This window comes from Pinus tabuliformis, chromosome 2_2 (genome assembly GCF_031772625.1).
Source record: "Pinus tabuliformis cultivar Carrire ecotype Pingquan chromosome 2_2, CPIR1, whole genome shotgun sequence".
NCBI classification, from domain to species: domain Eukaryota; kingdom Viridiplantae; phylum Streptophyta; class Pinopsida; order Pinales; family Pinaceae; genus Pinus; species Pinus tabuliformis.
This window is the reverse complement of record NC_142300.1, coordinates 78,415,216-78,487,304: the sequence shown is the minus strand read 5'-3', so window position 1 is coordinate 78,487,304 and position 72,089 is coordinate 78,415,216.

The window sequence follows — 72,089 nt, the reverse complement described above, 5'->3', positions numbered from 1 at the left end:
CCCGCATATGTTATCAACAAATGAAATGAAAAAGTGATGGTTAGAAAGGAGGTTTGAATTGGAGGGGAATAAATTCCCCTAAATAGACAAACAAAAATTTTCAGTGGAAGGAATTTACAGCAAATAACCTTTATTAAATTTCTAGAAAAGAATCAACAAAGGTCCTAGCATCTACTGAAAGTAGATAGACCGAGGGAGTTAATAAGCCTGCTAATGACCAATAGCAAAAACAACATCTGTAGTGCTTGGGGTGTGGAGAATCTCATTATTACAAAAAATTTCCCCATAGAGAAAGAATGGGGCATATTTCAAACTTGGAAGAATCCTCCACGGTTGGGGGGGTCGTGAGGAGCATGCCAAGGATTAATCCTGCACTAGACGACCATCAAGAATAATACCAACCCACCATGATTGAGTGTGAAGGTATGATCACTAATCAACCCGTCTCTATTTTTTTTTATTCAGGTGGTAGCTTAAGCTATGTTAGTCCTAAGATTGTAAAGGGATGCCTGGTGGGCTCTAGTATTGCAGCAATAATGTTGCAACTCTTGGGACTCCCTTCTTTACTTTTATCAACCTGGTAGTTCGTAGCAAACTTGGAAGTGACGATGTTATATGCACAAGTACTAGCTCTTCCCGCAGCTGTCACTGGATCAGCTGGCACAAGTCTGCTAGGAACTTAAGCAAACTTCTATGAGCTCTTAGAAGAAGCTTTTAATAATTATGGATGAAAGCTAACTCAAAGGAAGCTAGTCTACTTGCAGAAAGAAGCTGAAAGTGAAAAAGGAACGCAAACCCTAGTTCTATTGACTAACCATACTGATGCAAGTAAAAGGATGAAAGCTACGGAAATGGATGCCATTGACTTCTAAAAAGTTAAAATTCATGTGACTAAGCTACTTATGAAGAGAAATACAAATAAAACATCTTTTTGCATTTTCGAGTAATTTATCAGAATTATTTTGCATGTGCTTTAACTGTTTTTGACTGTGCAGAGGTCGATTGGTGAAAGGAAATGGAGTAGGCACTTGCAAGAGGTTGGGAAGGTTAGAAGAGGGCCTAAGGGGTCCCTAGCACCCTTCCAGAGAGTTTCATAGTGCTCAGATCTCAAGAAACTGCTTTCGTGAGCTTCTACAGGAAGTCTGCAGGGGTTCTACAGGATGTTCTGTGGCTTCTACAGGATGTTCCGAAAGGGAGTTTTGAAGGGCTGATGGTGAAAAAAGGTGGAGAAATGGGTTTGGAGGTGAGATGAGGGTGTGATGAGGTCTAGGACTTGGCGAATGAAGCGGGTGAGTGACAAGGATGGCTGCGCTTGTTCAAGGAGGGTTAGAGCAATGTTGCACAAAAATATGGAAATTAGGTCAACGTGAGGGAATGTGGAAAATTCGAAGCAAGAATCAGAGTTGGAGGACAGAGCAGGCGGTATTGGGGGAGTAGGGGTAGGCAAATAGGTATTACAAGGGCTCTGCAAGTTATTTTCCAAACTATTCAAACAAAGACTCTGAAAACCAAAGACCTATCTATCTTAACCTAATCTGTCCTAAATATCAGCAAAGAAAATGAACAGAAGTTTATTGCAACGAAATCATGTGAAATAGCTATGAAAAATAAGCAATCATGAACCTAAACATGTACCCACAACTGGTATCAACTTCTGCAAATGAGCATTTAACACTAACAATTGCATGATGGAGCAAAGACAATGTTTTTGGGACAGTAAGGACACCTTGATCTTAGCTCATGGTTCCACAGAGGGAGAGGTGAGATCAAGGGTGCTTGATGGCCTTTTTATGAAGATCTTCTCTGTTATTAACCTATAAAATCAATTTGAACATGAAAAGCCTCTCTAATCATCAACAATGATCTAGGTAACCAAGCAAGACTGTAATCTACTTAACAGAAATTATTTTGCAAAAAACATTAAAAGCATATAACAGTACATGAAGGAGGCCTTGGCACTTGGGTTGGGCCCAACCCCAAGAGCTGCAGGCTCCTAAGAAAAGCTAAGAACTGATGCCAAATGAAACTGCTCTTCATTATTCAAAAATAACCATGTCACAAAGAAAGTTGTACAACAGAAACTACAAAGTGAGCTGAGAAACTAGCAGCACTATAGTGTAGAATACAACTGTTCAAAAAAGTAAGCTACGAAGGCTGGAAGCCTTCTATTTATGCCCAAGAGGGTCTCCAACAACCCTCCTTAACTTGAGGGGCTCGACTGCTTAAACTACCAGTGATCATACACTTTACACAAAATTGCTCGGCTGCCTTTGGGAATCCTTCTCGGTGGCCTGCTGAACTCCGAGTTGAGGGTGGAGAATTCGAGGAAGGGGCCATTTAGTGTAGGAAACACCCTTCCTATGAATCCTAACCCTTTTTCCTTCATGCTTGGTTGTCATCTGGCTCATAAATGCTTGGCCTTGGTCCAATTTTTTTTCAAAAATATGCAATCACCACGTGCTAACCCTCTTGGTCAAGTGACTATCCTCATTCGTTCAACTAACATAAATATACTCAAAAAACATGCATAAACCATGAAAAATGGTGGATTGATGAAGAACAATAGGCAAAATGAGCCCAATAAGTTACCCATTTTTGGGGCTCATCATCACCCCCCTGCTAAATGGGTTGCTCATCCTCTGAGCAACTAATCTAGCTCATCATCCTTGATAGCTTTGACTGCCTCTCTCATGTCCCAGGCCTCCGAGGTGATGTATTTTTCCCAGTCATGAAATCCTACTTTTCTTTCCACTTCCTCCCACTGCCTGTTTTCCTGTTCTTCCTTAACTCCTTCCAGCAATCTGAAAAGCAAGGGAGGACTGAATTTTAGGCCGATCCAATTGGCCTGCAGGTTTTGCATTGACTGTTTATAGAGGGGTACCCTTGCCAAGGCCTCCCTCATCCTGGTTGGAGAGTGGTATTCCCTTATCTTCAAACTGTGGGGTAGTGTGTTCCACCTCCTTGTGCAAGCATGGAGGCAGTTATCCGCCAACAGTCTCTCCATGTCCTCAAAGTGGGCAATAGCTTGAGCTTGTCACTCAATGTAATCTGGTAACTCTTGAAGGTTGTTTGCCAAGTGCTAGTGGGCACTTATCAATGCTGAGGGATCCTCCGGCTTTGCTCTGATCATTAGTGGTTCACTGAGTTCCCTGTTCATAATATCTCAGACCTATGCTACCCTTTTTTCCTCGTGATTCAGCCAAGAGGCCATGGCCATCAGTTGGACATCTCCTACAACAATGTTGGGGTCCCATGAATTCATATTTGGAAGGGCCAAGTTGTGCAAATAAAACTCTGATAATTTAGCCTTGTCCTCTAATGAGCTACTGTCACATAAATCCAAGAATTGATGATAGTTTTGAAATGGAGTAGTGCCCCTTTGGGCCAAGGTGTTGATCTAGAACTGCAACCATTGATCTTTAAGGTACAAAGTGTATGACTTGGAAGGCTGCCTACACTGTACAACCTCTATTGCCCAGCTGGCCATGTAGGCAAGTTGGGCTTCCTTCTCATGTACCTGTTGCCTTAGAGACTGTATCTCTTCTGCTGCCTGCAACTCCTTTTCTTGTAGTTGTTTTGTTAGTGCCTCGATCTCAACCTGCAGCCCATCCTTTCTTTGCTATTCATCCAAGGTTTCTTTGTCTATTGGAGGCTTTTCCCGCTGCTGTTGTTCTCCTAGAATGGAGGGCCTGTCTTCCTTATGGCTTCCCTGCAGCTGTAGCTACTGTTTTAGCAGCTCGTTCTCTTCCTGTAGTCTGGCCCTCTGAATGCTCTCTACATGCTTTACCATGGCCAATTCTTTCCTTGACTCTCTGAGTTGTTCTTCTAGGGGGCCTGTGTCTGCCACACCCTTGGACTTGGCGATCCTCATCCAAGTATGAGTCCTAATCCTTTCTTCCTCCAATGCAAAAAATAGTGGCACTGCAAATTTCTGGGGAATTATTTTCCCACCTTCTACAAGTTATAGTACATGCCCAAACTGGGCTGAGGACTTGGTTCCAATATTTGCTCTATCCTTTCTTCTTCCTGTGGTTGTTTGGCCACCTTTTCCTCCAACTTCTTGGTCTCCTTTAGCTTAGCCCGAGTTTCCTGTAGAGCTTTCTCAGCTTCCTGTAGAACAGTCTTTGTGTCCATTGTCTTCAGTCTTTCTCTCCAGGTGGAAGTTTTTACTCTTCCTTGCTCATAGGTGACGGAAATCTTTGAGGGAGACCCTTCATTTGGTTTAGGGGTTGTGTCCTCAATAATAATTGGCTCCTTTGACTGTGGCTGGGGTCTGCCTACTTTGATCCGTGTGCTCCTTCTTGCTTTAAAGTACATGGAGGTCTGCCTCTTTCGCTTCCCTTTTTGTTTTGGAGGTGTTTTTAAGGTGGCCAGCACAGCTGCTACCTCTCTTGCCAATATTTCTGGTGATTTCCCTCTTGGCTGTTCTGTTTCCATGCTTCCTGTAGAAGCCTCTGTGTCAACTGTTTCTGCCTGTATTGAGGTCATTTTCGGATCTGTCTTTGCCTTTTGTTTTGGTGTGACTGCTGTGGCTGTGCCAGCCTTTATTTGGGATGTTTCTGCCTTCTCTGCTCTCCTCTGCAGTCTCTTTTCCCTTGGTGTTTGTGCTGTTTTTCCTTGCTCTGTTTTAGGCTCAGCAATTTGGCCCTCCCCCTCTTTCTCTTTTTGTCCTACTTGTGCTTGTTTATCCTGTGTTTCTTTACCACTGGTTTTCTCTCCTGCTTCAGTGTGTTCCCCTTCTTCACTGCTGGATGAGGTGAGCTCCTCAGCCAAAATTCTAATATCATCATCTTTGGTCATGTTTCGGAAAATTTCCCAAGAGAGGGGAATAGTGTAGGTGTGGAGGGCATCTTCCACTAAAAGTTTGATGAGCCCATGATGGGCTAACTGATCCGGTGTCCCTTCTTTCAATTTTGTGCCACATTCACTTAATGACTGCAAAAGAAAATAGGGGATACTCAACTTCTCTTCCGAAGGTAAATCCATTCGATGTCTTAGTTCATTCAACAACCTAAAATGATAGTCGTAGACAATGTTGAACCTCCCTCCACAGGAAATGTATTTCATGATTTGGAAGCTAACTTCGCTCCAAAGAGGAGGTAAGCTAGTTCTCTAGACTCCGTTTTTGTCTTCTATAGGATGTTCTTTAGGCAGGAAGAATGCTTTCTTAGCTGCTTGACCCAATGACCTTTCTTCTTTGCTCCAAGGGAGCCCTAATGGGAGGCCAGTAACACGACTGATGAGCTCGGGGGTAACTTCTAGGGTCAAACCCCTAAAATTCACTGTCGCCTATGTCTTTGATTTAGGTTTTAGGGACATTAAGAATTCCTCCGTTATTTCATCGTCACGACCCTGAATTTTATCATAAAAGGTCATCCAATTGGCATGGGTGAAGAGGTCTACCACCTCTAGATGCTCACGCAACTTGCTGGGATCCGAAGGTTCTTTCCTGATAAACCTTCCTGGCATGGTGAGAGTGCTCCCTTTTTTATGCTTTGGTCAGAAAAGGAGATGTTGTGTATGGTTTCCCCCTAGATTCAAGGAAGAATTCTTCGGCTATTTAATATTAATGAGCAACAATTCTCTGGTTTCAAGCCTGCTGTGACTCAGCTCTCAGCTATCTGGTTATGAAAGGAAGAGTGTTTGCTTCTATAGACAGAGGGTAGATACCAAGATTTCTTCTCAGGACACATTCACATATGAAAATTTTAAAATTTTCATACAAAGGCTGGCTCTCACAGCTGCATATGCCTTCCTCATAAGAGAATTTTAGCAACAGGAAACATGGTGAAGAATTTCGATGTAGAAAAACTGAGGAATATCGTTCAACACATAGGAATTCTGCTATTTTCAACTCACAGGTGGATTTTTTTTGGTCTCCCTAATTTGAAACAATTCAATTCACCACCTTTTCGAAATATATCATGCATGGAAGAGTGTTTTCGAGCCTACCTCTCCCGGAACTCTAGATTCGTTGAAAAAAAATCCCAGCTTCTCTGCTCCGGAAATCTATGCCGGACTTCCTGTAGAACTCTTCTTGGCTTCTATAGGATGTCACTGCGCCTCTGAACGAGCTCAGTACGCGGGAGATTTTTTGAACAGGCCGAAAAACTCGGTGGAGGACGACGGGTTAATAGATTTTAGAGGCAAAGGATGGGTACTTCAGCCGAGGACATTGCAAGTGCAAATGAACAACGGGTGGTGAGAGTCTTCAGCCGAGTATCTTTAATCCGCGGTGCAATTCGTGGCGAGGGGATGAGGTGGCCAGACCGAACCATTGATCCAATGTCATGGCCATCATTTTTCTGCGTGTCTCTGACCTTCATCACCTCCGCTCTGCCATTAACCGCCGCCACCACTATCAGTCCCGCTGATTTTCCCCAACTGGACACTCCACACGTGTCGGCTGCATGTCTCGACGGCAAATTTGAATGTAACTGAGCTTGTTCGGATCCCACGAAGCTTTGTAACTGGCTGAAGTTGGCTAGTTGACTCGCCACCGATCCCGTCCAATCCGAACCATTTTCACAGTCATGCAGTTTTTGAAATATAGTTTATGCAATTGACGAATGAGGTTAGACACTTACATGCACAACCATGGACACGTTATGAAGACTTTGGGCCTTGGAACCATTGCTTCGCTTGCTGCTACCTCTTGCATGGGTGTTAGAACCCATTCCTTCATTTGTTGATGCTGTATGCACAGGTTTTGGAACCCAATCCTTCAGTTATCAACGCTACATGCACAGGTTCTGCTGGGTTTCAGTTGCAGACGATTTTTTCACGTCCAAGAGGAGCCTTTTGCACATTCCCTTTATTGATCTCGGTTGTCCCTGCCTCTAGAGTATGTCTTCCAAAGTGATCAGTAGCTGCTTCTCCTCCTAGGATGCAAGCTAAACGAGCAGGGCTATATTGCGGACGATGGATCTAGATGGAGTTTGGACAGGGATGGTGAGTGAGACTTTGTTACTTGACTTGTCACTAAAAATTCTTGCTGTCAATCTGAGGAAAACATGGTTTCTTGTATGACTGTGCAGGAACACATAACCAGGTGGGTGACAGAGGTGTAAAGAGATGGAACAGGGTGCCATATGGTGATGGGTGGAAATAGGGGTGTTTGCAGGCCTAAAAAATAGATTCCAACCTTCATATTCCCATCCGAGATCGATTTTGGCTTGCCCGAAGGTTCTACAGGATGTTTCCTATAGAAGACAAAAACTGCCTGTAGAATAGGCAGAACATCCTATAGAAGGTGAAATCTGCCCCCAAATGTGATCAAATGCTAGGAGAGGTGAGTGGTCATGGAGGAAGTGTCTATGAGGGTGTCTTGTTTCCTGGTGTGGACCCCTGTCTTTGTTTTGCGCGACGTTCCTAACCTGCAATATATTCCCTGCAACCTACAATTATTCCACAGAGATTAGGCCTGTTTTTTTCTCTTTATTTTTCTCTCTCTTTTTTTTTAGAGATAGCTGGGGTGCCTCCATGAGGTTTTCACCCTCACTGTCTGCCCCGAGCGCTTCTATGAAGTTTTCACCCAGGGATCTTTTTATTTCATTTCTCTAATTTTTTTTTTTATGCTCAAGGTGTGGGTGGAGTAGAGACAGGGCCCTGCTCCATTACCAGCATTGATTTGTCCAAAGTTTCAATGAACTCTTGCCTCGAAAGGGGTTTCCTGTAGATTTTGAATCGATGCCCATTGACGAGCATGGGGATGGCTTCTTCATCAATGGTCCTGATGAGGACTGAACCATTTTCGTTGCATTTCTCCACTGTATATGGTCCTAACCACCTTGTCCTCAGTTTCCCTTTGAAATCCTTGTATCTAGATCATACAGCAGCGCCCAATCTCTTGGCTAGAATTTCTTTTCATTAAGGTGTCGATCATGCCATATCTTCCTCTGGAGTTGAACTACTTCTGAGTGGAGGAGAGCCTGCATTCTCTGTTCATCTAATCCATTCAGCTGCAGTAATCTTTTCCATTGTGCATGGCTGAGATCTAGGTCCAGCTGAGCTACCATCCTCAATGTGTTGTACTCAAATTCTATGGATAGCAGAGCCTTCTTCCCGTAGACTAGCTCATAAGGTGTGAAACATGTTGTAGTTTTCAAAGTGGTGTTGTAGGCCCAGGTGGCCTCCACCAAGCGATCTGCCCAATTCTTCCTACTGTTGCTCACCACTTTAGTCGAAATGTCTTCCAACAGTCTATTAGTAACTTCCACCTACCCATTAGCTTGCAGATGATAAGGGGTGGAAGTTCTGTGCTTGATCTTGTGATGAGCAAGCAGGTCTTCAATCAGGTTAGAGGTGAACTGACTTCCTTGATCGGTGACCAGCTCTCTTGGGTAGCCAAATTTGTAGAAGATATTTTCCCTTAAGAACTCAGCCACCTTTCCTTCTGTCGCTTCCTTGATTGCCATGGTTTCTGCCCACTTTGTCAGGTAGTCTATGAAAACTATGATGTAAGACCTTTGCTTTGAAGGAGGGTTGATAGGACCCACAAAATCCATGCCCCACTTCTCAAATGGCTCGAAGGTCACTTGAGGTTGGAGGGGCATTTCATCCCTTGGAGTCGGTTTCCCCATCCTTTGACATCGATCACATTGGTTGATGTATCTTCTGACATCTTGATGAAGAGTGGGCCAATAGTAGCCTACCTTTAGAATTTTGAAGGTATTCCTTTTCGCTGCAAAGTGACCTTCATAGGGCCCATCGTGACAGGTTAGGAGGATGTAAAAAACTTCCTCCTCCCTAACACAACGCTGTTGTTATTATGATTTAGGTTTGGTGCTATGGCACAGGTTTTGTACTTGATGGCAACTCTCTCAAGTGGCAAATCTCTGTTCAGGCTCTCAAAATCATAGAAAAAGAGATACTCGCAGGTGAGCTTAAGAAAAGTTGCAGATCCGCAGGTGCCCCTAACAAGAAGTGCGGGCATACCCACAGGTTCTCTGAACAAAAGGTGCAGGTGTCAAATTCACTCACTTCAATGCAGGGAAGCGCGTGCACGTGGGAATTTTTATGATTGGTCCATGGTATTTAGTCTGACGTACATGATCCTATGGTTTTGGTTCGTGGTATAGCATCTAAATTATTGAACCCCGGTTTTGGGTCCCTTGTATTGGTTTTCTATGGTTTTGTTCCATGCTTTGAGTAAGGGCTTGCCTATAAAAAGGAAAAGAGATCACTTGGTTAGTCACTCGTGAAATTTGAATATCTTAAGATCTGAAATTTTGGGTGATCGATCTGAAAAGCTAGATCTAAATCAAGGTGAAATCTATAAATTGTAAGGCAGATCTATTGATAGGTCGTGATCTCTCTGGCGCATGATCAGATCTATGAATCTGATTGTTTGTGGCACATTGGAGGACTGTTAATTTGGCTCTATTCGGAGGTCCGCAGGTGATCCACAGCGCAGGTGCGGGGGTCCGCAGTGCAGCAAAAGGCGCAGGTGCGGGGGTCCGCAGCGCAGCAGAAGGCGCAGGTGCGGAGGTCCGCAGCACAGCAGAAGGCGCAGGTGCGGGGGTCTGCAGCGCAGCAGAAGGCGCAGGTGCGGGGGTCCACAGCGCAACAGAAGGCGCAGGTGCGGAGGTACGCAGAGCAGCAGAAGGCGCAGGTGCGGAGGTACGCTGTCAGGTAGACAGTGCAGGTGCGGAGCTGCGCAGTCTAGACACAGAAGAACTGTGGATATTCACAGGTTTCTATTGGTGAAGTTGCAGACTTTTCTTAAAATATTTGTTGACTGCCTTTTATCTATTACTGCAGAGTTCTGGTTTTAGATTACTGGTATTGCTTTTTTGGTTACTGCATTCTGAGAAGTTATTGGTTGACTCATTGGGTGATTGTAAAAGGAGATTGGTTGATTCACATGTACTTGATGATTATTTGATGTTCATTGATCCAGTTTGAAAATTTATGAAATGTGGTCCTTGGAAGAAAAGAAGTAGGTCAGCACCTACGTACTAGTAGATCAGCGAGTAAAAGAGCTAAGGGGGTTGTAGCTCCCTTCCAGGAGAGACTGGAAAACGAGAGAGGGTTGTAGCTCTCAGCAGGTTGCAGCCTGCATACTGGTAAAGGACTGCACCAATACAAAATCATTGTTAAAGAAGTTTCTAATTGAAAGAAGATAGAGACATATTGCAGCAGGTGGTTTTCACCCACATTGGGTTTCCACCTTATATCTGGTGTTCTTTGGTGTGACTATCTGTTTTTCTTGTTCTTGCTCATTATTATATGGTACTGACATACAAATTAATGATCAATATATGAAGAATAAATTAAAGTATAAATCTGGAAGATATATTGAAAAGAATTTGATAATACTAATTCACCCCCCCCAGTATTATTTCCAACAATTGGTATCAGAGAAGGTCCTTCTGAAGAAGCTTGATCGCTTGAAGGAAGATCCATCATCATGAGCAACTACGAGAGAGAAGCATCTATCAGGCCACCAATTTTTAACGGGACAAACTTCGTATATTGGAAGGTAAGAGTTACTACCTATCTTCAATCTCTTGGTACAGAAGTCTGGGACATCATAGATACAGGGTACACCTTTCCATCAGCAACTCCTACAGATCCGGCTGAGAAGAAGAAATATGAAACAAATGCAAAGGTTGTCAATACTCTATTAGGATGTCTATCTCAATCAGTATTCATGAAGGTTATGCAGTATAAATCCGCAAAAGAAATATGGGACAAGATTGTTCTAAGCTATGAAGGATATGAACAGGTAAAACGAGCAAAACTTCAAACCCTCAGAATTCAGTATGAAAATCTCAGAATGCACAATGATGAAAGTGTGGCTAACTATTTCCTTCGTGTAGATGAGACTGTTAATTGTATGAAAAATTTGGGTGAAGAAATAAAAGAGGCTGTTGTGGTTGAAAAGTTTCTAAGATCTTTGTCCCCTAGGTTTGAATCTAAAGTTTTTGCTATAGAAGAGAAAGAGAATCTACAAAACCTTACCATGTCACAGCTGCACAGAATTCTGACTGCTTATGAAATGAGGAAAGGAGGACCATCAGATAGGAGAGAAGCTGCCTTCAAGGCTTTAGGAAAAGGAGATTACTATGAGTCAGGATACGTGTCAGAAGAAGAAGAAGAATCAAATTTTGTAAAAAACCTTCAACGGGGTGTTGGATGATTCCGAGGTAAGTTACCTTTCAAATGATTTGCTTGTGGAAGAGTCGGTCACTATGCTGCCAAATGTCCTCATAAGGATAAGATTGACAAGGGGAAGGAACCTGTTAGATGGAACAAGAAACAGAATGCAAATAAGAAAAGCTATTACACTCATGAAGATAGTGATGGACTTTCAAATAGTGACGAAGATGAACGAGGTAATAATTATAAATTTTTAATGGCTTTTGAAGATGATGATTACATGGATGCTATAGATGAAGAAGGTCTTTATGAAGAGATTTCTAAACTCAAAATTTATTTAGAAGAGAAAAATGTGATTATTGATTCTTTGCAATGTCAACTGGCTGAAAGGGAAAAACATCATTAAAAATTGGAATGTGAAATTGTTGGTCTTAGAAAAGAGATTGAGAAAACAAAAGCTCTTAATCTTAAATTTGTTAAAGGATATGAAACTCTGGATGAGATTATCAATGTGCCGTGTTCTCCACTAATCAAGATAGGTCTGGGATATAATGGAGAAGCATCTCAAGCATCCACCTCCAAAATCTATCTTGATGCAGCAAGAAGGAGCGAGCAAAGGCCTAATAGAAATCATCAGGGACAGTTTACCTCAAGAATGAACAAAGACTATCAAGAAAATCTGGGGCAATCTACCTTAAGGACAAACAGAAGCCACAACTAGCCACAGGTAAAAGCTTCCTAATTTGCCTCAAGAATGGATGTCAGTAGAAATTACAATCGGTTGGTTGATAGATTTGATAATCGCAGGAGCTTCTTCAATGGCCAATGTTTCTCTTGCCATAACTTTGGTCACAAAGCAGCTCAATGTGTTGCCTATAAGACAATCATGACTAGAGAAGCTCAAAAACAAAGAAGTATGACTGGAATCACGAAAAGGACCTATAACAACTTTTCCGCCCTTGAAAGTGAAATTGAATGTTCTATTTGTAATAACTTCGGTCATGAAGATTCTGAATGCAGGAGCAGGTTTCGGAAGACAACTCAGAAGGAACAAACCTCAAATGCCAGAACATGGAGAATGAAGGAACCGCAACCAAAAAGATGTGGGATAGCTTTATATGCAAAAGGACAGGAAAATCAATGGTACATCGACAGTGGATGTTCGAAGGATATGACAGGTGATAAAGAAAAACTTCAATCATATAGTGCTTTAGAAAAAGGAAAGAAAGTTTCTTTTGGAAATGATACCCCTGCAGTCATAAAAGGAAAAGGCATTGTTCAGTTGAAAGAAAAGTCAAAGCTGGAAATGTTTTGTATGTTGATGGCTTGAAGCATAATCTATTGAGTGTCAGTCAGATGTGCGATCAAGGAACTGAGGTAATATTTCGATCAAATGGATGTAGTGTTCGTGATCTTGATACAGGAAAAACAGTGATCAAAGGCATAAGAACTCCAAATAATTTATACATATTTGAAGAAGGACAACAACAATGCTATTTGAGCAAAAATGATGAACATTGGGTATGGCACCAGATGTTGGGGAATCTAAGCTTTTCACAGATAAGGAAAGCATGCAAGTACCAGGTAGTTCGTGGTCTTCCAAACATCATAATTCCAGACAATACAATATGCAAATCATGTCAGTTTGGTAAGAAAACCAGAACTAACTTACCTGAGAAGGAAGGATCAGCTAGCAGGCCACTTGAACTTGTCCATACTGATGTATGTGGCCCATCTAGGAATAGGTCACCTCGAGGAGAAGAATATTTCATATTATTCATTGATGACTTTTCCAGGATGTGTTGGATAGGACTTATGAAGCACAAAGATGAAGCCTTTGAAAAGTTCAAATCATTCAAAGCCTTGGTGGAGAACAAATCAGATCACAAAATCAAATGCCTCAGGTCTGATAGAGGTGGGGAGTTTACCTCGAATGAATTTTTCAAGTTCTGTGAAGAACATGGAATAAGAAGGGAATTCTCTACAGCTAGGACTCAGCAAAATGGAGTGGTAGAAAGGATGAACAGAACGGTTCAGCAAATGGCTCGCGCTATGCTTGATGAGTATGGAACTCCCACAACCTTCTGGGGTGAAGCCGCATTTGCTACAGTTGTTATTCTCAACAAGACAAATATTTGGGTGAACATCACTCAAACTCCTCATGAGCTCTGGTATGGTGAGACTCCTTCGGTAAAACATTTCAAAATTTTTGGAAGCACATGCTATATTAAAAATAATGATGAAAATCTTGGAAAATTTGAACCTAGAGTAGATGAGGGCATTCTCCTTGGTTATTCTCCTCACAGCAAAGCATACAAATGTTACAATAAAAGGTTTGGAAGAATTGTCGACAGCATTGATGTAGTGGTGGATGAAAAAGAAAACACTCCCAGGTAGGTAAGATCTGAAGACTTTGAAGGTGATGAGGACTATCCATCAACATCAAATCAGATTCATGATGAAGAAGAAACCCATGAGGCACCAGAAGAACAGATAAGGATAGAAGATAAGACTCCATCCAGGTATGTTCAAAAGAATCATCCAGAATCTCAAATTTTAGGGAAAAAGGAGGCAGGTATACAAACAAGAAGAACAATTGCAGAAGCTTCAAGCTATTTGGCATTACTCTCCTCCACTGAACCAAAAAATGTAAGAGAGGCATGCAAAGATGAATGCTGGGTCAAGGCAATGGATGAAGAACTTGAGCAGATTGAAAAGAACAACACTTGGGAGTTGGTTCCTAGACCAAAAGATAAGAATGTCATAGGGACAAAATGGATTTTCAAAAAGAAGTTGAATGAAAATGGGGAAGTAATTAGAAACAAGGCCAGACATGTTTGTAAAGGGTATGCTCAACAAGAAGGAATAGACTTTGAAGAAACTTTTGCTCCTGTTGCAAGACTTGAGGCCATCAGAATGTTCCTTGCTCTCTCTAGCTTTCAGAAGTTCAAAGTATTTCAAATGGATGTGAAATCAGCCTTTCTGAATGGAGACTTAGAAGAAGAAGTGTACATTGAGCAACCAGATGGTTTCATCCTTGGGAATGATCCAAATCTTGTATACAGACTAAAAAAGGCTCTCTATGGTCTCAAACAAGATCCAAGGGCTTGGTACTATCGGTTGGACAAATACCTTCGTCAACAAGGTTTTTCAAAAGGATCACTAGATAGCAATCTTTATATAAAAATTGAAAATGACAAATTGCTAATACTTGTTGTGTATGTAGATGATATCCTCTTTGGCAGTAATGAAGAAGCTATGAGTCAAAACTTTGCCTTGGTAATGAAGAAAGAATTCGAAATGTCTTTGCCCTGAGAGCTGACATATTTTCTTGGTCTACAAATCCAACAAAATGAAGGCGATATCTTTTTATCTCAAACCAAGTACCTCAAGCAGATCTTGAAGAAATATGGCATGGAAGATTCGAAACTAGTATGTACCCCTATGGTTACAGGATGCAACCTCAGTGCAAATGATGAATCTGCAGCAGTGCATCAACCAACCTATAGATCCATGATTGGAAGTCTGCTTTATTTGACAGGTACCTGACCAGATATCATGCACGCAGTGGGAATAGTTGGAAGATTTCAGGAAAATCCAAAGGAAACTCATCTTCAGGCAATTAAGAGAATCTTCAAGTACCTTCAAGGAACTCAAAACTATAGCTTATGGTATCCTAGAGATACAGATCTCACACTTCATGCTTATACAGATGCAGATTGGGCCGGAAGCATGGATGACAGGAAAGGAACTAGTGGGGGTGCATTCTTCATGGGTTCTAGATTAGTATCTTGGTTCAACAAGAAACAGAGTTCAATTGCTTTATCTACAGCTGAAGCAAAGTATGTGGCTGCTGCATCTTGTTGCACACAACTTCTTTGGATGATGCAAACCTTGCAGGACTTTCAAATCACTTGTACTCCACCTATCTCCATCCTATGTGATAATACAAGTGCTATCAACATTTCAAAGAACCCAGTCATGCATTCAAAGACCAAGCATATACCTATCAAATATCGTTTTCTTCGGGAACAAGTACTTGAACAAAAAGTCAAGTTGGAGTATGTTCCTTCTAAGGAACAAGTTGCTGATAATCTCACCAAACCACTGCCCAGGGAGACCTTTGAATACCTCAGGAAAAAGCTGGGGGTAGTTGATGCATCATCTTGTTGTTGAATCTTATCTGTTTCAGAGATTGTTGGTTGTACGCGAGTTTCATATATACGCGTACATTCACTGGTTTATGGATTGGTCAAAGTTCAGAAGGAGAACATGGATGCTGATCTGAATATTGTTGCTAATGTTTTATCTCTATCTCTTTTGTCAAGGTCATTTATGGTGTATGGTGGATTATGGTTCTTCTTGAAGAAAATTTCTTTTATAGATCTGGCCTACAGTTAGGGGGAGCATGATCAGCACAACAGAGTAGAGTTCTCAGCATGTTCTCATGGGGAGCATAACCCTTTGCCCTTGATGAAAAGGGGGAGAATGACTTTGAGGATCTTAGGGTTGCCATCAAGTCCAAAGGGGGATATTGTTGGCATTATGATTCAGGTTTGGCGCTATGTCACAGGTGTTGTACTTGATGGCAACTCTCTCAAGTGGCAAATCTCTGTTCAGGCTCTCAAAATCAAAGAAAAGGAGATACCCACAGGTGAGCTTAAGAAAAGCTGCAGACCCACAGGTGCCCCGAACAAGAAGTGCGGGCATACCCGCAGGTTCTCCGAACAAAAGGTGTGGGCATCAAATTCACTCACTTCAATGCAGAGAAGCGCGCGCACATGGGAATTTTTATGATTGGTCCATGGTATTTAGTCTGACGTACATGATCCTATGGTTTTGGTCTGTGGTATAGCATATAAATTATTGAACCCCGGTTTTGGGTCCCTTGTATTGGTTTTCTATGGTTTTGTTCCATGGTTTAAGTAAGGGCTTGCCTATGAAAAGGAAAAGAGATCACTTGGCTAGTCACTCGTGAAATTTGAATATCTTAAGATCTGAAATTTTGGGTGATTGGTTTGAAAAGCTAGATCTAAATCAAGGTGAAATCTATAAATTGTAAGGTGGATCTATTGATAGGTCATGATCTCTCTGGCACATGATCAAATATGTGAATATGATTGTCTGTGGCACATTGGAGGACTATTAATTTGGCTCTATTCGGAGGTCCGTAGGCGATCCACAGCGCAGGTGAGGGGGTCCGCAGTGCAGCAGAAGGCACAGTGCGGGGGTTCGCAGCGCAGTAGAAGGCACAGGTGCGGAGGTTCACAGCGCAGCAGAAGGCGTAGGTGCAGGGGTGCGCAGCGCAGCAAAAGGCGCAGGTGCGGGGGTCCACAGCGCAGTAGAAGGCGCGGGTGCGGAGGTATGCAGAGCAGTAGAAGGCGCAGGTGTGGAGGTACTATTGGGTAGACAGTGCAGGTGCGGAGCTGCGCAGTCCAGACACAGAAGAACTACGGATATTCGCAGGCTTCTATTGGTGAAGTTGCAGACTTTTCTTAAAATATTTGTTGACTGACTTTTATCTATTACTGCAGAGTTCTGGGTTTAGATTACTGGTATTGCTTTTCTGGTTACTGCATTCTGAGAAGTTATTGGTTGACTCATTGGGTGATTATAAAAGGAGATTGGTTTATTCACATGTACTTGATGATTATTTGATGTTCATGGATCTAGTTTGAAAATTTATGAAACGTGGTCCTTGGAAGAAAAGAAGTAGGTCAGCACCTACGTACTAGTAGATCAACTAGTACAAGAGCTAAGGGAGTTGTAGCTCCCTTCTAGGAGAGACTGGAAAACGAGAGAGGGTTGTAGCTCTCAACAGGTTGCAGCCTGCGTACTGGTAAAGGACTACACCAGTACAAAATCATTGTTAAAGAAGTTTCTAATTGAAAGAAGATAGAGACATATTGCAGTAGGTGGTTTTCAACCACATTGAGTTTCCACCTTATATCTGGTGTTCTTTGGTGTGACTATCTGTTTTTCTTGTTCTTGCTCATTATTATATGGTACTGACATACAAATTAATGATCAATATCTAAAGAATAAATTAAAGTATAAATATGGAAGATATATTGAAAAGAATTTGATAATACTGAATCACCCCCCCCTCTCAGTATTATTTCCAACAAATGCCTCAAGATATGATTTGGGCCAAGTTTAAACAAGTTGCCCCCGATCCATGTGAATGGGGCAATTTTCCTCACAATTTTGCTCTTCTCTCTTGAGGATAGGTGTGGAGAGAACTGGCTGAGACCAAGTAATTTTCTATATCAGCAAACCATGGAGAGAGTACTGAAATAGCAAACAGGTGTTCGTCTGGAATCTGGTCATTCACTGTCCCTTCTTCACCTGCACGAAAATCCAATCTAGACAGAAAGTCAGCAACAACATTTTCCTTTCCTGGCTTGTCCACAATGGTCAAATCAAATTGCTGCAGCAAAAGTAACCATCTAATGATACGAGCATTTACATCAGGCTTATTCATTAAATATCTAATCGCAGCATGATCAGTGTGTACGAATATTTGATAACCAATGATGTAGTGTCTAAACTTTTTTAGGGCATGGACTACAGCCAGGAACTCTTTTTCGGTTACAGTATAGTTCATCTCTGCCTTGGATAGGGTTTTTGCTGACAAAGTATATGGCATATGGTAGTTTCTCCTCAACGTGTCCTAAGGCTGCCCCTATGGCTCTGTTTGAGGCATCATTATGGATGTGGAAAGGTAGGGCCTAGTTTGGACCTCTCAAGATCGGGGCGGACACCAGCTTATCCTTCAACTCATCCAGAGCCCCTTGACAATCGTTAGTCCATTTAAACTCAACATATTTCCCTAAGAGGCCAAACAATGGTGAGGCTAGCTTACTGAAATCTTTAATGAATCTTCTATAGTATCCTGCTAAGCCTAGAAAACTCCGAACATCCCTTACATTTTGAGGAGGTGGAACCTTTTGGATGATAGCAATTTTGTTAGGATCCACCTGTAATCCTTGCTGAGAAATGGTATGACCTAACACAGTCCCTTCAGTGATCAGGAATTCACATTTTTCAGGACTGAGGGATAGGTTAATTTCAATGCAATTGGTTAGAACTTTTCCCAGGTTAGACATTGCTTCTTGGAAGTTAGACCCATAAGGAGTAAATTCATCCATATAGATTTCCATTGAATCGTGAACTAGCTCAACAAATATGCTCAATACTTCTCTCTGGAAAGTGGCGGGAGTGTTGCATAGCCCAAAGGTAAGGACCTGGTAGGCAAAGGTTCCCCAAGGGCAAGTGAAGGTGGTATTATCTTGGTCTTCTAGGCTGATTTGGATTTGATTGTACCCGCTGAACCCATCTATGAAAGAAAAGAACTTCTTCCCTGCTAGCCCATCTAGCACTTGATCTATGAACGGTAAAGGGAAATGGTCCTTCTTGGTGGCTTTGTTAAGTTCTCGACAATCTACACAGATTCTCCACTTCCCATTTTTCTTAGGTACAAGCATCAGAGGAGAAACCCATTCGTTGTCTGAGATGGGGTAGATGAATCCTGCATCCAACAACTTTTGCAATTCTTCTTTAACGATGTCTTTAAGGGTTGGATTCATTCTCCTCTGAGGTTGCCTAACTAGTTTACAATCCTCTTTAATGTAAATGTGATGGGTACAGACTGACGGATGGACTCCTTTCATTTCCTTATAGCTCTAGGCAAAAGCATCCAAATGGTGGCTCAATAAGCTACAGAGCTCCTTCTCCTGAGAGGAAGATAGGGATGAGCTAATCTTTAAGGTTCTTTCAGGGTCAAATTCCACATTTTTAACTCTGGGTGAGGTCGGATCGGCCACACAGAGGTCCACTAAAGCGCTAGCTTGGGTACCTTCCACTAACTCCTCTAATGATAGTGCACTAGAAGGTGGATTTTGAATCAAATTCTTGATCAAGTCATCCTCGGTCAGAGGACCTCCCCTGGTGGCTTCTACTGTGCACAATGGTGTAGAGTAGACTTCACCCTCATCTTCCTCCTCCAACCAGAGCGGTAAGTCGTGTTCTAACAGAGGTTGGGTAGGAGGGTATAGGACTAGCTGTTTGGACATAGGCCCATTCTTGATGGTCAGGCTTCCAACTTGACAATTGATGTAAGCATCCGCAGTAGCTAACCAAGGCCTTCCCAAAATGAGGGGGTATCCAGTGAGTTTTGCCTTTGTTTGAAGGACCAAGAAGTTTGCAGGGTACTCCCAAGAATCAATAGAGACCAGGACATCCTCCACAATCCCTTCGGGAGTCAAAGTGGAGCGGTCTGCCAACTGTAGTATTATCGAGGTCTTTCTTAAGGAACTCTGAAGGTTAAGTTTAAGCATAGTGTCCCTGGTCATCACATTAATGCCAGCCCATAGATCAATCAAGGTGTGGGGGATTATGGTGCCATTGAGGTGGACATCAACTACAAGACTCCCAGGGTCCAAATATTTTGGACAAATTACTTGTCCCAACATTAGATCGGACAGTTGTCCCATGACATTGATAGTCGGGGCATCTCTCTTGCGCCTGCCTGGGTGCCTAAAACACTTCTCCTTGATCAATTTGTTGTAAATTGGTACATCTTTTATGGCCTGGAGAAGTGGGATTTTCACACACAACTGTTTAAGTTCTCCCAGAAGTTCAGTCTCCTCTAGGTTTGGTTGCGTGGCTACTGTTAGTCTCTCAGGAAAGGGTGGAATGGCTTTGGGTTCACTTTCCTGTTTCTCTTATTCTTCCTCCAGTGGAGGAGGCTGGCGATCTGGAAGGACCTTTCTAGATCGTAGGTTGATCTCCTGAATCTCCACAGCATAGGTAGGGCATGATGTCTCTCCAATGTATACCTGCTAGGCCTGTCTATTGTTGGGGTTCAGGTTAGGTTGAGCAGGCATATGGGGTTGTCTTGGAGGAGCAGGAGGTATTGGTTGTGGTTGAGTAGGAAGTGGAGGAAAAATAGCGAGAGGAGAGTTGTATTGGGGCCTCCACCCCGGTTGAGGTGCATTCCACTGAGGGTGTGGCTGGACATGAGAGTGAAATGAGTGAGTAGCAGGTTGAGTATGGTATTGAGATGGATAAGACCAAGAAGGAGGTGTGGACCAAGAAGGATGAGGAGGGGGCCCCCAAGAAGGCATGTGAGCGGATTGGTTGGAGTTGTAATAAGTTTGGGATGTTCCCTGCATCCCCTGCTGGTAAGGTTTGGACCCATGCGACCTCCTTTGGTTGAGGAAGTAGAGTGGCTCAATGGCCCTTTCAGCCCCTTTGTACATGGCTTTAAGTCTAGGTAAGGTTGGGCACTGGTTCTTGGGGTGGTCTTCCTCACAAATTAAACATACCTCCACTGAGTGCAATGGACACTCGTTCTTAGGATGCTTCCTGGTACATCTGGGACAAAAAATGGCCAAAGCCCTCTCAACTTCCTCTTTCTTTTGTTGGATTCGGAAGGTACCCAGTTGCATAGCAATGGTCTGTCTCATCTCACTTTTGGGGTCTTCCATCTAATTAGCAAACTTATTCTTAGAGAAGGTGGTACTAGTTGAGAGTGAATTCCCCCTACCTCGTTTCCAGGCTACCCTAGAGTGGTTTCTAAACATAGTCTTTATGTCCTCATAAGGTAGTTGGTAGATGTCTCCTCCAGCTAGCAGATGGAGGGTATCTAGAAGGTCTTCGGGGACTCCTCGAAGCAGAACCAGCTTCAGAGATTCACGGTCAAGCGTGCACCTAGCCCGTTTATAGCTAAGTTGGAACCTTTCATCATAGTCTTCTAAAGACTCATCACTTCCCATGGTCATCCGAAAGATCTCTCTCTTTGTTTCCTTTGACCTACAGTAGTATCGATATTTGTTGTTAAAGACTTGCTGCATCTGAGCCCAAGTTGTGATACTGTTTCCAGGTAGCCCCATGAACTAGCGTAGTGTTGCATCCTTGAGGGTAGAGGGAAAGAGTTTCAACTTGTTCTCATCTTTTGCATAGTCATAAGTTCAACAAAGGACAACAAACTCAAACAGGAAGGTATTAGGGTCTTCAGTGGTCAATCCATGGAAATGAGGTAAGACTGAGGGACTTATGTTTTTCATCTTCATGTCCCCGTTGGTCTCTCAGATGGGAAAGGCACCTTCTATTCTCTCTTCATCTTCTCTACCATTTCTGTTTTCAGCCATGGTCTCAAAAGGAATGTTTTCTTGCTCTTCTTCTGTTCTAGGATCTTCGTATATCTCAGGAGGTTCACCTATAGGTTCTTCTGGATCATTGCCACCAAAGAAGAGAGAAGGGTGACTCAGTCATGTGGTGGGGGTGTTGGGTAGGAATTTTCCGGTATTGTCTCTGTTCCTACGAGGCATGAAAATGGAATATTTTTGTTTGCTTTTGTGCTTTTTTTTTTTTTGGTACCTGAAAAACTAAAATAGATTGAATTGCAACTAGCTAAAATCTATCTTGTTGAAATGAAAATGCGGAATTGAAATGACAATCTACGCTTGTAGAATTGAAATGCTAATCTACGCTTGCAGAATTGAAATTGTGGAATTGAAATGCTAATCTACGCTTGCAGAATTGAAATTGCGGAATTGAAATGCTAATCTATGAAAGCAGGAAATGTCTAATCTACTTTTGCAGGATTGAAATTTCAGAATGGAAATGAAATAAACTACTTAGCAGAAGGTTGTAGTAGAAAATAGAAGAAAAGCAGCAATCAAAAATACTCTGACGCTTCCCCGGCAATGGCGCCAAAATGAATGGTGGGCTCCAGTATTGCAGCAATAATGCTGCAACTCCTGAGGCTCCCTTATTTACTTTTATCAACCTGGTAGTTCGTAGCAAACTTGGAAGCGACGGAGCTATATGCACAAGTACTAGCTCTTGCCACAGCTGCGACTGGATCAACTGGCACAAGTCTTCTAGGAACTTAAGCCAACTTCTATGAGCTCTCAGAAGATTTTAATAATGATGGATGAAAGCTAACTCAAAGGAAGCTAGTCTACTTGCAGAAAGAAGCTAAAAGTGAAAAAGGAATGCAAACCCTAGTTCTACCGACTAACCCTACTGATGCAAGTAAAAGGATGAAAGCTACGGAAATGGATGCCATTGACTTCTAAAAAGGTAAAATGCATGTGACTAAGCTACTTCTGAAGAGAAATACAAAGAAAACATCTTTTTGCATTTTTGAGTAATTTATCAGAATTATTTTGCATGTGCTTTAATTATTTTTTACTGTGCAGAGGTTGATTGGTGAAAGGAAATGGAGTAGGCGCTTGCAGGAGGTTGGGAAGGTTAGAAGAGGGCCTAAGGGGTCCCTAGCACCCTTCCAGAGAGTTTCATAGTGCTCGGATCTCAAGAAACCGCTTTCGTGAGCTTCTACAGGAAGTCTGCAGGGGTTCTACAGGATGTTCTATGGCTTCTACAGGAAGTTCTGAAAGGGAGTTTTGAAGGAATGATGGTGAAAAAAGGTGGAGAAGTGGGTATGGAGGTGATATGAGGGTGTGATGAGGTCTAGGACTTGGCGAACGAATCGGGTGAGTGATAAGGATGGCTACGTTTGTTCAAGGAGGGTTAGAGCAATGTTGTACAAGAATATGGAAATTAGGTCAACGTGAGGGAACCTGGAAAATGCGAGGAAAGAATCAGAGTTGGAGGATGGAGCATGCGGTATTGGGGGAGTAGGGGTAGGAAAAGAGGTATCACAGGTGCTCTGCAAGTTATTTTCCAAACTATTCAAACAAAGACTCTAAAAAACCAAATACCTAGCTATCTTAACCTAATCTGCCCTAAATAAAAGCAAAGAAAATGAGCAGAAGTTTATTGCAACGAAATCATGTGAATAAGCTATGAAAAATAAGCAATCATGAACTTGAACATGTACCCACAATTGGTATCAAATTCTACAAATGAGCATTTAACACTAACAATTGCATGATGGAGCAAAGACAATGTTTTTGGGGCAGCAAGGACACCCTGGTCTCAACTCATGGTTCCACAGAGGGGGAGGTGAGATCAGGGGTGCTTGATGGCATTTTTTTGAAGATATTCTCTGTTATTAACCTATCAAATCAATCTGAACATGAAAATCCTCTCTAATCATCAACACAAATCTAGGTAACCAAGCAAGACTGTAATCTACTTAACAGAAATTATTTTGCAAAAAACATTAAAAGCATATAACAGTGCATGAAAGAGGCCTTGGAACTTGGGTTGGGACCAACCCCAAGAGCTACAGGCTCCTAAGAAAATCTCAGAACTGATGCCAAATGAAACTACTCTTCATTATTCAAAAATAACCATGTCACAAAGAAAGTTGTACAACAGAAACTACAAAGTGAGCTGAGAAACTAGCAGCACTATAGTGCAGAATACAACTGTTCAAAAAAGTAACCTACGAAGGCTGGAAGCCTTCCTATTTATGCCCATGAGGGTCTCCAACAACCCTCCTTAACTCGAGGGGCTCGGCTACTTGAACTGCTAGTGATCAGACACTTTACACAAAACTGCTTGGCTGCCTTTGGGAATCCTTCTCGGTGGCCTGCTGAACTCCGAGCTGAGGGTGGAGAATTCGAGGAAGGGGCCATTTAGTGCAGGAGACACCCTTCCTACGAATCCTCACCCTTTTTCCTTCATGCTTGGCTTTCATCTGGCTCATAAATGCTTGGCCTTGGTCCAAAAGTTGTCCAAAAATCTGCAATAACCGCGTGTTATCCCTCTTGGTCAAGTGAGTATCCTCATTCGTTCAACTAACATAAATATACTCAAAAAACATGCATAAACTATGAAAAATGGTGGATTGATGAAGAACAATAGGAAAATGAGCCCAATAAGTTACCCATTTTTGGGGCTTATCAATGCCAACTGCAAAGTAGTAAATTTCCAAAAACCTGGTTAGTCTAACTAGCTACAGGGGCGAAGCGAAGGTTAGTTGCAAAAACAGATCATTGTCCTGTGGATATTTCGGGACAAACAGATTTATGTTAATTTAAACATGCTCCCATTTGGATCATACAATGTAATAATAGGGATGGATTGATTGGAAGGACATTGGTCCTTAGAAGATTGTAAGGGAAAATATATTACTTACCTCACTGAATTGGGACAGAGGAAGGAAATTCAAGGAATTAAGAAAAATATTATGTTACGTCCTATTAATTCTAATCAGATGGGAAAATGCATGAGGAAAGGTTGTCAAATTTATGTTGTACAGGTAGGATATAAAAATTCCAAGAGAAAGATGACTTCTCCAGAAGATATTCCTATCATTCAAGACTTTGTTTATGTGTTTTCTGAATCCATACTCGGGTTACCACCCAAGTGGGATATTGATTTTACAGTTGAGTTGGTTCCAAATGCAGCTTATATTTCCAGAAATCCTTACTGTATGAGTATACTCGAATTAACAGAACTCAAAATGTAGCTGCAGGAGTTGCTTGATAAAGGTTATATCCGCCATAGTGTGTCTCCCTGTGGAGATCCTGTATTGTTCGTACAAAAGAAGGACGGAACTATAATATTTTGTATTGATTTTCGTCAATTGAATAAACTGACAATCAAAAATAAATACCCTTTACCTTGAATTGATGATTTATTCAATCAATTTCGTGGAGCAAGTGTGTTCTCCAAGATCGACTTAAGGTCTAGGTATCATCAAATAAGGATTAAGGAAGAAAAAAATTGTAACATTGCTTTTCGAACTCGTTATGGTCATTACGAGTTCATAGTGTTACCTTTTAGTCTTATGAATTCCACTACGACTTTTATGAGTCTGATGAACGATATTTTTCAGCTATACTTAGATAAGTTTGTGTTGATTTTCATTGATGACATATTAATTTACTCTAAGAATTAGGAGGAACATGAAAAGCACTTGAGAATTGTATTGCAAAACTTATGTGAAAATCGATTGTATGCTAAGTACAGCAAGTGTGATTTTTACAAAATTCAAATACAATATCTCGGTCATGTCATATCAGAAGAAGGTATAGCGGTAGACTCGGAGAAGATTAAGACCATTATGGAGTGGACCACCCCGAAGAATGTTGCTGATATTAGGTCCTTCTTGGGCCTAGCTGGGTACTATTGTCGGTTCATTGAAGGATTTTCAAAAATCGCTTTCCCCATGACTTTGTTACAGAAGAAGGGAAGGAATTTCCAATGGATAGTTGAATGTCAACAAATATTTGAGCAATTGAAACACCTACTTATTACTGCAAGTGTATTAAAGGTGGCGGATTCGTAGAAATATTTTTTTGTATGCACAAATGCTAGCAAAGAGGGTGTTGGCAGAGCTTTAACGCAAGAGGGAAAGGTTATAGCTTATGAATCCTGCAAGTTGAAGGAATATGAGTAGTGATACTCTTCTTATGATATTGAATTAACAGTAGTAGTGCACACACTAAAAATGTGGCGACACTACTTACTGGGGAAGAAATTTCTATTGTTAACAAATCATAGTAGTCTTACAAATTTCTTTAACCAGTCCAATTTAAATTCCCGTCAAGCCAGGTGGACAACCTTTTTAAGCGAATTTGACTTTGAAATAAGGCACCTTAAGGGAAAATAAAATCGGGTTTCTGATGCATTAAGCAGAAAGTTGCATTGCATTTATGAAATACAATTCAACCAAGTGAATTCAAATCTCCCTGATATGATTAAAGAAGCATCTCTTAAGGACCCAAAATACCTTCCTTTGGCAGCAAGCAATCAATGCTCAGAATAAAAGGGAGAAATATGAATATGGAATAAATCTGGATAAACTATTAACTTTTAGAAATCAGATTTATATTCCTAATCAAAATTATATTAAACAATTTTTATTGGATGAATTTCACAGGAAACCATATGTTTCCCACCCAAGATACTAGAAACTAATTTCATCTATCAAGAAAGATTATTTCTGTTCGGGTTTAAGAAAAGATATTACTGAATATTTGGTTAAATGTTTAGAATGTCAGCTGGTGAAGGAAGAACATTAACATCTCGCTGGACTACTACAACCACTACCTATCCTTGAGTGGAAATGGGAGGTGATTACTTTGGATTTTATCACAGGTTTTCCCCGAACTAAGAAGCAACACGACTCAATTATGGTGGTGGTTGATAAGCTAAGTAAAATCGCTCATTTTATACCAGTAAAATCCACTTACAAGATTGTTGAAATTGCAGATATTTTTATGAGAGAGATATTTAGATTGCATGGAATACCCAAGGTGGTAATCTTTGACAGGGATGTAAAATTTACATCCGCATTTTGGAATACCCTTTTCTCTAGATTGGGCACACAGATCCAATTCAGTATTGCTTACCACCCTTAGACGAATGGTAAGACTAAATGGATTAATCAAGTTTTAGAGGATATGTTAAGAATGTTTTTGATGCAACAACTGCATAAGTGGGAAGATTGCCTCCACTTAATAGAGTTTCTTATAATAATGAACACCACGAGTCACTGGAAATGAGTCCCTTCGAAGCATTGTATGGAAGAAGGCATAGGGTGCCCATAGATTGGAATAGTCATGTCAATAGACTAACATTAGGCCTGATATGTTAGTTGAGATGGAGAAAATGATTAAAAAGATTCGTCAGAACTTAAAAGTAGCCTAGGACAGACAGAAAGTTTATGTGGAAAAAGGATAATCTAAAGAGAATTCTAGGTGGGAGATCATTTGTATCTGTGAGTCAAGCCAAGGAAAAGTACCTTGTAATGGAGGGGTTGTGCTAAGTTAGCACCCCGGTGTTGTGGTCCTTTTCAAATATTGGAACGGATTGGACCTGTAGTCTATAAGCTCGCATTACCAAGCCATATCTGGGTTCCCAATGTTTTCCATGTCTCCTTGTTAAAATAATATGTGTACAATCATTAGTTAGGAAATGTGCAGGTCAAACTGGAAGGAGAATTTCTGGCATAACCTCTTCGTATTCTCGAATGGAGAGAAACAACCTTGCAGAAATGAGCCATCACCCAGGTTAAAGTGCAGTGGAAGCACTTTGGCCCAGAATAAGCCACCTGGGAAGAAGAGGATTTCATGCGAAGAGCTTATCCTGCACTATTTTTGTAAACCAAAGAGATCACTAGGGACAGTGTTCCTCATAAAGGTGGGGGGGGGGGGGGGTATGTAACACCCCATGTTATATGAATAATTAACTTATTCTACTGTTTACTTTTACTTTTACTTACTGTTATGATTTTTTCATCATATGTTCAATAAGAACATTACGGAACTGTGTATGAGTTGGCTAGAACAATTTATATATAATGCATAATAAGAATTAAAGTATTTTCAAGAACTGAAAATAGTTGTTAAAACTCCTAAGATAGTTAAGGTGGTTACTCACCTGTTTTCTCAAAAGGAGAATTCGAGGAAGGCCTAGGGGATGGAGAATTGAAGAGAGGAAAGGAATAGATTGGTCAAAAGGCAGAGTGCTTCCATCAGAAACTCTTGGAGCTCGGTGAAATAAACCAATGGGAGATCTGGAGGGAATTTATGAGGGTATGTGACTTGATGCTGGACAGTCATTCATGACGCTTCATGATACCCAAATTAAAGACAGACCTCATAAATATTGTCTGGAGGAGGAAGACATCGGGGGAGACTCTGGAAGTCATTGCCAGACTAGAGGCTGAGTGGAGAGATCTTCCAAAAAAGTCAGAGGTTGTTTAGTTGATGGAAATAGGTAAGTATGATTTAGTTTATTAAGTTTTACTTCATTCCAGTATATAGTTCTGTTATTAAGAATTTTTTAGTGTTATTATGTAATGTTTGAATGCAAGTCTGTATATGCTAAAATAACTCAGGTTATGAATGATGAAGTTCCATTCTGTACGTATGTAGAAACATATTAAAGGGATTAGTACATTGCATAATATGTATAATCATAGTTTATTGCAGATAAAAAGATATTAAAGGGATTGTTACATTGCATAATATGTATAATCATAGTTTATTGCTACAAGAATTATGAACTGATGTAAAGAATAATAAAACTTGCATTATCAACCGTACAAACATTTTCAAAAAAACAAAAAACAGTAAGCATTCAGGTTCTAGCATAACTGCAAAATGTATCAGTTTCATGACACTCCCAAGCATGGAATTATTCTAAGGCCTGTAGCCTTTGCTAAAAAAAATATGACAAAACTATCAATAAAAGCTTAAGCCATATCATACAGAAAATACAAGAGAAAATTGAGTGAATCGAGTTCACTACACGTAGAGTATGCACAAGAAAACCCCCTTATCTAAGATTTATTTAAACATTAATTGTAAAGACTAGTCTGAACCATGAAACAACCATGAAGGAAAATAAAACCATAGAGTGGAGCCTAGCCACATTCATTGTCTAATAGAAAGATTAATAGACATATATATACATGACTCTTGACCGTATTTGTGGTTTAATATCAAAACATTAATAAATATAAAATTGTATGAGTCTTGCCACAATCACTATGTAGTCTCAATATTTTATTCATACATTAAAACACAGAATGGATAATAATCCACAAACTAATTCAAGAAGTTACACTTTACATGTACCAACATAAAAATTAATATAGTTCCAAAGTTAGAACGACATGAAATGAAACCCTAGTGTGGAACATTATATCCTTTGCCGCCAAAGAACTGGCACAGGCCATGCCTGAGTTCACTGAACAACAAAATTTGATTCAAAACCGAACTGCAGACTTGATACTGTGTAAGAAGACCAACCTGAAACGAGCATGTGAATCTAATGGGTTTATTGTTGGCGGTATTCATAAATGTAAAGAATGCATAGTGAGGAGTCCTCAGATACCTGTAGGAGGAGGTTGTTGAGAGTTAAACCAATTTACTGAATAGAAAATCATTAATAATTGTTTAGATAGGGGTGGAGGGGAAAAACATACTTGTAAAATGAAGCCTTGACAGTAAGAAAATCCTCGAGGAACTCTGTTAATCAAAGAATTTAACAAGGGTAAGTATATATGAAATTCATTCAACATATGTGAACCTCTTAGGGAATGATACCACCCTTACTTGTGTTGGAACCTCTGTTGAAGCAGTGTTTGTCTTGCACTGTGGATGCCAACATTGTAGAGGGAAGAGTAGAAACATCATCACAACCAGAATGCTCTCTCAGAGAGCGAAATTGACTAGTGAGACAGTCAAACCCATGCTCAACCTGGAAGAAAGGAAATGCAAGTTTAGTGAAGGCCAAAAGCCATGTCATATTTTCTGGTTTAGCCATTCAAAACTCTCACCTTAGTAAACCCTCAATTTGTAGAGACTCTCCACAGGAAAATCATTGTTCAAATGTCGTGAGCTGCCCAACGGAGGAGGTAGGTAGTTACATCATTCCTCTTAGCCGCGGCTCGTCCACTGGATCGAGATCTAGTCCATCAACGGTAGGAGGAACCTCCAATTGTATAGAAGGGTCTGGAAGGCATACAACTATGGTAAATGTAGGCAATGGATGTCAGTAAAGCCTCCTTCCACCCTTAATAAAATTAATGACCTCGGGAAACAGAGCATTGGAAACATCAAATTAACATTATAAATCAACCTTACCCTTCGTATAGTTGTTGAGGGTAAGAATTTAATAAAGTTCTGCATCTAGCAAGTGTTGTAATGAATGTGCTAACTTTTGAAAAGTAATTTTTTTTTGTTTGATTTATTATTTTATGTGCCTTAAGTGAGTAGATGTTACACATTTTTTCATGATATACTAATCTACAACAAGTCTTGGAAGGATCATTTTCAACATGTTGATAGGGTGCTCAAACTATTGGAGGAGAAAAAATTATATGAAAAAACCTCTAAATTTTTCTTTGGAGTACAAGAGGTGGAATATTTGGTTCATATTGTATCTCATAAAGGTGTTAAGGTAGACCCTAGAAAAACTAAAGCCATTAAGGAACGGAAAATCCCCACATCCATAAAGCATCTACGAGGATTTCTCAGTTTGACAGGGTATTATTGCAAGTGCGTTAAGAATTGTGGGAGAACAGAAGCACCTCTAATAACATTACTGAAGAAAAATGAATTTTCTTGGACTCCAGAAGCAACAAAGGCCTTTGAACATCTTAAATAAGTAATGTGACAAGCACCTGACTTGGCTAAGTTGGACTTTACAAAAACCTTTATTGTGGAATGTGATGCCTCAGGAAATGGAATTGGTGTTGTTTTAATGCAAGAAGGAAGACCCATTACTTTCGAAAGTCATCCAATCAAAGGAAAGTATTTACACAAAGCTATATATGAGAAGGAAATGTTGGCAATACTACATGCACTTAAGAAATGGCTACCTTACCTAATGGGAAGACACTTCAAGGTAAAAACAGATCATGATAGTCTTAAATACTTTTTAGAACAAATATTATCTTTAGAAGAGCAACAAAAATGGGTGACAAAGATGTTGGGTTATGACTTTGAAATCATCTATAGAAAAGGGAAGCAAAATGTTGTTGCAGATGCACCCTCAAGAAAGGATGAGGATGTCGAAGCATTGTTTTTTGCCATTTCTATTATCCAACCATATTGGATATGTTATGCTCCTATACCAATAGGTGTCATATTTCATGATTGATTGAATTAGCTCTGCAATATGTTCATACCTTTCCTTTTTTATAAAGGTTTCCATATTATGAAGATTTCAAAAAATTAAAAAATTAAAAGAGGGTATACCCTAAAAGAAAAATCAAAGGGTGAAAAGATAAATAGTCAAAAGGAAAAAGTGAAAGAAATGAACCCCAAAGAAAAAGGACCAGGAAAGTGTGCAAGTCCAAATGCCACTACTATTTCATGTTTTGTAAATAAAGTATCATGTGCAGTTTGTTGAACTCTATGCTACAATTGATGAATGGCCAAATAGGTTAATCTTGGCCAGTTCATGTTTGAAATTCCTGTTTTAGAGACAGAGAATAGAAATCTGTCCAAACTATTTAAACTTGGCAGATAAGTAGATAGGTAGAGAAGCAAAGGAGCTCAACTTCTAAATCTGAGCCCTTGGAAGAAATAAGTGTAGGTTTAGATAGGTTTATCATGTAAAGAAAAGAAAAATTGAAAAAGGGTTTGCTAGTCCAAGTGCACCCAAAGAAAAAGAAGAAAAAATGTTAGGTACTGTAGGCTGGGTAGGTAGTTTTGGTGTTGCAGAAGCATGCTTATGATTAATTTTGTCTCTCAAGATGTTCATCTTATTGTTATCATAAGTACCATGGCAACTGTTCATATCCAGGTCAAGAAAAGCATGACTAACTTCCCTTCACACTTCACCCCAAATCACTTACTAATCTCCCCCAAGGGTATTAAGATCTGCTTAAGATCCTTGAGCCACTCATTAAGTTTCAAGGTAAATGCCTAAGTAAAAATCCGTTTTACTTAGAGAGTATTCATGTTTCTCATATAAATGATATGTTTTCCTTTTGACCTAAGTTGTTAACCATATGACTTAGTGTTGTCCTTTCGACATTCACTTCTCATATTAACTCTAACCCTATTTCTATAAATCCCGTGTAAATTATTCCCATCCCTGTATTGTGTACATATGATAAAAACCCCAAATAATTAATATCCCCACCCTAGTCGGATACGACCATATCACTGTTGTTCAAAGAAATCAATGAAATTGTTAATAAACTTCCCCCGTGCCGCATTAAAGGGATTAATCACCATTCAGTTTGATTAATAACCAAGCCCCAGCCAATAGAAATACCCCCGATAACATTAAAACATGGTTTTATATGGGTCGGGCCCACTCCTAAACCCTCCGCCATCTCTGACGCCCGTCAACCGTTAGATCTCGGCCCTCGCATCTGACGGCTGTAGATCAATCTCGCAACCCCCTCCGCTGCTACACATTAATGCTCGGGGTAGTGGCGGTATTACGCCCGTACCTTGGACTCATGGCGCATTCCCGCACTACTCGCGGCCCTCCCCATCAAAACCAATTTATATCATAAGCGGTGTGGGGTGAAACCACTTACCACCCTCCCGCTGACCCCTCGCTGATGTCACCACCACGTCACGACCAAGTCACCATTTTGTACCCCCCCTAAATGAAAAACTATCTCCTCGATGACATCATTTGTCATTAAATGTCAAAATTACCTGCCAAGGCCAAATTTTCTTAAATTGTCTGGAAAATGTCATTTTCATTCACTTTCTCTGCAAACTGTTTCCATGCACATTACGTTCGTTGATTGCTCGAGCACCCAGTCCGCCACCTGGCCAAGAAATTACAGTGTCATGCTCTGCAACTCGTCGGTCAACCTGCGAATCACACTGTTTTTCGCCTAAATATAGGTATTTACCCCGATTCCCTTCCTGAACCTGTAATTCCGTTTTTCCTATGTGAATTTTACCCAAGAAAGCCAAATTCAAGCAAAATCAGTTTGTAGCTCTCATAGAAATACACCCAGAACTTTTGTTTAGGCCATTATCTCCCTAGAAGCCCGACTTCCAGTTTGAAAACACAAGAACCACACATGGAAGCTCCCGTAGCCTTGAATGTGGCACCCCTCAATGTGCCTCATAAAGACCTGGATTGGTTACCCTTGGCTGACAGAGATTTTCAAATAAAAGAGTTATCTGGTGATATGAACCATCTCCAGGCATTTTGCCGAATTAGGAATAGTCATCTGAGCAACTCTGATATCTATGGAATATGGGAATCTAATCTTCCTAGGTATTACCTTCCTTCAGTCAATGTGTTCCTAGATATTATTCACCAATGTTGTGCCAATTATGACCCTGTCAGTAAAGCAGTTATGACCCCATCCCAAACTGTTCTCTTTTACATAACTACTGAATCTATCAATGAGATGTTACACTTCCATCCCACTCAGCCTCTTGCTCCTCTTTCCATGGGATTTTTGCTTGAGCAAGGCTCTCAATTGCCCAATTCAGAAATAACCCGGATTGCTCAATTATTCATGAACCAGATTGCCAAACCCAAGGCCCACCTCCCTATGTGCATTCCTGGTTCACTGAAATAGGCAATCTTATTCTTGACATGATATCCTTTACCTTGGGATTCAAAACCAGTGAATTTGTTGATGAAACCATCTTAGTTATGTTGTCAATGTTTACTCCAGGACAACCCCCTGCTGTCAAATATGATTATGCCTCTTTCATTGCCAATAAAATCAATGAGCAATTCATAAATCTAGACAAAGAAGGAGTCTTCAAGTACACCTCATTCATAGACCACCTTCTGCTATATTATCAGCCAAACAACTTTTCATTTCCCATCAGGAAATTGGATTCCAAAGGAGAGCAGAGGTTTGTGATCTTTTGGACCTCGGTCTTCCACAATGTTTGTGAATCCCCTTAATACCTATTGTGAATTCATTGACTTCTTTGTGCATCCAACCTCCACTCTGTTGATAGGAGCTCCACCTCCTAGAATTTCTGGTGATATGAGAAAATTTTTATAGTTGTCCAAACAGTACAGGATAGGTGACTGGTACCTCTACCAGAATCACACTGAAATCAGAATATATGGCTGTGAACTGTGCCCTTACAAGTTGCCTAGGTATGTGCCTATGAGGCTATTTGGATTGGAGTATTTCAGGCAGCTTATCAATGCAGATTTAACCCACTTTTGCAATGTAAAGAAAAAGGCTCAGCTGAGAATAAAAAATCAGTTAGGCCCTTTTATCATCCATAAGAGGGAGGCATGGGAAGATGTTGATAAGATATTAGGGGAAGATATTAAATTGAAGAAAATTTTCTGGTAGGTGCCATATGACCCAAATAGCTTTAAGTGACAGAAAAGTAAGAAACAGGCTATCAGCTTATATACATCATAGGATCCCTGAAATTGAACAGTTTTCTAATCAAACTGAGTGGGTAGAGGGTACATTAATAGAAGAAATTACTGAACAAGAAAAGATGGAAAAGGCTATGAAATATCTTGAAAAGACCCTTGACCTGGAATCTTTTGGACAAGTATCTTTCAAGCTGCCTCAGCAAACCGGAGTGGGTACATCCTTTGCTGGAACTTCACAGTAGCTTGTACAAGGAACCAACACACCAGTTACAGGGTCTTCTAAGGGCAAGGAAGTGGTAGACATGGAGCAGCAAGCAATCACTGATCAGCAGGGGCAAATTCCTCCGGTCCAAACCAAAGCAGCAGAGATTCTTGCATTACAGACTCCTCTAAATGAGGAAAGAGGCAAGAAAAGAGACAGGGAAGAAGCCACACCTATCAATGGGCCTGCAGAACAACCAGGGGAAAAAAGGCAAAGACTCAATCCTCTGTCAGAAGAGGAAATCTTTGAAGAAACAACTGAAAGTTTAAAAGGGGAAAAGATAGCCAGCCAGCAGACATCCCCGATGGTGGAAACATCAACTAGCTCACATAGGCAGGAGCTAGAATGGCAGCATAGTGTGGAAGTTTCATCCACTAGGCCATCAGGTAAGCAGGCCTTTGACATCAAAAGAACATTCACAGAGATAAAGGCTAGAAATGACCCACTGAGGCTACAAATTTACAACCAGTATATTAGCATGGCCCCCACAAACCAACAAAGGTTGATGCCTGCCTATGATAATAAGGAGGGAAAAATGATCATGAGTTATTTCAAGCCCAAGGTGCAACAACCACAATTAGCAGCTGATTACATTAGGACGAATTTGGAGGTCTTGGCCAAGGATATTCATTCAATGGACCAGATTGAGCTTCATAAACACACTGGAGAGATGGTCTACTCCACACTAGCAGATAAAGAAATGTTGGCTCATAAATTACAAAACTCCTTGAAAAATACCTCTGCTCAGTTAGATTTGGAGAAAGCTTCTTCTCTAGCAAAGGACAACAAGATCAAATCCTTGGAAGAAATTACCATTGAATTGGGGCATGATCCCGAAGATACCAAAGGCATAAAGGCACTGATGAAGAAGAAAGAAGAGGACATTGCTGCCCTCAGAAAACAGCTGAAACTGCCTCCTTCTATGCATCCACATACTGCAGAAGTTGTACAACGGAAATATGAAGAGGACATGATGGACCTGCTCATGAGACTGAATGAAAGATTGAGTGAGACAGAGCAGGCACTGGAGAAAGCTCTATAAGAAAAGCAGAGAGAGTTGACCTCCCAGCCACCTGAAGTAGTCCTAGTAGTTACTACTACCCCCTCCACACTTATAACATCATTGCCTCCCACTGTCCTAGCATCAACAACAGAAATCATCACAGGTACCTCAGCAACAGCAACAGCACCAGGCAGCAGTGCTACTATGAGTACAAAACAACTAATAAAAGCCATGGAAGAATTAAAGCTGCAAGTATCAAAATTGAAGCTGGTCAAAGAGCAATTGGAAAAGGTGGAAAGAAATTATGATAAATCCAAAATGAATGTGGCAAAGAAAACAAGGGAGGTCAAAACATTGGATAACAAGGTGAGAGCATTAGAAAAGGATCTCTCTCTGGATAAACCTCTATCAGAAATCAAAGAAATTTTGTGTACCAACATCAATCAATCCCTTAGTGATGTGTGGAGGTCTATCCAAATCATTTGTGAATAGATTGACTTGATAAAAGTGGCCCAAATGGAGATTCAAAAAACAAGAGCTTTATTGGGACAGATGCCTGAACAAGCTAACCGGTTGATACATTTTTTGAACACCAAGACCAGCGAAGAACTGGAAGCACTGGAAATCAAAGACAAAACAGACACCATTCTAGACATCTAACCATGAGAAATCTAATGCAAAATTTGGAAAGAAGATGCCAGGACATGCAGGTAGAGATTAATTCTTTCACAGAAAAGTTTACAGTCTTGCATGAAAAAGGTTTGCCAAGTCCTTTGGGAAGTAATGATCGTCTGATGAAACATAAAGACTATGTACTTAAATTGAATACATATGTTTTTGATCAAGTTAATACATCATCAAGTACTTCAGGAGAGAAGGCACTTCCATCTGGCCAAGCCCTCTATGACAGCCTGGAAAATTTATTCTACATTGAGCACAAGGTGAAGCATCTGTTCACCATCCCACCTAATTTCTTCAGATACACAGAGACTGATGAAACTTTAAGGAAGCTTCAGAGACATAAATTACTAGGACCGGAGTGGTGGAAAAGTATGTTAGAATTTCTATAAACTTATCTTTGGTACCCTTGGTCAATTGAAAATTTTGGACCATCTACTATAATGCGGAGAACATAAATGAATGAGAGTCATGCGGGTCAAAGCGCATCACATCAGGGCTAAGGAATATTCAGGCAACTATGGAGCAGCCAATGCAGAATATCAGAGGATGGCTGCTGCAAACCGATTTGCAGCACATACCTCCAGTACATCTCATAAAGATGGAACAGCTAGCACACCATCAATTTATTGCATCAATTTATTGTTCCCCTGTTTTCAAGACTGTCTGTCTCTATCTTTGTAAAGAAGCATTAATTACCACTAGATATTATTTCTACCAGATGTTTTGTAAGATATTTTGAAATTTTTGTATAAATACCCCCTCAAAAGAAGTATTTGGGGTTGGTTGATGGATGTTCATAGTTTTGACTGTAATACTGAAGAATTTTGGAATAAAAAGCTGTCGGAACCATTTTTGTTGAGCTCACTGGATGAGGAATTGATGCTAAGGACCTCTTACAGAATTCTTGAATCGTTTTATGGATCAATAAGTCCCTTCTAACTTGTGTTTTACAGTTTCTGTGTTTACTATATCATCTATGTTTCATGATCTAAATAATATAGAGAGAGAATAACTCAGAATTTGCTTGATTGCACTCTGTGTTGAGTCTTTGTTATTATCATTGTTTTCTTCAGAATTAGAATAAACAGTGAATTCTTAATTTCTCCTGTTTCCCCTGATTCTTTCATCTTGAATATTTTCTAAGGAATTCTTAACTTCTCCTTAACAGTAGTTAGCCATTTTCTCTCTGTCAACATGATGAAGGATTCTTAATTGCCCTTCACCCATTGACTCCATTCCACCTGATGCCAGCCTATGAATTGTTCCATGTTTGATTACCTTGCTCTGTGATACCATCCTTTGTTGAGAAACCAAATCCAAAAAAGCTATCCTCCTTTGACTCCATCATGCCTAATGGACTGAAACTTTTCAGTTTTACCTCACTATTCTATTGAATCTCCATCCCTCCAACCAAACTCAAAACAAAACCCTTGCACTTCATAGCTAGCCTAATATACCTCAAAGCAAAGCTAAATTGTAGAGAGAGCCCTCTCTGGATGCAGATTGGCTAGAATCTGTATCTAAAAGATTGGTCTATGGTTACCTCGACCGTATTCCCTTTCGTGAACAACCTAAGTGATAACAGCATAAACGAAGCAACAGATGAATGGAAAAATGATGAGGAAGTGTGGGCAATCATTCAAAACTTGCAGGAAGATCCCAGTACATCTGATACATTTATCTGGAAAAATGATTCATTATGGTACAAAGATCGCTTATGCCTTTGTAAGAATTCCCAACTCAAACAAAATATTCTTCTCGAATTGCACACTTCTCCCTTAGGAGGGTACTTAGAATTTTTAAAAACTTACCACATGGTTAAGAAGGAATTTTTTGGGATAGCCTTAAATCTGATATTCAAAATTTTGTGGCAGAATGTTTGGTTTTCCAACAAAATAAATTTGAGACAATTAAGACCCCGGGTATGTTACAACCTTTATCCATTCCAATTCAATGTTGGGAGGAGGTTTCAATGGATTTTATCATAGGTTTACCCAAGTCCGAAGGAAAGTGTGTCATCATGGTGGTAGTTGATAGACTTACCAAGTATGCACACTTTTGTGCATTATCTCATCCATAATCCAGTACAATTTCTACTTCATTTGTGGAAACAATTCAAAAGATACATGGAAACCCAAAGATTGTAAGCGACATAGATCCCATTTTCACTAGAAATTTTTGGACATATTATTTTCTTGTCTGGGTACTCAGTTAGCTCATAGATCATCTTATCATCCCCAATCTGATGGGAAAACTAATATAGTGAACAAATGTTTGGAATGATATCTTCATTGCTTTGTATCTGATAAAAAACACAATGGGTCAAGTGGTTACCTCTTGCTGAATGGTGGTATAACACTTCCTTCCATACTGTAGCAAAAATGACTCCATTTATGGCACTTTATGGATATCATCCATCGTCCATCACATCATATTTAAGAGAAAATTCTAAGGTTCAAGCAGTGGAAGATCAGATCGAGCATCAACAATAATTTCTCCAACTCTTAAAGGATAACCTCACTTTGGCACAAAATAGAATGAAACAACAGGCAGATCAACATCGTAGCGAAAAAAGTTTTGATGTAGGTGACTCAGTGTTTCTATGAATACAACCATACAAAAAAATGTCCAGCAAGAAAGATAAGAAGGATAATGAATTATCACCAAAGTATTATGTTTCGTACAAGGTGTTACAAAATATTGGTACTATGGCATACAAATTGGAGTGTTCTGCATCTTCCCGAGTGCACCTAGTTTTCCATGTGTCATTCTTAAAAAATGTTATAGGTGACAAGCTCCTAGTTCAAACAATATTTCCAGAACTTGACGAGGAAGTAAAAATCATATTGGAACCTGAAGCAGTCACAAAAACAAGAAATTGATAGCTACGAAGTCAATCAATTTAAGATTATCTCATCAAGTGGAAGAACTTACCCGCTGAAGATTCCACATGGGAGGATGAGAATTTTATACAGAAGCATCTAGAACTACTCAAGCTTTGAGGAGCCCAATTTTTTGAAGGAGAGGGGAATGTTAGGTCCCTATAATACTAGTGTATTCCCTTAGTATTATTGTCATTGTGGCCCCTTATTATTATTGTTTTTCCCATGTTGTCCCCATATTGTTATTATTCTTCCCCTTAGACGCCCATTATTGTTATTGTTGTGCCCTTACATTATTATTGTTATTGCAACTTTGATTATATTGTGACCCCTTAGACTCGTATATATAGAAAGGAGGTTTTCTCATTTGAATCATCCAAGAATTATTCATTTGTGTAATGTAAAGGAGGATTCCCCCTCGAAGAGGCTGATTTTTAAGTCGTTGATCTATCTTTTCTTCTATCTTGCGAGTTGGTTTCATAACAGAAAATATCATCATTAGCATCATATATTAGATCAATGTCAAAATGATGGTTGATATCTCACTTCATCTCTTCTATACATAGAAACTCACTAATGTCAACCTTATACAAATCCCAAGGATACATATCCTTGAGCTTTGCATAATAACCAAAAGGGGAGTTGTCAGGGTTAATTCAAGATGCCTTATAATATGCTTGCTTCACCCTACAAGCATTGAATTTTGAAGTTTGAAGAAGAACAATGCCTTCATTATTTAGATGGAGTTGCCAAATACGAATCTATATGGTTGTATGAGAATGAAGCTAAAATTTCAAATTTCAAGAAGGTAGACTTGATTTATCTCTAGAAATGGTACCAAAAAAGTTGCCACAAAATCTAGCAGACCTAGGAGAAGGATGCCCAACTAGGATTAAACTATACAAAGATATAACAATGGGGTAATGGCCCACCATCACCATAGTTAAAACTCCCTAGTCTTTACAATTTTTCACCAATGGGAGGATTCTTGGTATATGAAAAGGTCACATAAAGGATATTCTAAGGTTAGGATATAACGTGACACAATAAGGCTTTTAAAAGAAAAATACAATTTAAGTTCAAGGCTCTAATAGGAAGAAATTCACTTTCTTGGTAGAGGCCTATTTGATGAGGCGCAACACCTAGGGTTTGATGATGAGTTGAGTGTTTGAGTAACGAAAGGTCAAGGCTAGGAGAAAATGTTTCCAACAATGTATATTAGTAAGGCCAAGGCTCATGAAACATTCAAGAAGCCCCCAAGTTGAAGGAAGACAAAACTAGGGTTTTCCTCTTAGGGAAAACAACTAGGGAAAGAGAATATATGGATGAAATTGAAGTGGATTCCCACCAAAAGGATATATTTTGTGGAAAATATTATCCTCTTGATGTCTAGGCTCTCCAATCCCTAAAACTCACCTACCCTAGGGATTCACATTAATCCCTAAATTACCACCTTAGCCTTAAAGGGGATAAAGTTCAAAGGAGAGAGAAAATGGATATGAAAGGTAAATGTTCACCTACCTATTATACCAATCCCTTGTCCTTTGGGAGAATGGAATCTACGATGAAATAGATTAGTTGATAAGTTTCCAAGCAAGCCAAAATTTGATGCCCTAGCAATAATATTTCAAGCATTTACCTATGCCATGGAGAAATTATTTTCATGGGGGGGCTTGTAGGAGTTCACCATGAGGACAATTCATTACATGTTATGTGTGAGTAATGCATGAAACATTCATCTAGATTACATTCAATTGATATTCAAATAATTAGGGTACAATATACTACAACCTATAATCAATTATTCCATACATTAGGCATAGAGAAATAGATTTTCTACAATTAGGTGCACTTACAAGATAACATGCAAGATTCCATCCATTTGACCAAGGAATTTCTCGAAAGATAAGCAAAATAACCTCCAATTATCAAAATGCTTCCACAAATTCCAAATTCTCCACAAGAATACAAGTCTGAATTTAGCTAACTAGGTCAAAAATCTAAAGAGGTGTGATGATGAGAAACAAATTAAGGCCTCCTCTATTTATATGAGGAGGCCAACTTATATTTTAGCCTACAAGCCCCTCTAAAACATAAAATAATGTGAAAGGAGCACCCTAGGTCACAAGCCAAGCTAGTATCCTTTGACAAAAATATTAATTCCCCACATGTGTAGGCTGAAATGTTGACATCATGATAGCATATGCCCTTTGAGGGTTGGCATTTAGGGAAATGGGTGCCATAGTGAGTGTAGAAGCCTTCTAAAATCACTATCTAGGGGTTGGACCCTATTTCTTTGACAATATCTCTTTGTGGACCCAAATTTTGTCTTTGGGGCACAAAGGTGGTCTTCATGGGTCTCCCAATGGTCAAATACTTGACTCTACTCCAATGTTGAGGGCACCTGAGATGGTTCCAACCCTCCCATGTCTCATGATATTAGACCATCCTCATCTAGGCCATGGATCAACTTCATTATTTTGTGATAATTACTAATTTGGTTGGGGGCATGTTGGACCAGGGGCATCATCCCATAAAAGGAAATTATATAGGGCCCTCAATGCCTCACCTGTGGATGCCAATATGTCCCTACAGAGGACCTAGATCCCAGTTAAGTTTCCCATACCTATATATGGAACCACATATCAATTACACACAATATCCAGTGTTGAAGCTTTCACCATTAGGTATATTTAATCCTAATTTCATGTAAGTGAACCAAGATTGAAAGAAATGGGAAAATTAACACTTGATATAAGCCTTATCTTCCAAAATTATGGCCTTAGTCACATAATGGTGCTACCTCCCTTGGTAGGAGTGGTTAATAGATAACTCTATTAGGTGTTCTCAACTCCCAAGGGAAAGTGACATGTCCTTGGTCCACACTTCAGTTGATAGGTTCCATGTGAATAATGATGGAATAGAGGGGGAAAGACTTCATGGCCAAGTGCCATAGTCAAAGGGACCAACTATGATGGAGCACCTCATCCTGGCTGTATAGATGTGACGAGGGTGAAATTATGGATGCATGTGCTACCAACTTGGCCTTCGTTTTTCCAACCCTCTTATGCATTTTGTTTTTTCTTGATTCTTCTTTGTATTATTGCTCGTAGCTCAAGGAATGAGAGCTTGCTTTGTATGATGTATAGTAGTTATTTACCCCCTTTAGAGTGTGAAATCTCATTGCCCACCAAGGGTTGGGATGTTCAATGGTTCCTTTTCATTAATATGATAATGAAACATTGGCCTAGGAACCAAGTGATGATTATAACAACTGAGGTAGGGTTCATGCTTGGCTTTTTCCCACATGCTAGTTTGAAAGGTCCCAACCATCTTTTGCATTTTTGTTTTTCTTGTGACCATCATATCCTTTTTTTGTTTATTTTTATTGCATCAACCTCCCATGGTACATTTCTAGGTCCTACCCAAGTATGAGGATGTGTGAGTGCCAGGTCCCAATGAATGAGTGGTTAGTTGAACTTGAATGGAGGTGGAATATGGGCTTGTAATGTAAGTTAGAAAATGGAAAGTATGGAATAGGGAGAGATGGTGCTATGCCATCTCAATCATGGCTTCCCAAGTAGTTCCCCTCCTATAACTGTTGGGCCATTAGGGGAGGTCCCATTGGACAAAAATTGGAAATTAACCCCCCATTTAAGGTGAGGGAACAAGATCATGGCCAAGACCCTTCTTTCTCCCAACTTACCCCATAATATATATCAAAATTCCCAAATACAAACATGCATAAGCACCCTATTGGAAAATGAATAAATTACCTTTTGATCGGAAGTCTACCTTCCAACTTGAAAATGGGCGAGGAAACACATTACTAATGCAAGTGGTATAAATATGAATATCACATTGTCACTGGCTACTAGTGGCTCTGAGGGGATGCTAGTTTCTGGCTAGAAGAGATGAATAGACGAAAATTTTCTCCTATGGGCTACCCACTTCTGGTAGGTAACATAACCCACCGATGTGTGGAAGGTTATTTTCAAGTCTAAGGGGAGTCTTTTTGAATGGTTGGACGTGCCCTTTGGTTGGTGAATTCCCCAACAACTTTAATGAAGCCGATGGATGTTATATTCTTACATTTCACCAACTATTTCATGGTTGTATATATAGATGATATCATCATCTTTAGAAAGAGTTGGGCAAAACACTTGCAGAATATTCAACATGTCCTTCACACTCTATGGAAGCACAATCTATGTGCTAACTTGGAAAAATGCTCCTTCGACATCAATAAGGTCCAATACCTAAGCTACATTATTGATGAGCAAGGTGTGCATGTGTATCTAGTCAATATCTAAGTCATTCAGGATTGGCCAACCCCAATGAATATAACAAATCTTCGAAGATTATTAGGCTTTTCTAACTTATACCAAAGATTTGTGTTTGGGTTTTCTTATATCGCTTGGCCCTTAAGTCAAGTGACCAAGTGTGGAGAGAAAGAAATTTTTTTTTTGTCTGAGTCACAACAGAAGGAATTTGATGATCTAAAACACCATCTCTACTATGTATCAGTCCTCACCCTTCCATACCTACAACAACCGTTTGAGATTGAGAGAATTTCCCCGAACTATGCTATTGGTGTAATCCTCATTCAACAAGGACATTCAATGGCCTATCATAGTGAAACACTCTCTAATATTTTCCAGAGATACCCCACCATTAGAAGAAATTTCAGCCTAAAAGTGCCCAAGAAAATTCCACGTAATTTCCATGTCATAATATGTAAATCAATAAAAATCCTTTAAATTTAAAAAGAGGTACATGTAAATATTTTGGAGGGAAAAGAAAAAAAACCACTTTTTTATTTGTATTTTTGGTTTATCTCCTTATAGGTTTAGTCAAATTTCAATTGTAGACACTCATTGGATGAAAAATTTATTTTTTCATCCAATGAGTACCCATTATGCTTACTTTTGAGAAGACCCACATTGATAAAAATTGTAGATACATTAAAAAAGTGGGTTCAATTCACTTTTTTAATGCATATACAATTTTTATGAATGTGGGTCTTCTCAAAAGTATGCATAATGGGTACTCGTTGCAAGCAGAACTTAATTTGCATCCACGAGTGTCTACACTTGAAATTTGAGTAAAAAAATAAGGAGATAATAAAAAATACAATTAATAAAGTAGTTTTCTTCTTTTCCCTCCAAAATTCATAACACTTATTTTATTATTTTTCCTTGATAGGCCACTCTTAGGCTGAAATTTCCTCTAATGCTATGATAAAGAGATGTATTTAATCTTGTAGGCCTACTTGCAATGGAAACATTATATTATAGAGAAGGAGACGACCATCCACATGGATCACATGCCTCTTCAATTTATGCAGACACAAGGGAAGTTATAGGATGACCACCATCACAAATGGTACACATACTTGCAACAATTCCATTTGAACATCAAATACAATAAGAGTAGCACCAACTATGTCACATACTACCTCAATCTCCCCATAGCTGTGGCACTAACCATAGTTCTCAGCTCTTGTGGGAACAATACCTCTAGATGGTTGGGCACAAGACCTCTATATGGCCACAACTATACAATAGTGATTTATACTTTGTCACCACATACCAAATATTGATGGAAGGCAAGAAATTTCCAGATTTCCACTTAATGTCCTAGGACACCTTTATGTTCTTTCAAGCGAGTGTGTCAAGCTGATATGGAAGGCATGTTACAGCCAAGTAGCAGGGCACTTTAGGGTGGAGAAGACAATGGTAGTACCACATAAATATTTTTATTGGCTAAAACTTTGATAGGATGTTGGAAAGTAGATCGGGTCTTGTGTCATTCCCAAAAAAACCATTAAGAAGCAAGATATGTACAACCCTCTGCCTAGTCCTAGCTGGCCTTATGAATCCATATCAATGGACTATATGTTTGGCCTTCCTTCTACCAAGCATGATAATGACTTTTATTTGTGGTAGTTGATAGATTATAGATTTTATAAGATGGCCATTATGGCTACCTGTATCACAGTAGAAGCTGCTGTCAAACTCTTCTTTGAATGGGTTTGGGTACATTTTGGGATCCCACAAAAAATAATATCATAACAGGAAAGCATGTTCCTAAGTGCATCATGGTCGATCATATGGTCAATGTTGGACACCAAGCTCACCAAATCAACTTTCTTTCACCCCCATATGGATGGCTAGACAAAGGTGTGCATGTACAACTCCAAGCATCCATTAACATGGGATGAGGGTCTCCCCTATGTTCAACACAAATACAATAGATCTCTCTATAGCTCAACCAGCCACAACCCCTTTCAAGTGGGCTTGGGATTTCAACCATTGGGTCTCATTGATGTCACACTACCCCTTGAAACTACACAGGAAAAATATGCACATGTTCAATATGAAGCCGAAAAATCTACCAATTTTATTGAATGAATTCAACACATCCACCACAAGGTCCATGATATCTTGCAAAAATCCAATGCTAAGTAGAAAGAACGACATGACCAGCACCAGGTGCCACACAAGTTTCGAGTGGGAGACAAGGTTTGGTTGAATTTGTAGAAAGATTTGACCACTCTGCCATGGACCTTAAACATCACCAAGCATATGAGTGACAATGCTTTCAAGATAAGTATCCCTCCCTTCCTTGGCTTGCACCTAATGTTAAATTTGTACTGCCTTCAACCCTAATTTCCACCATTGTTGGATACATCAAAAATCATAGAGCAATTGATACCAACATGGCTCAACCTATATTGCATTGAATAAGCCATAATTGATCATATCATGGACATGTAGATTAATAGCACTCGCCAATAAAGGATCCAACTATATCTAATTGTTAAAGCATGCAAGCTCCCGCACTAAGGCAAGTGGTTCACTAGGGGCCAAGTTCAGCAAAATTTTTCCCATCTCATGGAGGCACTGAACATAATGGAGAGCATTGGTTCCTAATGGGAGAGGATTTGTCCAAGTGCATATTGGTGGCCACCAACCTATCCCATTGGCTCACAGCATAAATTTCCTATTTTGATAGTTTTCTATTTTTGGTAGTTTCTAGGACTTGAACTTTTGAAGCCGTGTTGAGGCCCTAAATGATGTATTTTTAGGGGAACAAGTTGATAGAAATTGAAAAATGCACTTCTAGGTAAAACTTTCAAATGAGTTATCGTGCATGTCAAGCAAAGATCGTATGCCAATGTTATGACCCCAAGAAGTTGATATTCCAACTTACCCCATCGGGGTTCAAAATCCTTTGGTGTTTCATCTCCTAGGGTTAGGTTTTTGGATGTTTAGGGTTTTTCATCTCTTCTTTATGATAAAAAGGTCTCTAAGCCTCATTGTAACATAGTTCGGTGAAGATGTGTAGCTATTAAATCTCTTCTCAGTGATAACCATTTGAGCTAGTTCGTTTTTATTCTGCATATATACAGTTTCAACATTTTCCATTTATTAATAGAAGTCAATTTTCATTGTATTTTTGTGTTTGGGTCATAAATATGTATATCATCTCATTCCCATCATAAATTTGGATCAATTTCATCATCATGTTATTTTCATCGAGATAATTGTTGTTTGGATCATCATCATTGGTTTCCTCCTCATCATCATTAAAATAAAAGCAAACTTTAAAAATATTAAACCTAAATTAAAAACTACATTTGAAACCCAAAATTGTTACCATTTTCAATTTCTTATTTTTTTTCAAATGTGATAAAATCTATCATAACTCAATTGTCTACCAACAATAAGGATAACTATCACTAATTATTATCTACAAAAGCAAGTTCACTCAACACCATTATTAAAGAAAAACCATACAACATGCAATAACCCATTAATGATTAATAAGAAAGTAATTTTTCACTCTTTATATATATTTGAATTTTAAATCATTAAAATATATTGCATTCATTTAATTATTTTATATAACTAGGGGTAGTAGGAGCGGGAGGGAGGGGTGATCTATCATCTAAGGATCAATAGGACTACCCCTTCCCTTAGGGTCTAAGAATAGCCACAAACAACCAAGCAGAATCCTATGCACTTCTGCAAAGGTCTATCTCTGGATACAAAGAGAAACATTCAAGATCTCATTATCATTAGTGACTTTGTCATTATTTTGTGCCACCTCATCAATGGCTCTCTTTCTTCTGACATCAAACTCCAAGCTATGGTAAAGAGGATCTATAATATGCTAGTAAGATTTCACTCCAAATAATTTATTCATCTCCATAGGCACAACAATAAGAAGGTGGACCTCCTCTTGAATGAGGAGATTTAACTAACAAAATAAAACCTTAAAGTGGATGAGGTTCTAAGCTTAAACACAGTTCCTTAAACCTACTTGCAAACCATGTTTTGTAAGTGTCATATTTTAGTTGGTCTTTTTTGGAGGATCTATAAGCTGGCATATTTAGAACATTGTAATGTGCCTATGCCTACTCCAAGGCATAGTTTTGAATCAATTCCTTATTACAGTGTTGACCAGTCTCAACCAACAAGAAATACTTGTAAAAGTTGTATAGTTGTGCCTCAACACAAATTTTATGAAATGTAAATATATTTTCAATTTAAATTCTATATATATATATATATTAAAATTAATATTTCAAAAACTTTTGTTTCTATAATATTAATATATATATATCTATATATATCTATATATATATATATATATATATATATATATATATATATATATATATATATATATATATATATATATATATATATATATATATATATATATATATATATATATATATATATATATATATATATATATATATATATATATATATAGATATATGAATGACAATATACATTTAACATGGAGAAATTGAACGTTTTCATGCACCCCAATATTGAAATTTGAAAACAATGGTCTCTCACTCATGCTGTGAGTAGAGGTCAACCTAAACACCAACCCAAGCCCCCACATTAATTTTCATCCAAAGTGGACCAATGTCCCATTATTAAGCCCCTAATACACTACAAACCCTTAACCCACAACCTAACCCTTAACACAATCTAGCTAAAAGATACATCATCGTCGTGATGTAATGAACAAAGTTTGTATACGTGGCAGAATACTTAAAACATATGGTATATAAGAATGTACATCATGGAACAGATAATATAGTATATAAGAATATTTGAATACAAGTGAGATAATGATGTTACAAATGAGGGGGCCCACTTATATACCTAAGAAGGTGCCATTTCATGACTAGTCATGTCCTTAGAGACATGCCTCTTCAGTAAATAGTTATTGTTTAATTATCTATTATTACATTTATCATTTTTAAAAAAAATTAGGTTATTTATATATTTTTTATTCATAACATTCCCTTCCACTTTGAAAAAGCTTTGTCCTTGCAACTTATTCTTGATAAGGCATATCAACTTTTTGGAATTATCTGACCTATCATCTTCGTTGATACAAGATGATAAGATACTTGGAGTGATAAATAAAGTTTTGAAACTGAGAAGGGATCTAACCATCCTAAATCAATCTTTTATGAAATCTTGTGGTCATTGGAAGCTTGTGATAAATTGTTATCACATAACTAGATTGTGCAAACTTCAGAATTATTTGAAGCATAAGTTTCTTGTTTATGTTCTAAGTGATATAGATATATAGCTTGATTGAGTTGTATACTCCTATGATTCAGACATCGATAAGGAATTATTTCGGTTTGACTTTCCTATATCAAGTGTGTGGCAATTTTCATATTTACTTCAAGTGCTGAGGTTGTTGAGTTATGTTAAATTATGGTATGTTCTATGCTTAAGAGAAATTTACTTCAAATCTTCTTATCAGACCAATATCAATTTCCAATATTGCAATCACATCAACATGATAGTAAAATGCAAATAGAACACAAATGTAAACAACAGAATACAATCCAAGACAAGAGACACAAGATGTGGCACCAGCTAGGGACGAACCCCAATGCGAGGAAACCCTTTGATCAATTCTTATATATTCTTCAATAATTCAGCAGAGAGAGAGAGATAGTACAATATCACAAATCTGTGATTTACAACAACAATAATACAATCTTTGATCAACAAGGTTAAGGCTAGTCAAACAGCTCCCAAAAGACCTTAAATCAACCTACGAGAACTTAGCCTCCAACAACAATAGATAGTAGCCCAAAACAGTCAACGCAAGGAGGTCAAACAAATGTCAATGCTGCAACAATACTGCAGTCATCCCTAACGAGTTAACGTTGGTCAAAGATATGCTTCCATAGGTCAACACTAGGTTTTCCAACAATGCGACTAGCCTAGGAAAGGTTTCCCAACATAAGAACGCAGTCAACCTCCGCTTCATTGGTCAAACACATGAATAATATAGCCCTGTTGCTCCATAGTCAGCCCTAGGTCAATGTTGTCCTAAAACTGACCTTTGTCCTTCCTTCTCCCACGCGTGAGTATCTTTCTCCTCCTATGCACAGCCAAGAGACTAGGAGAGAGAGGAATGAGATGATGAGATGAGTGTGCTAATGCCTCAAGGTCTCCTCTTCTTATATGCCACGTTGAGGATAAGCTGGGGGTGTAAAATACTATTATGCTCGTTGGCTAACCTTGACAAATTATCAAGAAATACAAATAAATTCATATCTCCATGAATACATGTCGGAATCAAATGATCATTAGACCAATACTACACCTCTCGATGAGAGGAATCCAAGAAAAAATTAGCTGCCATAAATGAGGTGACCCACATGGAGTTTGGCCCTAGTTTCAAATTTTAACACTCCCTCTCAACTAGGGAGAACTCCATCTTCTAATCCATCAGTCTGTCGGTACTATCTCTATCATCAAATGCACTACCTTGCACTGCTCGACTCTTCTCTGCTCTACTGAACTATGAAGAAGAAGAAAAGATCGAGAATGTATCATACCATCCTCTACTGACCCAAAGTCAGTCCTAGATAAGAGAGAGTGTCCAATAACACTCTTACTGACTCGAAGTCAGTCCCAATGAAGAGAGTGTGTCATACCACTCTTACTAATCTGATATTAGTTCCAAATAAAGAGAGTGTCTCATAACACTCTTACTGACTCGAAGTCAGTTCCAAAAGGAGAGTGATCTATATCACTCTTACTGACCCAAAGTTAGTTCCAATTGATCCCAGGTCAATGTCATCCTAGCATAGGTAGTATGGTAGATACACGATGCGTCCATTGATACTACTATGGCCCCTATCCTCATTTCCTTACTCATTGGCCATATGAGAGGTACTTCCCATGCATCCCAGACTACATGGGTAGGATGTCTCAGGAGGAGAAGGATGAACCATTCTTTTTGCCTACATGTCGCCACGAGGTATCACAGGGGAAGGCTGAACCATTCACCCTATACACAACGCACCAATAGGGGAGGGTGAGTCACCCTATGGTCGCTTGTCACTTCAAGAAGTACCCCAAGCCCCTCGGAGCTCCTAGAGCTCAATGTTTGCATCATACAGGAACCTCATAAGGTGGTCTCTACACAGATCCTAGTCGTTCTTGGAAAGTAAAGAATTTAACCTTTCCCAGGGGCTTCTTCAAAATGTCGGTGACCTGCTCATCAGTCCCAATATGATGGAGCCTTATTTCTCCTCATTGTACCATATCTCGAATAAAGTGGTACCTGATATCAACATGCTTGGAGTGATCATGAAATACGAGATTCTATGAAAACGAATCCCACTCTGGTTGTCGCAGAGGATCACAGTAGTATCCAACGTATGTCCAAACAGCTCACTAAAGAACTTCCTCAACCAGATAGCTTCATAGGAGGCCATACTCGCAACAATGTACTCTACCTCAGTGGTGCTCAAAGCCACCGACTTCTGCTTCCTGCTCATCCAGGATATTGAGGCAAAACCCAAAGAGAAACAACACCCAAAAGTGCTCTTTCGGTCCACTACACTACCTACCATATCAACATTGGAACATCCATGTAGCCTCACATCTCCGTCAGTGTATCTCAACCCATGAGTGATTGTGCCCCGTAGATATCTTAGTAGATTCTTGGCACCAATCCAATGGGAGTGATGAGGCTCAACCATATATTGACTCAACATGTTGACTGCAAAACATATATCTAGATGGGAGTTCACCAAGAACATTAATGCTCCTATGAGTTGATGATACTAAGAGGGATTACCTAATACAGGTCCAGTAGCACTAGCGCATAACTTCTTGAAGTTAAGCTCCATCGGGGTAGTCATGGGCATGCAGTCCACCATACCAAATCTCTCCAATATCTTCACCACCTATTTTCCTTGATATAGGAAATTTTTTTTTGGCTTTTGACAGACCTCCAATCTTAGGAAATAGTGCATCAGTCCTAGGTCCTTAATCTCAAATTTGGAAGCCAACTTCCTCTTACATTTGTGGATGATAGGGTTTGCACCTGTCAGAAAGAGGTCGTCAACATACAACACCAGTATGAGAGGCTTATCATCTTCAACCTTAAAGTAAAGGTTTGGATCGGCTTCACTCCTAGTGAATCCCAGCTTCATCAAGTAGTTATCGATCCTTTCATACCAAGCTCGGGGTGCTTGCTTCAGCCCATAGAGGGATTTCTTCAACCTTCATACATGAGATTCCCGATTATGAATCTCAAACCCTTCGGGTTGTTCCACATAGAGTTCCTCTTTGATCAAACCATGCAAAAACATGGTCTTGAGATCCATCTGATGTAGGTCCCATCCTTGCAAAGTGGCAAGGGCTATGATTGAGTGGATGGTGGTGTATCGAGAAACATGTGAAAATATCTCATCATAATCTACACTTTCCTTTTATGAGAAGCCTCGAGCAACAAAGTGAGCCTTATACTTTTCAGCTCTCCCATCAGCTCCATGCTTGATTTTGTAAAGCCACTTCGAGGTGACAACTATTTTGTCGTGGGGTCTGGGAACCACATCCCAGACATCGTTCTTTATGATGGACTTGTATTCTTCATTAATAGCATCTTTCCATACTTGATGTTTCATGGCTTCCTCAAACAATGAAGGTTCATTTTGAATGATGGTGCTTATAATAGTCAAGTATCCCTAATACCTTGTCATCTTCTTAATTTCACGGAAAGTCCCTCTAGGTGCAATATCTCTCTCGACATCTTTAAGAGTCCCCATAAGCCTAAAGGGCCTCTTCTTAGAAGATGAAGGCTCTTTTGGAGGGGGATCAATAGGGTCCATAGGTTCTTCCACATTAGGCATCGTCTCATCTTCCTTCTCATCCGACTTCCTGGTGTCAGCTTCTTTATCTTTCCTTAGAATAGGAAGACTGTTAACTTGGCTAAGAGCCATATCTTCGTCAAAGGTGACATCATGACTTATCTCAACTTGCCTTTGACCAGCCACATAGATTCTATAGCCTTTATAATTTTTGCTATAGATCATGAAGATTCCCTTCTTTCGAAATGCACCCAATTTGCTTCTTTTCTCTTTTGGCACATGAAAGTATATGGGACTTCCAAAAATTCTAAAATGTGAGACATGAGGTTTCTTACCAGTGAACATTTCTTTGGGAGTCTTGGAATCCAATTCTTGACGAGGCCATCGGTTTTGAACATATACAACAATGTTTGTAGCTTTGACCCATAGAAACTTCATAAGCCTTCAATCATGGAGCATGGAATGAACAACTTCCATAATCATATGGTTCTTCCTCTCAGCCACATCATTATGCTCAGGAGTGTATGGTGTTGTGGTCTCCCTCTTAATGCTAGCTTCTTTTCAAAATTAATGGAACTCATTGGATTCATACTTGGCCCCATTATCAGTCCTTAAAATCTTGATTCTCTTCTTGGTTTGATTCTCAATCAAGGCTTTTAACACTTCATCCTTCCTTTTCAAGAATTATATCCAAGTCTTGCAAGAACAGGCATCTGTAAAAGTGAGATAATATAGGTATCCTCCCAAAGAGTTCATGGGCATCATACTATATATGTCGGAGTGAACCAACTACAAAATGTCAGAGGCCTTGCTATGGCCTAAGGGGAATGGTCCCCTTTTATGATTCCCTTCGGCACACCCCAGACATACACCTTCATTCTCTACTTTGAACTCGGGCATCCCTGTCACCATCTGCCTCACATCGGGTAGAGAATTTTATAATGAAGGTGGGCAAACCTCCGGTGCCATAGTTCAGACTGTAGAGATGTGCCGCAAGACATGACTCCTAGCGGAATTCCTCCAACTTGATATAAAGGGTCAACTCGAAACCCAAGAGTAAAAGCATCTTTTAAATTATTTTTCCACACACGTACCTTGCCATCGATGAAGGCCACCTTGTAGCCTTTGTCTTCCATTGCCGAAATGGACACTAGGTTCTTCTTGAGATTAGCTACATATAAGACTCCTTGCAAATGAATTGTGTTACCCTAATTTAATTGAAGAGTAACATTCCCTACACTCTTTATAGGATAGGTGGAATTGTCTCCAAGAATAATATCCAAGTTTGTCTCTTTCTCTATCAAATTAGATAGAGCTTCCTTGTAACCAGTGATGTGCCTTGAAGCACCACTATCAATATGCCAATTTCCCAACGAATCCGGAGGAGAAGTAGTGGAGAGGGTTGATATCAGATAATACTCATCTTTCTTATTGTTAACAACATTTGATTCATACCTGGAGTTACTTCCTTTCTTGGAGGGTTGACTACTTCCTTGATTTCCCTCATTCCTCTTTCCTTTGCCATTGAACTTTCCATTCCTTTGATTGTGGTTGAAGTTTCCCCGGGAGTGATTTTGATCATCGTCATGTGATGTGTCCTTTCTATTTGGACACTTCATCGCATAGTGCCCAAATTTATTGCAAACAAAGCATCTTCATTTCCTTCCAACCTTTGATGTAGGCTTTCCTTTGAAATGACCTTTGGACCCAGAATTATTTCTCCTTTTGGCATGAGAGGAGAAAGCAGTGGGGTTGCCTTTGATTGAAGGCATTTCTTGCTCCACCACCCTTGTCCCTTATTGAATGCATCTCGACATCAATTCTTCACATCCTGGAATTCGATCATTTTTTAGAAGAGTGGTTATAGTATATACCATTCGGATGGGAGCCTTCCAAGGGTAGTGATAGTTAGTTCCCTGTCAGGAATGACTTCTCCCATCGATAGGATATCATTCTTGATCTCATTTATCCTTACGAAGTAGGATTCAATATCTTCATCCTTTCCCTTCTTAATATCCTTCAACTTATTTTTGAGGAACAAAACTTGATTTCATCACTAACTTTAAACAAGCTTACCAGTCTATTGTAGATCTCCCTGGAGATGTTCAGCTCGGAAATGTAGGCCACCAAACGCTTGTCAATTGAATCTTGGATGATCTTCTTCGCTTTGACTTCATCCCCAGTATATTTGTTCCTTGTAGCAGCTAGTGCATTTGATGGAGTCTCCATAATTCTACCCCTCACATGGTCCAACACTTCCTGCTCTTCCAATGTCAAATCAAGGGACATCTTCCATCTGTGATAGTAAAATGAAAATAGAATATAAATGTAAACAATATAAGACAATCCAAGACAAGAGACACAAGATGTGGCACCATCCAGGGACAAACCCCAATGCGAGGAAACCCTTTTATCAATTCTTCTATATTCTTCAATTTCAACACAGAGAGAGAGAGATAATACAATATCACAGATCTGTGATTTACAACAACAACAATACAATCTTTGATCAGAAAGGTCAAGGCTAGTCAAATAGCTCCCAAAATACCTTAAATCAACCTAGGAGAACTTGGCCTCCAACAACAATAGATAGCAACCCAAAACATTGAACGCAAAGAGGTCAAACAACAGTCAATGTTGCAACAATACTGCAGCCAACCCTAACCAGTCAACGCTGGTCAAACATATGCTTCCACGGGCAATGTCAAGTTCCACCAATGTGTCTAGCCTAGGAGAGGCTACCCAACCCAAGAATGCAGTCATCTTCCTCTTCGCTGGTCAAACACATGCATGATATAGCCCTGCTGCTCCACAGTCAACCCTAGGTCAATGTTGTCCTAAAATTGACATGTGTCCTTCTTTCTCCCATGTGTGAGTGTCTTCCTCCTCCTACACATACCCAAGAGACTAGGAGAGAGAGGAATGAGATCTTGAGATGAGTATGCTAATGCCTCAAGGTATCCTCTTCTTATATGCCACGTTGAGGATAAGTTGGGGGTGTAAAACACTATTATGCTTGCTAGTCGACCTTGACAAATTGTCAAGAAATACAAATAAATTCATATCTCCATGAATACATGTCGGAATCAAATGATCGTTAGATAAATCCTGCACCTCTCAATGAGAGGAATCTAAGAAAAATATTAGCTGCCATAAATGAGGTGACCCACATGGAGTTTGGCCCTAGTTGCCAATTTTAACAAGTTAGTTATAGAATCTTCACTTGGAATTTTCATCGTCTGAATTACAACATCTGAGTATGTTTTTTCTTCAACTGACTTGTCTTCTTCTTGATTTGTGATATTCACTAGATCGGTATTCATTCCCTTTTCTTCAACTTGAATTTCTACATTTTAAGATTTTGATGCTTCCTTCTCAATAAGGTGTTGTGCCTTGTTTTCCAACAACTTCTTGTCCTTCTCAAGCTTCTTAATTTGAGTTAGTAAATTTTCACTATGGTACTTAAGCCGAGAAGCTTATTAATTTTTGTTAGCGATGATTTTTTCAACTTCTCTTTTCATATTTTGTATTAATTTTTTACCTTCTTGAAATATGTTGTTGGGAAAAGTATCCAATTCAGAATGCCCCTATCCCACTCTAAGGTGTGATAGTGCCTTAGCAACAAACAAGGTAAACTAATTGAGTATTCTTCTTTATGGAATGTAAATGAGGAAGAAGGATGTAACTAACCTGTGTCTTCCGCTAGTTTGCCGATCCAATCACTCCTCTCTTCAGTGGCTCTCAGCTCCTTGCTCCTTCACCGGCCCAGCTTCACCGAATTCCTGCAAGATCACAAGAGAGAGAAACTACACGAAGATACAGATATACATTCATAAAAAGCTCAAGATCAGATTAAGCTAAACATGTAAGCATAACAAAACATCATTGGTATACAGCATGTAGGAGAAACTCAAATAGTTTATTGACAGAATAAGAAAGTCCAAGAGGAGATACAACCAAGTGAGTTCCGATCCAGCATCTACCTCCCAGCAAAGGAATCCCTTCCTCTCCTCCAACAAAGCATAAATCACCCAATGTGCTAATCTCAATCTCAAACCAACAACAATTCTCTGCAAAGTACAAAATTCTAGCCTCCTGAACCTCTGGGTGAGAGATCCATATATAGATGTAAGCAGAGAGGATGAGTCAGCTTATGTTTTGACTTGTGGCTCTCTCTGTCAGTTCTTGCTTCCACTTGGAGGTTGAGAACCTCTTACTCATCACTAGTCGAATTCATTGAGGCAAGTGTCATTGGAGAAGATTCTGGAAGCTTCCATGGTCTTTCCACCTCGTTGAATGAGCTTGCCATTTGTCATTTCCCGCTCAGCGCACCCTGGTAGTGCTTCCACCTGCGTTGCAGTGCACCTAGCCAGTGTAGTCTCTGCATGTCAACGCAGGCAGCTAGTGGAGCCTCTGAATTGACTATTTCTGAGTGGTTTTTGGTGGAGAACTTCTGGGAGAAGCTGTCATTGGTTGACCTTGTTCCTTTAGGAGCTGTAACAACATCTTTAGGGACTTTGGATCCCTTGAATTATGGACATTTCATGCTTATAGCTGCAAGGCACAAAAATGTCTATAACAGTTGCCCCCTAAAGTATGAGGCCGTTTATCAGGTGAAATGCTTTATTAGGAGGATCCGAAGTTCATTCAATGCCAGGAGGAGACCTGTAATAAGATACAATACAATACATTATTTTTCATACTGTTTTCATGATCTAGCTGAGGCGGGCATTCCCATGCTCAGCTTTATAAATTCATTTTTATGTACATAGGACAGACAATTGTCCGATGATAGACTGATGATCCTGCTGAAATCATCATCCTTTGGTAGGATGATTGTCTGTGCTGCAATGCTGTACATTTCAATGTCTTTATTTTTCCTGAATATATATCGTAGCCCGGATGGATGAAACTAGATCCGGGGTCTTCAATCTCGTCCGATCTTCACTCTAAGTACAAGTTGATCCATGTGAGAAATGTTCTGAAGTCGAACATGGAAAGACATCGCTTGATTACCGGTCAATGATGTAAACCGTTAACAAGCGCGAGAGGAATCACCGATAATGATAATGACCCTCAAGGTACTGCAGTACAATTCACGTGGTGTGAATAAAGGACTTGGCGTCGAACACCATGCAAAATCTTTCGGTCGAAGGTCATTGATGTATACCTATCGCCGGAAGTGAGAAACTTGCCATTGAGGCATGCAAGCTTCAAAGTACTGAAGGGGGTGTCCCTAGATCAACTTCTTGGATAATGAGCTGATGTCGACAAGAAGCGATCTGTCAAAGGAGGGCCTTAATGTATCCCACATCAGTGACACGGAACGGAGCAAATGATTTTGATGGAGGTGAAAACGATCTGATGATATATGGTTCAGGGTGGCGGTCATGAAAGAATGAAGGATAATGTATGGTAGTGGATGGGACACGGTTGACTTCTCTGGATGACTTCTCTTGAACATATCGGCGACACTGGTGTGATGGATTGGTAGCATTTACCCCAAAGGTGGATGGTATGGTGAGACCATGGCGATGTGACGGGTGAATGAAACAACCCAACCCGACTCAGGCACGGAGTGGAAGTGTCATGTTCAAGAGCGACTTGCTACCAATAAAGTTCTTTGAGTTTCTTCCCAATTTTTCCCCAGTCATTGCTGACCAGTACCTCTTTATTTTTGTCAAGCTTGAGGAGGATAACATATGCTTGTTCTATAATTTGCCCTTTGGGCAAACCCATCGCTATGTTTTAACGAGCCTAGCGATAGTGAAACTCGTTCTCGTCTAAAGACAAGTTTGTCACTATTAATGTTTTTTAACGAGTTTAACGACAAAGATAACTCGGTCCCTTTTCATTTTTATAGAGTCTAAAAAGGTACGTAAAGATAACTCCAAAGGTCCTTTTTCGTCATCTAATCCCTTAAGTCCGAAAAAGTATAAAACAATACAGAAGGGATGAATTTTCGATAGTTTTAACGAGCCGAACAAAACAAGCGCTCGATCTTTTTGTGCAATAATCCCTCAGGTCCAAAAAGATTAAAATCTAGAGGAGGGATAGCACTTCCGGTCGCTTTAACGAGCTGGAAGGCCAAAACTCGGCAATCTTTTCATATTTTACGAGTCGGATGAAAAGAGCTTAAAGAAGACTCGTCTTTTGAGGAACGAGTGATAAAACGGGTTAGCAGCTGATTCCAGGTAAGGGTTGGAATTTTCCAATCACGACAGTGTCACAAGGATGGCTAGTGAAATCACTCTTTGCAGCTGTTCCTCAAAATGGGTAAACAATCAAATGGAGGTGAATGATCGGCCAATGGAAAAGTGGAGGTGACGGTGCAAACACGACCAAGGCTTTAATGGCTGATAATGTTACATTCACGGTGGTTATTTACTGGACGAGCTTAAACGTGGGTTGAAACACTTGCTCGATCTTATGTTTATTTTTTAACGAGCATGAACTATGTGCTAAAACTGCTCGATCTTATGTTTATTTTTTAACGAGCATGAACTATGTGCTAAAACTGCTCGATTTTCCAGTCATATGATAAGAATGTCTCATGTAAGATCCCATTTTTTATGGAGCTTGCGCCTCACAAAGCTATGCTCCTGGAATCCTTTCTTTATGCAAGTTCGGAAACGACTAATCCTATGAGTCTAAAGGGTTAGACCTACGGGTTTAAAGGGAGGACCTAAAAATTTAAAAAATAAATAGCCGCCCCTTGCTTGCACTCCAAAAGGTTTGCATGCCCCCAGGTATAAAATAGAGTTTCAAGGTTACCCCTCAATTTGCAGATAAAACATTTGTTCTACCAGGAAAGGCCTACCTCTTTCAGGTTACCCAAAGATTGTTCTATTAATCTTTCAAACAAAACACTTCTTCGGCGATGTCCACCGAGATAGACAAAGGTGAGTGACAATGAGCGCCAAACACATAACTTTGAAAAAAGAATCTTATTCTAGAATAACCCCTCTTCCAAGACGGACGGGGTACAGACTAGTCATATTCTCCCGCGGAAACCTACCCTATACCCAAAGTTTTCCTGCCGAAGCAGACCAGGACGCATGCCCCCTGGGTTCCAGTCATATCCTTCCGAATTACTCGCGCTCATCGGGAGGACGGACCGTGGGTTGAGACATTTCTTGCGTGAAGAGACCATTTAGGGATGGTATATGACTATTTGCGATGCGTGATCCGGGAAATGAAAGCTGGTCCACGAGCTTGACCACTCTTCCTTCGTGCGGAAAACACATTACTCTAAAGAGTGAGGAGACGATGGCTCCCATGCAATATATATAGTCTCGTCCAAGGAGTAGGTTATAATCCAAGGGTCCTTGAACGACCATCACGTTCATTTGAACGGTCTTCCCTTTCAATGTTATGGGCACATTGGGGAGGATCCCTAAAGGTCGACTGGTTCCTTTATCAAAGCCTGTCAGATTTTTCATTTCAGGCAAAAGCGCTGGCGAACCAAGCGCTTTCCAAGCAGTAGAGGAAAGGATACTCACAGATGGCCCCTCATCAATGATGGTGCCAGCCATGACCATTCTGTATATTTGGACGATAATTCTGAATGGTATGCTTGCTGGCAAACGGGGTCTGCCTAGTTGGTTCCAGTCGAAGGAGACAACTAGGTTGCTTGGTGGTGGGACCGAGTAGACGACCGGGTATCGCTCTGACGAACTTCCTTCCTGCGATAAAGGAATGGGGGGATTGCCCCCGTGTTCATCGGAGTCTGTGTTGATGAAGAGAATTTGGATGGTGTCATCTTTATCCTCTTCAGTGACTGTATCATTCGAAGACAAAACCTCTGAAGGCAAGACCGGGTCAACTGCCGCCTCGACCTTTTGACTTTCGTCGGGTATGGATTCAGCTGGTTCATCTTCAATGACCGGTGCTTCAGCTGACCACTTGAGAGGGCCAGCTGGATTTTCAACTAACGAAGGACTCGGCAAGAGTTTTTTATATCCAGGAGGAAGTCGTAACGGTGAAACCGGACGATCATCCAAAACTCTTTTCGCTTCGTCTAAGAAGGGACAACGGTGGATGGCATGATTGCCTTCGCACAGTCTACAGGGGGATCTAGCTCTCCCTTTTTGTCCAAGGACTTCACTTTCGCTAGTTGACAATATGCATTCAACATGGCTATCAGAGGTTGATGCCACCGGATTGTGCAAACGGGGAGACCAGTCCCTTAGTATCCGAGGGATGCAGGGACAATCTCTGTGGAAATGGTCTCCCTTGCATATGACACATGGCAATTTAGGCCTAGTCAGTGCTGTGTGTGGATTTTTGTTAGACGACACTTGTTTGCCCCTAGTCGCTTTTGGCTCCTTCTTCTTCTTCTCTTTCTTCTTCTTTTCCTTCTTCTCCTTAGGAACTTGGTTTTTTGTTTTACCGGTTCTGTCAAGCGAAGAGGAAGGAGGAGAGGAAGAATTAGAGGAAGTAGAAGGCTGGTGGGTAACTCTGGACTGGTCTAACTGTTGATTCGACTGTTCAGGAATAGTGGTGTTCTGAACGACATTGGTTGAGAAGAGCCAAACCGGCAAGCCAATTGTCAGTCCTGGAAGCGAAAATGTGGCCATATGGGGCGCACCAACATCTCCCCAAGAGGAGAAGGGACTAGGATTTCCACCAAGGGGAATTCCTTGGTTGGTGGGTTCCATTTTCTCAACCTAAAGATCAACGCAGGAAAAAGGGGTGATTGTTCCGTTTAAAATAAATTTTAACGACGCTTAGACACAACTTGCTTTTTCAATTTTAAAGAGTCGAGAAAAAGCTAAAGATGACTCTAGTCTCCTTCGATGTTTTAACGAGCCCGAAGTGACAAATGCTCAGATGGAATTTTTCCGTTATAGAGTCTGAAAAAGGCCAAAAGGAACTGCTCTGGAGTTCTAGGTAGAGGGTGTGCCAAACTTTTCGCAAAACCGCAGAATACTTTTTAAGTTACGGGCGGTCAATCTTCCCGAATGCTGTGTTCAGTGCATTGCAATCAGTAGGGCGGGCGACACGGATTCCTAAGGAAAAAGGTTTTATGCCTATAGGGGTCTCCCAATATATACTCAACGGTACGTGGGAGCACAATCTGTACTGGCGCTATCGTCTCTCAGGAGGAATCACCCAACCATCAGCGAGATCGACAGTCACCAGGTTTTACGACGCCGGAACACGTCTCTAGCCTAGACCTCTATGTTGTGCGTTAAGTTACAAAGCGTTGTTAAGTTCATTCAATTTATTTCAAGTTGATCTTTCTTAGAAGTTTGCCTTTTTGGATCACCACGAGATGTATGATGCAATTCCTAAATGCAGTCTAAAGATGATAAGCAAGCTTTTATATCTTTTCAACAATGAAAATCCTAGCTACAAGGGGAAAAGGAAGACACAAACTTTTCTCAAAGAGCATAGAGCACACTGTAAATGAACTTTTCCTAAATCAACATACAAACTATCAATATGAAAATGCACAAATGCATGTATTTGTTTTCGCTTTCTTAATATTGATGCCTAAAAAGAAAGCTGTTGTACAAATTTGAATTCGATTTCAAGTGAAAACATAAACAAGTTCCTTTTTTGAAATCAAAAAGACGATTACGACACTTAATGATTTACTTGTTTCGACACTAGAAATGCATAAATTCAAACCAAACGACAGAAGTAAAAGCTCAATCAACTGTGAACAGCAAACAAACTCACTCCTAAAATCAAAACGACACTTACGACAGGTCTAGATCTAAGGGCGACAGTATGACTAGTTTACTTTTGTAATGGGAAACTGCAAATGATGTAACAAATACACAAAGAACAAATACAGTTTCTTTATACAACTGAGGTGGAATTGAGGCAAAGAAAAGGGGTTTCAGATAGGTACACTGACTGATAACAGGTTGCAAAAAACAGAGATAAAACTGAGCAAAAAGAAGCAGGGAACCACAGCTGCACAAGGCAAAGGCTGATCAGCGCACCCTCAGCACAGAGAAACTGAACTTCAGCGCAGGTATCCTTCACGGGACCTGCGTTGAAATGCAGAACCTCTTCACAGATTCTGCGCTGAAGCAGAAACGAGAGTTGTTTCTGGGTTCTGGGTCACGGTTTGCAGTTTAATCTACAGTTTTTGGCTGGATAAAAGCTATCAATTAGGTACAATTAGGAGGATGATTTAAAGGAGGACTAAGATCTATCACAAAGGGCTGTTAGAGCACTTGTGGATCAGTTGTTCAGATCATAAAAACAGGCCCAGTGAGTGGACTAGAGTAGCAGATCTCTACTTTGCACTTGAAAATGGCAAATGCATTTCGATTCGGCACTCCTGAGTTTATGAGAAGAACAACAATAGAAACACAAATAAACTAACAAGATACTCTCCCCAGCGGAGTCGCCAATTTGTTGTTGGGAAAAGTATCCAATTCGGAATGCCCCTATCCCACTCTAAGGTGTGATAGTGCCTTAGCAACAAACAAGGTAAACTAATTGAGTATTCTTCTTTATGGAATGTAAATGAGGAAGAAGGATGTAACTAATCTGTGTCTTCCGCTAGTTTTCCGATCCAATCACTCCTCTCTTCAGTGGCTCTCAGCTCCTTGCTCCTTCACCGGCCCAGCTTCACCGAATTCCTGCAAGATCACAAGAGAGAGAAACTACACAAAGATACAGATATACATTCATAAAAAGCTCAAGATCAGATTAAGCTAAACATGTAAGCATAACAAAACATCATTGGTATACAGCATGTAGGAGAAACTCAAATAGTTTATTGACAGAATAAGAAAGTCCAAGAGGAGATACAACCAAGTGAGTTCTGATCCAGCATCTACCTCCAAGCAAAGGAATCCCTTCCTGTCCTCCAACAAAGCATAAATCACCCAATGTGCTAATCTCAATCTCAAACCAACAACAATTCTCTGCAAAGTACAAAATTCCAGCCTCCTGAACCTCTGGGTGAGAGATCCATATATAGATGTAAGCAGAGAGGATGAGTCAGCTTATGTTTTGACTTGTGGCTTCCCTCTGTCAGTTCTTGCTTCCACTTGGAGGTTGAGAACCTCTTACTCATCATTAGTCGAATTCATTGAGGCAAGTGTCATTGGAGAAGATTCTGGAAGCTTCCATGGTCTTTCCACCTCGTTGAATGAGCTTGCCATTTGTCATTTCCTGCTCAGCGCACCCTGATAGTGCTTCCACCTGCGTTGCAGTGCACCTAGCCAGTGTAGTCTCTGCATTTCAACGCAAGCAGCTAGTGGAGCCTCTGAATTGATCCTGAATTGACTATTTCTGAGTGGTTTTTGGTGGAGAACCTCTGGGAGAAGCTGTCATTGGTTGACCTTGTTCCTTTAGGAGCTGTAACAACATCTTTAGGGACTTTGGATCCCTTGAATTATGGAAATTTCATGCTTATAGCTGCAAGGCACAAAAATGTCTATAACAAAATATTACTTTTGAAATATCTTGTATGTATTCAAGTGTTACTAAATTTGGCTTCAATGTAACATCCTGTAATGTTATTTTTTTCCTTTTGTATGAAAATGTCAAAAAGTTATTTTTCATGTTTAGGATAAAATACCCTAGTGATTCCATCCAAGATGAACCTAGAATAATGCCACCTTGATGGCTCCATAAGGATTAGACTGATAATTGTGATATGAATGTATAATCCCCAATGTTTAATTGTAAATCAACTATGTCATATATTTTTTACCCCAAGGGTCTATATTTTCGATTACTTTTGACTTAGGAATTATCAATTGGATAAAAAGGTTAGGGTTTATATAATTTTATTCTTCGGTGGGAGAAATAGAAATAGTAATATATTTTCCTACAAGAGTCCCCTTAATTCTAAATAGCATAGGAGCGTAAGTTCATGAATTTTCTGGAAATCTTCCTTCCTTTATTTCTGAATTAGACTCCATTTTTTTTGTTTTTTTTAAGAAATAGACTTCTTTTGTGTTTTTCGATTAGCTTAGAATTTAATGATAACCCCTTTAAGCCTTATAATAATATATTTTTTTCCTTTTTTCTTTTTTTTAAATAATATTCAAAACTTTACCTTCCTTCCGATCTTAGTAATGAATATTTGATAATCCTCTCTTTTAAAGGAGCCTCAATTTCTTCTTCATTACTAAATTAAATCAAAATGGCCCTTTTATTCCTTACAAGTATTTTATGATCACAATTTTAAAATATATATCATATTATTTAATAATTCTTTTATAATTTTTTTTTATGGAGAATTAATTAATAATTTTTCTTTGTTTGATTTTATCCGTTATTTTTCTTTGGAGTGTCAGACCTTTAGTCTCTTGGATAATGGTTTGGTTTTAATATTTTTTGGAGGGTCACCACAATAGCTACACCAATACGTCATCTCCTTTATCAATGGATTTTCGCGGCAGCCTCACTATCCCACACAAATTGTTAAATCGATGGTACTAGGTAGGTAGTAGATGATGGTAAGGGAAAATCAAATCACATGTAAGCGTGGGTTCAGGTGGTGGATTTGGTAATACGATGGTGGCAGGGAAACAATGGTTGATCAATTGTGCTATATTATTATTATTACTATTATTATTTTTAAAGTTGTGTATGTAAGGTGTCTCTGGATTGTTCGCGACTATAGAAATGGTAAGGCGACAACAACTATGCACTACATACATGACTAACATAAAGAATTATGTTTGCACAACTATGGAAGAGGCACAACATTAGGACGTGCATCTATCGACTAAGACAACTTGCTCCTGTCTGAACTATGGTCTAGCAACGTCTCGACAAAGGAACTTATGGCAGCGATGGTACTGTCCTATCGACGACAAACATATGACCTGTGGTGGTTGCGGATGGTTAGCAACTTCCATGAACTCAACAATAGGAGAATGGATGAGAGTGAAGGTGTTAATGTCTCAAAAACAATTAGTGGAGGGAATGAAGCGATAGGGAATTATTTGATTTTTATTTTTATTTTATTTTATTTTATTATTATTATATAAAAAATTATATGATTTTCTTTATATATATATATATATATATATATATATATTTTTTTTTTTTTTTTTTTTTTTTTTCTTACAATTTTTGTTATATATATATATATATATAGATATAGATATTTTCCATTTAATTTTTACTTTTTTTTTTATATAATAATTTTTCTTACTTGCTTTTTTTTTTCTTTTATAATTTTTTTTTTGTTTTTTTTTTAATTCTTTATTTTTTTATTTTTATTTTTATTTTTAAATGACCAAAGGCCTAGTGGAAAAAATGGAGAACCTCCAATGCTTTTTGTGGCTAAAATCCTTAATTTCACTGCAATGAACTTGACAAAGAGTTGGTGGCCAAAGGCTAGATCATATTGGCTCTGTGCAGTGGTCGAGCAACTAGAGGATCGAACAACTTTGATACCAATGTAACAAATAGAGTTTGTATACACAATAGAATACTCAGAATATCTGGTATATAAGAATTTCCATCAAGGAATAGATAGTATAGTATATAATGATATTTGAATACAAGTGAGATGATGATGTTACAAATGAGGGGGCCCACTTATCCCTAGGCAAGTGCCCTTTCATAACTGGTCATGTCCTCATAGACATGCCTCTTCAATAAATAGTTATTGTTTAACTAACTATTATTACATTTATTTATATATATTTATTCATAATATCCCCTATGCCTACTCTAAGACTTAGTTTTGAATCAATTCCTTATTACAGCATTGATCAGTCTCGACCAGCAAGAAACACTTGTAAAAGTTGTATAGTTGTGCCTCAACACAAATTTTATGAAATGTAAATATATTTTCAATTCAAATATATATATCAAAAAAAATTATTTTATAATATATAAATATATATGAAAATATACATTTAACATGGAGAAATTGAACATATTCACATATCGCAATATTGAAATTTGAAAACAATGATTTATAACTCGCATTGTGAGTAGAGGTCGACCTAGACACCGACACTGACCCCAGCCCCCACATTCATTTTCATCTAAAGTGGAGAAATGACGCAATCCCCCACATTCGTTGTCATCCAAAGTGGACCAACGTCCCATCATTGAACCCCTGAGTTCTTAACTAGTATGCACTGCCACACAATAAACTAGTGGAACAGAGTCCACAGGCCCTGCCATTGACTGCTAAACAAGTCATTCAAGGAAAAAATATTTATTCTCAAGGAAAAAAGAGAAAAAAAGAAAAGTCAGCAGACTCGACTGCTTAATTGTACAATAGGAAGTATTGCCCAAAAAATCCCAGGCACTGATCCGAGTCGGAAAAAAAATATCACGACCACAGAATGAGAATACCTCACAATGACCAAAGAAGTGAAATTGGGGGTGGGGCACCAATGATCTCCTCTTTCTGTAGAGATTTCAAAGGTCACAAAAGTAGAGAGTTGACGAGCAAAATCAAATGAGCAGAATTCGGTCAGGGAAGGGGTAGTTACCCTATTCCAATAGCCTTAATGATTGCAATTATTGGAACATTTGGAGAAATATTGATCATTCAACCACATCCCATTTGACGTCCACATGACTGCATTGAGTTGTAACCATACCACAGAACCATGGAGCCAAACAGTGTGCCGACCCACATGTTAATGGCTAGACGAAAGGTTGTATTGTAATAATAAGGTAAAAAACGGGTTTGATTGATATATCCTTGCTAGCGATCAATCTATCAGGGGCCCTAGGAGGGATTCAAAAGGGACTACTACTAGATAAAGTGACAACAATGGGTCAAGGACCCACTATGAAACTCAGTCAAAGTCCCCTGCTCTTTACAAAATTTCACCAATGGGAGGAGTCTCACTATGGAGGAAATCACTTGAATGATGGGATCAATGGCAAGGTATAACGCAATTTCCTAGGTGAATTGATGAACTCGAGTTTAGGAATATTCAAAAAAAATGAATGCCTAAGATAAAAATTTCCAAATTCCCTCACTTGTGATTGATGTTTTTATACTAGGGTTCAAAGGGAGTAAAGGATGGCTCATTAAATGGAAAGATTCAATTAAAGTACGAGCTTTGGGAGAAGATAGGGTGAATTTCCATGAAAAATCCCTTGAGAGAAATAATATAAGAGACCAAGGGTTGAGAGATAGATCATGGTAATGGCTCATCCAATGATTACCTATAGTTAAGAAAAAAGGTTGTGAATGATGAACGACAAAGTGAAAACCTTCAAGAAATCCCCAAGTCAAAGCAGCTTCAAGGGTTCCCTCCTAGTATGATAACTAGGGCATCAATTTATATGAAATTCCACTACCAGAATTCTTTCAAAACTGTAGGATGCCTAGAAGAGACATAAGTGAAGAAACTTGTCTAGATGGAATCCTAAAATTCCTCTTCCCTAAAATTTCGCACCAAGCCCTAGAAAATATCTTTATCCTTATGGGACAAGGGAAAGAGGGAGAAAAGAGGTGAAAGAATGAAATTTTGTTAAGTTAATGTGATCACCAAGGATCTAGGACCAGTGCTTGGTTATTGGGAATATTGGAGTCAAAATGATTAAGATTTAGGAACTTCGCTCTTCAAGGAGGCCTAAAGAAGAAATTATGCTCTTTGTGGATGCAGTTTCACAACTACTTTACTTTTATACTTTGATATGCAATATTTGATGGAGTTTGAAGGTAGAAGGTGTGAAACCTACCCATACGAAAATTCATTCTTCTTGCCAAGATGAATAACATATGCAACGAACCAAGATTACAAGTGTTTCATAAATACACATTAATTTTTAGGGTACAAGCAAAATCAAAGCATAATGTTCCAAACATTAAACATAAAGATCAAGAAATTTGCATGAAAATAGCACTTACAAGACAAGAGAGTATATCCATCCATCAAATTTGAAAAATAGAAGATGCAAGAGAGATAGCGAAAATATTCCACATGTCAAAATGCATCTAATCATCCAAATCATTCCACAAATTATAGGTCCAAAATCGTTAGAAAGATATATCCCAAATCCAAGTGATGATGAGAGATCAAATGAACCTCTCTTATATTTATATGATCCATCTAGGGATTTATATGGCCTAATTATGCCTAATAATACCCCGACGATAAAAATAATGTGAAAAATAACATCATTTTGGTGTCAAGCCCACCAAATAGCTCCATAATAAGAATAATTAGCCTCTCAAGAGGGCCAAAATGATAGATAAGTAGCTAAGAGGGCTATTGGAAGGCCAAATGAAGTGCAACATGTGCCAAAATAAATAAAAGAGCTCCAAAAATAGTGATGAATGGGATGGCCCCTTGATCTCCAAGAAAATGACTTGTGGTACCCCTCAGTGGTTGTGGGGGCACAAAATCATCCTCATGGGTCTCCAACTGAAATGAATAAGCATGTATCGAATCTACAAGGTCTAGAAAAATGATACAAACTCTCCCCTTGCCTCTCATGGTGAGACACAACCCCATTTGGGCCCTGATGATCAACTGCCAAATGTGTGGTGCAAGAGTGTATCTGGTTGGGAAAGGTGGTCCAGTGCATCATCATCATCATCAAATAAGTGGGACACGAGTGAGAAATGAATGGTGTTAAAGGATCCCATGGTATGTTTATCTACTCTCTGCTATAGTGGAGGCCTGTGGCTCTTAATGCACACCCTATAAATGCCAATATGACCCTCTAGAGGGCTTGGACGTTGTATAAGGATGCCAAACCCCAAGATGAAAACCCACCTGCAATCCTACATAAGATCTAATGTGTCTCCTCACCTTCCAGTACAATAAATCATTAGTGTAATTCAACAAATGAGCTCATAAGTCATGGAACTAAATGGGCATTTCATAGTGGTATGCCCTTCCATAATGGGCTTTAGAGTGTACAAGTGTTTCCAAGTTCAAAAAGGAGGTTAATCAAGGACCCTATTAAGTGATTGTCAACTCAATTTATTGTTTAAATTAAGACATGTATTTTCCTATCAATCCATGTTGGTAATCTTAGAAGCAAACCACAATTTATGGATTTTTGGATAAGAACTAATGTAGAAAGTAGCTATGAGAACAGAAGTGCATATTACAAATATAAATCATTCTACATAACTAAGAATGGAAATACATATTATAAATATAAATCACTCCTCACAACTTGAGCAAAAATGTCTAAGTCTATTCCATAAAAGCATGCATTATTGGTCAATGAAATTAGGCTATTTTAGAAAAACAAGAAAGAGGCTCTTTCAAAACAATTCTATAATGACATTGCAAATATTTAAGTAAGCATGAAAGAATGTAATGAAAGCATAAGAAATAATCTAAGAAAGCTTGAAAGAAGTGAATCTTGTTCAGTCTTAGTCCTAGCTCACAAAGAAGAGGATCTTTTAAAGAGACCTGGTTGTCCTTCCACATTCAAGCTAATCACTAAAGGAAGAAATCTTCACTTAACACATTTCATAAAATAAATTCACATTAAAGATATTTATAAATATTTACAGCAAATGAATATAATAAACACAGAGAATCAAACTAGCATACGCACAAATATAAACATGATACAACAAAGTGTACTTAGCTTGGATGGGGGCCCTCCAACCTTGCTAGTACAATACTAAAATACTCAGCTACAACAACTCATTCACTCCAAGAAACACAAAGAAATTATGAAACAAAAGCTTTGTCTTCAATTATCTCAAAATAATAAGTTTTTCTACATAGTCTAACTACAAATGTCTCTCTTTAAATAGGAAAAATGATAACCATATAAGCTAAAAATTCTGAAACAACCATCCCACTTCATTAGGTCAAAGCCATCCATTAGTTACAAGAAATCTGGAAAAATTCCAAGAAATCCTAAAATGGCCCCTTTTTAATAGGGATTTCTGGGTGACAGATCAAGTTTGACTAGCGTTGACCGGGCCTGTATTTGCTCATTTTGACCAAGCCAATAACTTTTCATCCATCCTTGGTTCCTAATCTTTCCAAATATGTATTCAGATCAAGCCAGGTGTCTTGCATATATCACTTTAATGGAGCTATTAGAGGAATTTCCAGTTCTATCCAAAAATATTCTTAAAACCATTTTTTTTGCAAAAATATCTAAAAATTGAAAAACATAATTTATTTACCTGAGTATGCATAATAAGGTCAAATTAAGGCATATATGGATGATTTAAGGTGGAATATGATGGAAGTTAAGTGGATTTTTAATTAGCAAAATTGATCAAAATCGAGGGCCAACATCTCCCCTTTGTTGATCTCCAAGCATGTCCTCATGTTTGCTTTCTTCTCTTTGATATTCTGAGTATTGATGTACCTACTACCCCTGATCCTGAAGCCTCTTGTTGTGCTTCCTGTAGAAGACAATCAATACCTTCATATTTCCCTTCCTTGTATATGGTAGCCATCCCCTTCTATCTCTCATATTTTTATTTCCATGTGTTCTTTTCATTGAGCCACATGTAAGCTTGTTTAGGAATCAGGATGTTCTTTGTTTCAAGCTTATCAATTTTCTTGTTCGGTTTTTCATTTTCTTTGATGAGATTTTTATTGTTTTGTTTATACATATTATTCTCTTTCTTCAAATTCCTTTCCAAAATCTTGTTGACTTCCAACTCCCTTGTCAACCCTTTTATCTTCTTGAGGTGTTCTTCTTGTTGTAGCTCTTTTTATTCTCTTACAATCTCCTTGGAAAATGAATGTGATGAAGTATCTCCTATCCATGTATGCTCAAAGTAGGAGTCCGTTTCCAAATTCTCTTCTTGAATTTCCCTTTCCATTCTTTTCAATATCTCATTAACTTCTTTTGATATTGTTGGATGTTCAACAATTTCTACCTCTTGGTATTTTTCTTTCTCACTTGGCTCTTCTTGCATTTTCTTCCTAGGCCTTCTAGGAATAGATAGGAAGGATCTTTCTTTCTCAACCATGCCACTATCCTTTTTCTTCTTAGATTGGGTCCTAGGATACATAGGAGAGTTAATTATGCTTCTAGTAACATACATTTATTCAATTTTTTCTTATGTTGTTTTCTCCTCAATATGATGTTGAACCAAAAATTCTTTCCAAATCAATCCCTTGCTTCTCACCTGATGTTCTACAATTATTTTAATGAGCCCTTGATGATAAATATGTGCCTCTTTCACTTTAGTTTTATTTTTAACACCCTCTATCATTTTGATCAAGCTTCTTGAGAAGAAATAGGGTAGATTAATCTTGGATTCTCCCTTTATGTGTTGAAGTAACCTAATGTGGTAAAGATAAACTAGGTTGTGCCTACTGTCACAAGTAAAGTATCTTTGAAGGATTAGAACTAATCCAGACCAAAACTCCCTGAACCAGTCCCTTTGAATTCCTTTTGATATATCAAAGGATCCTTTTCTCTACTTTTATAAGAAGAGTGTCCAACATTTCTCTTTGAAATGTAATCCTTTATGGTATTCTTCTCCTATTAAGGGAAGATCTAGATCTTGGGAAAAGAAATTTTGGGTTTATTCGTATGGAGAGGTCACCCACTTTTGTTTGCCCCTGTTCATAATGATTTATTAATTCTTGTGTAATCTTCTTATTATGCCCATTAAACTTTTGAAAAAACCCTATCAATCCTGTGTGACACAATTTTTCTATGCTTTCTTTCCCTCAATTCTCTATCTTGAATTCATTTGGCTCAGTTCTGGTTGCCATGTGTTCTGTATACCAATTAATGTATCCTTGGAAATTTAACGTCCTCATCATAAACAAAAATACATGTATATATATATACCCTTGTCCTCTTATTCGTGCAATTTTGATTTATGGATAATTATCACGGCCAATAGGCTTACCTGATCTTTGAAGTTCCTTGAAAAAAAAAACGAAATGATTCTCTTGCGTGAATCCTTTTTAATTTCCTCTGTTCTGCTGTAAAAAGGAGTCCATTGCTCTTTAAAAAATTTCTCATTGTGTAAAATATATCAAAAATATCTTAGCATTGTTTCACTGCTTCTAAACTCATGCTTCAATCTCTGTTTTCCCAAGTTTTTCTATGAAAATCCCTTCTCTCTTTTTAAAAATTTTCATTGTGATATGAAAATGGGACAAATTTTCTCACTGTATATATGAAAACCTCACTGTGTATATGAAAATCACATTATGTATAAAAAATAAGACTCTGTTTTTCATATACAATCATGCATGAGGGAATTCATGATTTGAGCTCGATTACCTGATCTGGAAGCAAACTTGTAGATGTATCTGAGTTAATAACTCGTGTTCCTGTGTTTAAACAATGCCACTTTAATTAGAACTCCTCTTCAACACCTTCGAGGATTCACGCATTACATAGGTGAAA